Source organism: Vombatus ursinus, unplaced genomic scaffold (genome assembly GCF_900497805.2).
Source record: "Vombatus ursinus unplaced genomic scaffold, bare-nosed wombat genome assembly UNPS02005286.1, whole genome shotgun sequence".
Taxonomy (NCBI): domain Eukaryota; kingdom Metazoa; phylum Chordata; class Mammalia; order Diprotodontia; family Vombatidae; genus Vombatus; species Vombatus ursinus.
Genome location: NW_020945064.1, coordinates 13,846 through 85,705, shown reverse-complemented (window position 1 = coordinate 85,705; position 71,860 = coordinate 13,846). Strand labels below are relative to the sequence as shown.

General features: G+C 40.5%; 2 protein-coding genes across 7 annotated transcripts; one reads left to right on the top strand and one right to left on the bottom strand.

Annotated features, from left to right (window-relative positions):
• Nucleotides 1-28,299: 28,299 nt before the first annotated feature.
• Nucleotides 28,300-35,783, bottom strand: TERF2IP (TERF2 interacting protein). The gene is made up of 3 exons (XM_027845833.1): nt 35,076-35,783; nt 33,005-33,129; nt 28,300-31,272 (listed from the first exon to the last, which is right to left on the bottom strand). Exons 1-3 carry the CDS (start codon nt 35,683-35,685, stop codon nt 30,817-30,819), a joined length of 1,191 nt encoding a protein of 396 aa, XP_027701634.1. The 5' UTR covers nt 35,686-35,783; the 3' UTR covers nt 28,300-30,816.
• A 674-nt stretch (nt 35,784-36,457) lies between these two features.
• Nucleotides 36,458-59,924, top strand: LOC114030879 (lysine--tRNA ligase-like). Of its 6 annotated transcripts, XM_027845797.1 has the most exons (17): nt 36,670-36,756; nt 39,050-39,229; nt 40,843-40,966; nt 43,438-43,603; nt 44,485-44,578; nt 44,981-45,167; nt 45,331-45,456; nt 45,923-46,042; nt 48,592-48,754; nt 48,862-49,035; nt 49,214-49,299; nt 49,562-49,647; nt 53,695-53,821; nt 54,252-54,395; nt 54,794-55,438; nt 58,876-59,150; nt 59,382-59,924. In XM_027845797.1, exons 2-15 carry the CDS (start codon nt 39,084-39,086, stop codon nt 54,890-54,892), a joined length of 1,842 nt encoding a protein of 613 aa, XP_027701598.1. In that variant the 5' UTR covers nt 36,670-36,756; nt 39,050-39,083; the 3' UTR covers nt 54,893-55,438; nt 58,876-59,150; nt 59,382-59,924. The 6 variants fall into 6 exon arrangements, with proteins under 6 accessions (XP_027701612.1, XP_027701607.1, XP_027701589.1 ...); XM_027845811.1 differs by lacking the exon at nt 36,670-36,756 and adding an exon at nt 36,458-36,546 and having other exon boundaries at nt 58,876-59,924; XM_027845806.1 differs by lacking the exon at nt 36,670-36,756 and adding an exon at nt 36,470-36,558 and having other exon boundaries at nt 58,876-59,924.
• The last annotated feature ends 11,936 nt before the right edge of the window (nt 59,925-71,860 follow it).

Sequence of the window (71,860 nt, the reverse complement as noted above, 5' to 3'; positions counted from 1 at the left end):
AGAAAGTCTACATTTTCATTGGGATTTTAGAAACACAAATGGGTACAGAAAGATAGGAAGGTGCTCTTGTTTTTGCCATGTACTGTGTGAACCAGAAAGACAACTCTTTTCTGGGAAGAAAGGAACAAAATAGGCACTTATTATTAATTACTATGTGCCCAGAACTGTGCTAAGTTCTGGGAATAAAAATACAAGGAAAAAGATAGTCCCTCATGACCAGGAGGAGATTGAAAGTTAATAAAATTTGTTCTTTCGGAAGGGGTTGATGGGGTGGGGGGGGGCGGGTTTGGGTGTCTATTTGCAGCATAGATATTTTGAAAAGAAAATTTGTTTTATATAAGAGGAAAACCATGAGCACCTTTCTACCTCAAACCCATCTTCATTCATAGTATTGGAAATAGCTTTATGCTGCTGTATTCTGCAAAGTCTATAGCTTTTACCAGACCACACTGTAGCCAAGAAAAAGAAAAGCATCCCTTTTTAATTAAGGAAAATGTATCCCCAAACACTGAAGTTCACAGTTGTAGATTTGGTGTCTTTCTTGTTATTAGTTTGAGAGGTTATATACAAAATTGCTTTTCTGCTTGCATTCCTTTGCAAAGTATGTCCTCTACTCTGCTACTAAGTAAAAGCTATTTAAAACACTACATTGTAACATTCTTCCTCCTAGTAATAATAAATAAAAAAGGAATATATTGCAACAGTTATTAGGGAAAACAAATATCGTCGTGCCTGGAAATTTTTAGTTTGCTTTGTTAACATAGAACTAAGAAGGTTTATAGCCTATATTCTACTTTTACAAGACTTAGCACATACCAGTTGGTTACCGCATTTTCTGGTTAGCTCGGCAAATTTGGAACCTGAAGAATGTTTTTTTAAATCATAGATTAAGGACAGAGAGAGGCAGTTATGAGGCAAAGCTGGACTGGGAGTCTAGAGACCTGGGTTTAAAATCTCACCTATGACACCAGTTATGGGACCTTTGGGGAAGTCCTTTAACCTTTCTGAGCCATAAGTCTTCTGTGTGAAATGGAGAACATAACACTTGCCTAACACCTACCTCATGGGATTGTTATAAAGAAAGTCTTTGTGTAAATCTTAAAGCTCTACACAGGTTAATACTCATTACTATGAGTTAATGTTACTCTGTTAATGGAGTTAATATTATTGTGTAAATTTAATGGGAATTAATATTATTGAGCAAATGTTCCCATGGTACCATGCATCTGGCAGGGAGAAAAGGAGATATTAATGTGGAATTCTCAGCAAGTATCACTAGATAACACTCACCAGAACCATTTAATAAGGAACTACCAAATGTCTCTAACTTACAGGGTCAATTTAATTTGGAAAACATTTATTCAGTGCCTACTATATGCGGGATAATGTGCTAGCTACAGAAGGGGATGCAGATAAACGTACAGTCCCAACCCAAGAGGAGCTTAGGATTTAGTAGAGGATACAAAAAAATTTACAATGACTTCAAGGACCTATCATTTTCATTTCAAATCAACATGCATTTGTTAAGCACCTACTATGTGCCAAGCACTATGGGGAAGGAAAAAGGAAGGGAATAAGCATTTGTATGGTACCTATTATGTGCCAGGCATTGTGGCAACCCTTTACAAATATTATTTGATCTTCACAACAATCCTGGGAGGGAAGGGCTATTATTTGCCCCATTTTACAGTTGAAGAAACTAAGGCAAACAGAGGTTAAGTGACTTGCCCTGGGACACACAGGTATTAAGTGTCTGAGGCCAAATTTGAACTCAGGTCTTCCTGACTCTGGACCCATCTCTCAATCCACGGCACCACCTAGTTGCCCCATATAGATACTTTGAGTCATACCATATTGCTTTGTTTTGTTTTGTTTGTTTTTGGCTAGGCAATGGGGTTAAGTGACTTGCCCAGGGTCACACAGCTAGTAAGTGTTATGTGTCTGTTTTGTTTTATTTTGTTTTTGTTTTGGTCATCCCATATTGTAGTGTTAATGATAAGTGCTTGCAAAAAGAAAACAGCTGTAGCTTCTGTATCATCATTGGTTCCTAGGATGAAGTGGTAGAAAAATTCTAAGAAGAACTTGACGTTCCACCTTCCTCCAAATCAAGTCAATATACATTCTGACCAATGGTGACTTCAATGTAAATTTGGGGGGAAAGTGAGGATGGGGGAAATATATGAGAGAGTATGGTTAAGGAGAAAAGCCAAAAATTTTATGAGATGTGAGGCTTCTGTATAATCCATATCAAAAACATTGTCTTCCAAGAAAGAATTGGTGGGTGCTAGCCATGGTGGACATCTAAGCAATTATCCCAAGGGTTCATGAATGAAAATGAACTACCACCAAAAGAGAAATCAAAAGATTTTGAAAAAAAAATGCCCAACATTTCAACACTGTTTCTCCAGCAAGGATAATGGAATTGCCACCTTTGGACCCTAACTTCAGAGATAAAAAGTCTGAAGTGCTTATGGAAGAGACAAACCATGGGACAAAGATAAAAAAAGAGAAAGATGGAACAAGGAGAACAAAGATGGGGGAAACTCCATATTAGACCAAGTACATATAGAGAGGAGATCCATGCTGGAAGAAATTCAATTGCAAAGGCATTAAGGGATCAATATTCTGAAGGAGGTAAAGACATAAAAGATGTGGGGGGGGGGGGAAATCTTGATTAAAAAAAAATCTTAATACCCAGAAAAGGTGACTGAGAGAACATCAGTTTTTACCAACTTAAATGCCCCCTCTCCCATCTAAAGAAAGTCTTTATGAGGGTCATCTGCATAGGAACTGATCACAACACAAAATGAAGATTTTTAATAAGTGATTTTAGTAGGCTTTTCCAAAAACTGTTCAACAGTAGACCTCATCTTCACAATCTCATAATTATCTAAAAGATGTAGAAAATGTAAGATCCCATCATGCTCTTCTTATGTCAATTACCACTGCCCCTCCCTCCAAAAAAGCATTCGACTTGGGAGAGCCCCAACACGCTGCCCCACAGGGTCTTAAAAGTGATAAGGTATTTTCCACATGTGTATTAAGATTGTTGGGGACTCCTTGAAAGATGTAAGGACAGGAATAATCCTGTTAATAATCTTCTGATAATGAACATCAATTGTTGTTGAGTCATTTCAGTACTGTCTGACTCTTTGTGACCCCATTTGGGGTTCTCATGGCAAAAATACCTGAATAGTTTGCCACTTCCTTCATTTTACAGATGGGGAAACTGAGACAAACAGGGTTAAGTGACTTGCCCAGGTCACCCAGCTAGTAAGTGTCTGAGGCTGGATTTGAACTCAGGAAGATGAGTCTTCCTGACTGCAAATCTTAAGGCTCTATCTATACTGTACCACCTAGCTGCCAAACAACAATGGAGCCTCTTTGATGGGCTTTAGGGAAAACTTGGACAGGAGTCACAAAAGATGGGTAGGTGTGGAATGAGTGGTGTTTCTCTTCATTGAAGGAACTCCCAAATCAATGACCAACAGATCTTTTGGTGTAATAGATATATAAATGACAATAAATTGTAAGGTAATATCATACAAAATGTGAACAAGCTGTTGGGTTGTTGCTGCTATGACGTACAGAAAGACAACACTACCCTAAAAAACTGTAACCTACCCTCTTCTAAAATCTCTGCTATTGGCTAGGAGTATTACTTCTGATTGATACTTTAAGCAGGGTGCCCACAAGGTCAGAGGTAATGGTGGGATCGCTTTATGAGTCAGGTAGCTTCATAACAACAGAAACTCTACTGTTGAATCACAGACTATGTCCCTAATTCAAGCTAGTCTGACCTGATAAATAGCTAGTAATGGCTCCCTTTGCTAACTAGATAAAGTCTGTACACCTTGGCCTGGAATTCAAGGTACTCCATAATTTGACCCCAGGCTACCTTTCCAACTTTTTCTCCTATGACTTCTCTTAACATATGGGACTATTTGCCATTATCTGAATACAACCAGACTTTGCTACTTCCTTCCCTTTGTTTATACCAATCCATATATCTGGGATGCTCCCCCTTCTTAACATCCCTCCCACCCACCACCCACCCCCAAAAGGAAGATCTAACTATTGTTAAGGCTTACTTCTTCCAAAAATCCTTCCCTGATCTTCTGGGCCTGAAGTGATTATTTTCCCCCTCTGAAAAAAAAAATTATATCCACTGATATTTATATAGCACACTCATTTTAGAAAAATACTTTACGTTATATTATAATCATCCTACTCTGTAAGGTAGGTGCTATTCCACATTTTATAGATGGGGAAACTGAGGCTAAGAGGTGTTAAGTGACTAGCTAGTCAGTAAGTGTTTGAAGTAGAATTTAAACCCAGGCCTTCCTGTCTCTGAGTCCTATTCATATACCATAATGCTTCAGTGTAGCATTTTATAGGCCCCTAGTATGTATTTTAGGAAGATTCATCTTCCTGAGTTCAAATCTGACCTCAGACATGTACTAGTTGTATGATCCTAGGCAAGTCACTTCACCCTGTTTGCCTCAGTTTCCTCATCTGTAAAATGAGCTGGAGAAGGAAATGGTAAGCCACTCCAGTATTTTTGCCAAGAAAACCCCATATGGGGTCACAAAGAGTCAGATATGATTGAAACAACTCAACAACAACAAAATACGTGCTTTTCATTTTCTAATTTGTATAGCTCTTTATGTTTCAGTTTATTTAGCTATTATTATTTTATCTATTTTATTAGCCTATGTTGCTCCTTGAAAGTGGAGACTAGTTATGACTATAGAATTTAAAATTAAATTGAATCAAGAAGTGAATGGGAAATTCTACAAGAAACTTACAATCAATTTAATAATTTTAGATCCCAGGTCCCACAGTTTCATTCAGCTCCTTATTGCCAGAACCCCGGAATTTTCCAATGGGATTACCATCAAGCCCAGAAATTCAGCAAGAGAGGTGCAGTGGAAGCAAGCTGTTAGGAAGTTGGCCAATAACTGGGAGAAGGGACAGAGATGTTTATTGTTATAGATGTGACACGGTGTCACTATGACAGTCCCTGGGAACCCATAAAAGAGACAAACTCCATAGAGCAATCCCTGACATTTGTATGGCCCTTTTAGACACATCTCATTTCATTTTCACAGTGTCTCTCTGAGGTGGACAGGATATACACAATTCTGTTTTACAAATATAACATTATTCTTAATTGGTGATTGATATATAAAGAAGCCCAAGAACTTAGAACTTGGAATCACAGGACATTAGGAGCTAGAAAGGATCTTAGAATTCACATTTTACAGAAGAGAAAACTGAGGCCCAGGGTGGCTCCAAAGTAGACCCTGACAATTTCTCCCGCTGTGACTTTGGACAAGCCTTTTCCTTTCTCTGGGTCTTAGTTTCCTCATCTCAAGGATCCCTGCCAGCTCTGAAATGCTATTAGTATTCTGTGATCTTACTGAATTTAGAAATAGCTTCCTAAACTCAATCAGCCCTTCCCCATGCCCCACACCCTGCCCCTAGGCACAAGGGAAGCTCTAACTGCCAGAGGGGACTGGCTGCCCAGAAGCAGATGCACACAGAGGAGCTGTGTTCTTACCCTCTTCCCCTCTCTGGCTTCTTCCCTCGCTGGGCAGGCCTGGCAGCTTCCTTCCGTGGCCTCAGGATCTTCTCCAGCTTCCAGCCTCCTACTACATTTGGCATAACTGTTCTGAGCGAGCCTCTTATCTGGGAGCAGTTTTAGTATCTTCTTGTAGCCAGGAAATGACCCTACCTTCCAAGACTGGTGTGGGACAGATGGCAGAGCCTGTCAGGGAGCCGTGCTAGGGACAGCTCTGAAAGCCACATACCAAGTGGTGTGAGAAGAGTGATCACAAGAGCTAGAGCCCCGGGTATGTTTCCAGCACAGAAGCTTCACTCCTACTGGGCAGGGAGCAGCAGAGGAGGAGGAGGAAGCAGGCTGACTCAGGAATGTGGACTCCTCCTGGGTCAGGAGCTTGCTGACTGCATCAGGAATGGATGAAACAGAAGGAATACGGGCAGAAAAGCCACAGAGCCACCAAGGACCATTAGGATGCTCCACCCTCCACCCCCTACTGGTAATAGAAAGCCTGGATCTCCCTAAGATCTCCCCAGAAGAACAGAAAAGGTGAAAGCTGGGCTCCCACTCTTTGGAGTCTACAATCACTGTATTCCAGGGGAAAGGAGGTTAGTTTAAAACGTGTGGCTCTTGGCACGGTGGGGATCAGGGCTTCTGCCCTCCTCTTCTCTTATTATATTTTCTCACTATCTTTTCTGCAACTGTTGGCTGATATCACAGGACTAATGAATTCTATTTCACATCTCCTTCCGTTTTTGTGGCTTCCAGATGAATCTTGGGACTTGGAGAAGCTAACTCTGGGTTCACCTTAGAGGCCCTTTTCTTTGGTCTCTCTCAATGAAGATTTAACTCGTCCATAGGCACAGGTGCCTAAGCCTCATCACTACCACAAATCTCCAGAAACTTCGGCCATACTCCCAGCTGTCTTGATTTGTTTCTTCTCTCTCTAATTCTCATTGGGAGAGGCCTGGAAACACTCCCCCTTCCCTCTCTTTTAAGCTAATAAACATTGGTTAAACACCTCCTAGGGTAGGTTACCTAATTCTAATTTTCCCTAAAGAGAAACAATTTTTTTTTAAAGATGTAGTCCTGTTCAAATTCACAATTCAAAGGGAAGATAGACTGAATCAAATAATTATATGATCTCAAAGGAGACCATGAAAGAGCACAAAACAGATACTACTAGTCAAATGTCATTCAAGGTCGGAGGAAGAAAAGATCATTTCTGACTCACCCTTTTCCAAATGACTTACCTCAAAATAGGTTGTAAAGAGTAACCTTAATGGTCTGTGACACCAGAGATTCGTCAGCTTCCTCTAGCCCTTCCTTTAGAAAGCACATCAGCTTCATACCAGGGATGCAAGATTAGTTCAATAATAGGAAAACAATTTTTAAAATTTTGATGCTGTTTTTTTGAAAGGTACTAAGCTCTGTTAATCCTATGCTATCCTGTGATTGAAATAGGAATAGGTGTTGTATCTTGTTAAAAAAAAAATGTCTTTTCTGCATCTATCAATAAAATTTTATGGTTTTTATCATTTTCTTATTAAAACGGTCAATTATATTTGTAGCTTTCCTAATATTGAACCAAGTCTTGTGTTCCTGGTATAAATCCAACACAGTCATACTGTGTAATCTTTGTGATAAGTTGCTGTGGTCTCCTTGCTAATATTTGATTTAAAATTTAAGTATCAATATTCATTAAGGATATTAGTCTATAGTTTTCTTTCTCTGTTTTGAGTCTCCCTGGTTTAGGTATCAAGACCATATTTGTGTCATAGGAGGAATTTGATAGGACCTCTTCTTTCCCTATTTTTTTTTCAAACAGTTTACTTAGTATTGAAATTAATTGTTCTTTAAATGTTTGATAGTATTTGATACTATCTGGTCCAGCATTTTCTTTCTTTTTTCCCCCTTTGTGAGTTCATTTATCACTTGTCCAAATTTTTTTCTGAGATAGGGTTATTTTTAAGTAGTCTATTTTCTGTTCTGTTAATCTAGGCAGTTTATATTTTTGTAAGTATTCATCCATTTCATTTAGATTGTCAGTTTTATTAGCATATAGTTGAAAAAAATAACTCCTAATTGTTGCTTTTACCTCTTCTTAATTGGTTGTGAATTCACCTTTTAAATTTTTGATATGGGCAATTTGGTTTTCTCCTTTTTTAAAAATCAAGTTAGCTAATGACATCTATTTTTATTGGTTGTTTTTTTTTCCAAAAAAAAAAAAAACAACCCCAGCTTGTTTTATTTATTAATTCAATATTTTGGTTTTGCTTTCAATTTTATTAATCTTCCCTTCAATTTTCAGGATTTCTATTTTGGTGTTTAATTGGAGAGGGGTTTACTTTGTTGGTTTTCTAGGTTTTTTAGTTGCATACCTAATTCATTGATCTATTCTTAAGTACTGCTTTGGCTAAATTCCAAAAATGTTGGCATGTTGTCTCGTTGTTATTATCTTTAATTAAATTATTCATTGTTTTTATGATTTTTCTTTGACCCATCCATTCTTTAGAATTGAGTTATTTAGTTTCTAATTATATTTTAATCTTTGCTTCAAAAGCCCTTTATTGAACATACTTTTATAGTATTGTGGTACATTAAATATGCATTTAATAATTCTGCTTTTTCTTGCATTTGTTTATGAGGTTTTCATGCTCTAACACATGGCCAATTTTTGTAAAAATGCCATGCGCAGCTGAAAAAGAGGTATACTCAGTATACTCTAGAGGTCTAGCATATATGTACAGATCCTTCTATTCTGCTTATTTTGTAATTAGATTTATTTACGTCTGAGAGGGGTAAATTGAGATTCCCTAATACTACAGTTTTACTGCTTATTTCTCCCTATAATTCATCATTTTAAAAAAGTTATAATGATTCTCCTTTTTGTTTTTTATATCACTATTGCTAACCCTCTCTCCACAACATCTAATTAAAAACCAAGGGAAAGAGAAACAAAATAATTTTTAAACAAATAAGCATAGTCCAGAACAACAAATCCATACAATGACCATATCCAAAAATGTATATCTCTTTCTGCACCTTGTATCCATGACTACTCTGTGAGGAGATGGGTAACATGCTACGTCATAGGTCTTCTGGAGACATGTCTGGTTATTGCATCGGTAAGAGCTCTTAAGTCTTTAAAAGTTGCTTTACTTTGAAGTGCTGTCACTGTCCTTGTATAAATTATTCTCCTGTTTCATCTTACTTCACTCTGAATCAGTTCATACTATCCAGGGTTCTCTGAAATCATCTCTTTTGTCATTTCTAATAGGTACAATAATAGTCCATTACCCTTGTATACCACAATTTGTTCAACCATCTCCTAATTATATAAGAGAAAATCTAGTGTGCCTCATTAGATTCTAATTATTTTCTTTCCTCTCTAGCCCCCCAAGTTCAGGAATTTTGTTTTGCTTGAAACCATTATCTCCCTGGAATGACCCTCCATTTTAATACCACCCTCTCCCTGTCCTGGTTTATTTTACTACTGAGTTTGATATATTTCTATTTTTTTAATTGTTTTTATTTATTTTGTTAAGTATTTCCCAATTACATGTAAAAATACTTCGAACAATCAAGTTCCTAATTCTCTCCCTCCCTCCTAACCCTCTCCCCTCCTTGAGAAGGCAAGCAATTTGATACAAATTATACACGTGAAGTCATGCAAAACATTTCCATATTAGCCACATTGAAAAAGAAAACGCAAACAAAAGAAAACAATAAAAATGAAGAAAGTTTAAAAAATTATGCTTAATTCTGCATTCAGAGTTCATCAGTTCTCTCTCTGGAAGAGGATAGCATTGTTCATCATGGGTCTTTTGGAACTGACTTGCATCATTGTCTTGATGAAAGTAGCTAAGTCTTTCACAGTTGATCATCATTACAATGTCGCTGTTATTGTGTATAATATTCTCTTGGTTCTGCTCACTTCACTTTACTTGAGTTCATACAAGTCTTCCTAGGTTTTTGTGAAACTATTCTGTTCATCATTTCCTATAGCACAATAGTATCCTATCACAATCATGTACCACAACTTGTTCAGTCATTCTTCATTTGATGGGCATCCCCTTAATCACTAATTCTTAATCACTAATTAATCATACCACAAAAAGAGCTGCTATAAATATTTATGTACAAATAGATCCTTTTCCCTTTTTAAAAAAATCTCTTTGGGATACAGACCTAGTAGTGCTATTGCTGGGTCAAAGGATATGCACAGGGGCAGCTAGGTGGTGCAGTGGGTAGAGCACTGACCCTGAAGTCAGGAGGACCTGAGTTCAAATCCAGCCTCAGACCAAACACTTGACACTTAGTAGCTGTGTGTGACCCTGGGCAAGTCACTTAACCCCAATTGCCTAAACAAACAAAGGATATGCACAGATTTATAGCCCTTCGGGTAGTTCCAAATTGTTCTCCTGAATGTTTGGACTAGTTCACAACTAACAGTGCATTAGTGTCCCGATTTTTCTACATCCCCTCCAGCATTTGTCATTTTCCTTTTCTGTCATGCTAGCCAATCTGATAGATGTGAGGTGGTATCCCAGAGTTGTTTTAATTTGCTTTTCTCTAATGGAGATTTATAGCATTTTTCATGTGACTATTGACAGCTTTGATTTCTTCTTCTGAAAAACTGCCTGTTTATATCCTTTGACTATCAACTGGGGGGTGTTTCTTATTTTTATAAAATTGACTCAGTTCCCTATATATCTGAGAAATGAAGTCATTATCAGGGAAACTGCTGTAAATTTTTTCTTCCAGTTTCCTATTTTCTTTCCAATTTTGGCTGTATTAGTTTTGTTTGCCTAAAAGCTTTTTGATTTCATGTAATCAAAATAATATATTTTACTTCCTATAATTCTCTCTGTCTCTTGTTTGGTCATGAACTCTTTCCTCATCCACAGATTTGACAGGAACATTTTCTATATTCCTCTATTTTACTTATGATATTACCTTTTATGTCTAAATCATGTATCCATTTTGACCTTATCTTGTTATCCAGTGTGAGATGTTGGTCTATACCTAGTTTCTGCCAAATTGCTTTCCAGTTTTCCCAACAATTTTTGTCAAATGTTGAGTTCTTATCCCAAAAACTTGGATCTTCGGGTTTATCAAACACTAGATTACTATGGTTATTTACTACTGTGTATTATGTACATAATCTATTCCATTGATCCACCACTCTATTTCTTAGCCAGTACCAGATTATTGTGATAATTACCATTTTGTAATACAGTTTGAAATCTGGAATTGCTAAGCCACCTTCCTTAACATTTTTTTTTCATTGATTCCCTTGATATTCATCACCTTTTGTTCTTTCAGATGAATTTTTGTTACTATTTTTCCTAGCTCTATAAAAGAATTATTTGATTTAGTTTGATTGGGATGACACTGAATAAATAAATTACCTTAGATAGAATTGTCATTTTTATTATATTCATTCAGTTTACTCATGATCAATTAATATTTCTACAATTGTTTAGATCTGTCTTTATTTGTGTGAAAAAACGTTTTGTAATTGTGTTCATATAATCCTTGGGTTTGTCTTGGCAGGTAGACTCCCAAATATTTTATATTGTCTACAGTTATTTTAATGGAATTTCTCTTTCTATCTCTTCTTACTGGGTTTTATTGGTTGTATATAGATATGCTGTTGATTTATGTGGGTTTATTTTATATCCTGCAACTTTGCTGAAGTTATTGTTTCAACTAGTTTTTTAGTCAATTCTATAGGTTTCTCTAAGTATACCATCATATCATCTGCAAAGAGCGATAGTTCTGTTTCCTCATTGCCTATTTTTATGCCTTCAATTTCTTTTTCTTATCTTATTGCTATAGCTAGCATAATGAACATTCTTGCTTCATTCCTGATCTTATTGGGAATGGTTCAAGGTTATTTCTATTACAAATAATACTTGCTCTTGGTTTTATATAGATTCTACTTACCATTTTTAGAAAGACTCCATTGATTCCTATGTTTTCTAGTGTTTTTAGTAGGAATGGGTGTTGTATTTTGTCAAAGGCTTTTTCTGCATCTATTCTGCATCACATAATCATGTGATTTCTGCTAATTTTGTTATTGTTATGGTCAATTATGCTGATAGTTTTCCTAATATTGAACCACTACTACATTCCTACTGTAAAAATACCACCTGGTCATAGTATAGGTGATCTTTGTGATATATTGCTGTAATCTCCTTGCTAGTATTTTATTTAAAATTTTTGCATCAATATTGATTAAGGAAATCGGTTTACTTTCTCTGTTCTTTCTCTCCTTAGTTTAGGTATCAGCACCATATTTGTGTCATAAAAGGAATTTGGTAGGATTCCTTCTTTACCTTTTTTTAAAAAATAGTTTATATAGTATTGGGATTAATTGTTCCTTAAATGTTTGACAGAATTCACTTGTAAATCCTTCTGGTCCTGGTCCTAGGACACTCACTGATGACTTGTTCAATTTCTTTTTCTAAGTTAGGATTATTTAGGTGTTCTATTTCCTTTTCTGTTAATCTGGCCAATTTATATTTTTGGAAATATTTATTCATTTTACTTAGAGTATCAGTTTAATGGGCATATAACTGGGCAAAACAACACCAATAATTGCTTTAATTTCATCTTCATTGGTAGTACATTCACCCTTTTCATTTTTGATACTAGTAATCTGGTTCTCTTCTTTCTTTTGTTAAATAACATTAACAAATGGTTTCTCTGTTTTATTGTTTTTCCCCACAAAACCATCTCCTAGTTTTATTTATTACTTTAATTTTTTTTTTTAATTTTCAATTTTTAAAACCTCTCCTTTGATCTTTCAGGATTTCCTTTTTGGTGTTTAGTTGGGGATTTGAATTTGTTCTTCTAGTTTTTCTAGTTGCATGCCCAGTTCATTGATCTGCTCTTTCTCTCTTTTATTGATGTATGCATTTATATATATATATATATGTGTGTGTGTGTGTATATATATATATATGTATATAGTTTTTTTTCCTCTAAGAACTGCTTTATCTACATCCCACAGATTTTGGAATGTTGTCTCATTACTGTCATTCTCTTTAATGAAATTATTGGTTGTTTCTATGATTTCTTCTTGATCACTCATTCTTTAGGATTAGATTACTTAGTTTCCAATTCATTTTTAATGTTATCTGTGTTTTACTGTACTTTATTTTGTTAAATATTTCCCAATTACATTTTTCTTTTAAAAAATATTTTCAACTGTCTTTTCTTTTTAAATTTTGAGTTCCAAATTCTCTCCTTTCCTCCCATATCCACCCCCTCAGAAAGCAAGCAATATGATATCAGTTATACATGTAAAATCACACAAAACAATTTTCCATATTAGCCATATTTTTTAAAGCAAGAAAAATAAAGAAAAAATTACACTTCAATTTGTATTCAAAATTCATCAATTCTCTCTCTGGTGGTGGATGACATTTTTTCATCATGAGTGCTTTGGAATTGTCTTGAATCATTGTATTGATCAGAGTAACAAAATCTTTCACAGTTAATCATCATTACAATATTGTAATTTCTGTGCACAATGATCCCCAGTGCTTCTCACTCTCTTTGCATCAGTTTACATTGTTCTTGCCATGTTTTTCTAAAACTACCTCCTTTATCATTTTTCACAGCACAATAATATTTCATCACAATCGTAGGCCACAATTTGTTCATCCATTCCCCAGTTGATGAGCATCCCCTCAATTTCTAATTCTTTGCCACCACAAAAAGAGTTGTTACAAATATTTTTGTACATATAGGTCCTTTTCCTTTTTCTTTGATGTCTTTGGGATACGGAGATAGCAGTAGTATTGCTTGTCAAGTTTTTATAGCATTTTAGACCTACTTCTAAATTGTTCTGCAGAATGGTTGGAGCAGTTCATACTCAACCAACAGTTCATTAGCATACCTATTTTCCCTCATCACTTTCAGCATTTGTCATTTCCTCTAGGTGTGAGGTGGTATCCCAGAGTTGTTTTAATTTGCCTTTCTCTGATAGTGATTTATAGCATTTTTCATGTGACTATAGATAGCTTTGATTTCTTCTTCTGAAAACTGCCTGTTTATAGCCTTTGACCATTTATCAACTCGGGAATGGCTCTTATTTTTATAAATTTAACTCAGTCCTATACTTAGTAGATATTTGAAAAATAAGGCCTTTAGCAGAGAAATTTGCTATAATTTTTTTTATGTTACTTCATTGTCTATAATAACTTTTTAGTAAACGTTTCTCTGCTTATGCCTTTTAATTAGGTCTATTTTTGTTTTTACTTTGTCTGAGATCATGATTACTACCTTTGCCTTTTTTTTCATTCACCTGAAATATATGAGATTCTGTTCCAGACCTTTATTTTAACACTGTTTCTGTTTTTCTGTTTCAAGTGTGTCTCTTGTAAACAACATATTGTTGGATTCTGGTTTCTAATCCATTCTGCTGTCCACTTCTGTTTTATAGGGAAGATCATCCCATTCACATTTACCGTTCTGATTACCAACTGTATATTTCCCTCCATCCCATTTTCTTCTGTTTCTTCTACTCTTTCTCTTTTTATCCTGTTCCTCCTCAAAAGTGTATTCTGCTTCTAACCAGTGCCTCCCTTAATCTGCCCTCCCTTTTAGCACCTCCCCCTTTCTTTTATCCCCTTCTCTTTCTATTTCCTTATTGAGTTAGTTACATTTCTATTCACAACTGAATGTGCATATTCTTCCCTCTTTGAAACATCAAGTCCAATGACAGCAAGATGGAAACATTGCCCACTACCCTTCTGCTTCCCCCTTCACTTCCTTGTGCATCTCTTTTATGTGAGAAAATTTTCCCCATTCTACCTTTCTTTCCCCCTTCTCTCACTGCAACCTTCTTTCAACCCTGTTCATTTTTTTTGAGATCATTCCAATATAATTGACTCACATCCATGCCCTCTGTCTATGTAGAAGCCTTTCAACTACCCTAATAATGATAAAGTTCTTAGTAGTAGTTACATGTATCATCTTCCCACATAGAAATGTAAAGTTTAACTTTACGGAGACCTTTATGATCACTCTTTTATGTTTACCTTTTTATGCTTTTCTTTAGTTATGTGTTTAAATGTCAAATTTTCTATTCAACTCTGGTCTTTTCAGCAAGGAATGCTTGAACTTCCTCTATTTTGTAAAATATTCATTCTCCCCCTTAGAAGATTATACTCTGTTTTGCCAGGTAGGTGATGCGTGGTTGTAATCCCAGCTCTTTTGCCTTCTGGAATAGCATATTCCAAGCCCTCCACACCTTTAATGCGGTAGCTGCTTACTCTTGTGTGATCCTGACTGTGGCTCCACAATATTTTTAATTGTTTCTTATTGGCTGCTTAAAGTATTTCCTCTTTGACCTGGGAGCTCTGGAATTTGGCTATAATATTCTTGAGAGTTTCCATTTTGGGAACTCCTTCTGGTGATGACTGCTAGAGTCTTTCAATTTTTATTTTACCCTCAGATTCTGGGAAATCAAGGCAGTTTTCCTTGATAATATCTTGAAATATAATGTTTAGGCTCTTTCTTTGATCAGGGCTTTCAGGTAGTTCAATAAATTTAAAAGTATCTCTCCTTGGTCTATTTCCAGATGAGTTGTTTTTCTGATGAGATATTTCACATTTTCTTCTATTTTTTTCATTTTTTGACTTTGTTTTATTGTTTCTTAATGTCTCCACTTGCCCAATTCTAATTTCTAAGGAATAATTTTCTTCAATGAATTTCTGTACCCCATTTTCCATTTGACCAATTCTGTTTTTTAAACATGTTATTTTCTTTAGTATTTTTGTGCCTCTTTTTACCAAGCTGTTAACTGTTTTTTTAAACATGATTTTCTTCCTTTGCTTTCATTTTTTTAACTTAATTTTTCATTTGCTATTATTTGGTTTTTAAAAAAAAAATTTTAACTTTTCCAGGAATTCTCATTAGGTTTGTGTCCAATTAACATTTTTTTTCCTTTGTGTCTTTGCTTATAGCTGTTTTAACTTCGTTGTCTTGTTCTGAGTTTGTGTCTTGTTCTTACCTGTCACCATAGTAGATTTTGAATGGTCAGGTTCTTTTTGTTGTCATTGTTTGCTCATTTTCCCACTCTATTTTTTCATTTGGAACTTTGTATTAATGTTGTGCTTTGTTCCTGGCTTGGGGAGGGGGAGGGGCACTGTCTCAAGCTTCAGGTTTTTTCACATTGCTGTTTTCAGAGCTAGTTCTGGGGATTTTGAAATTTTCAGTGCTTCCATGATCTGGGGAAAAGTATGGTCACTGCTCTCTTGGTCTGTGCTCTTGTCCTACCCAGGAAGAGCCCCTGCTCCCTTAGGATTGCAATTGATATTCCTTTGGGATACTCTTTGAATCCAATTGATTTCTCCTTCCTTGGGACCAGAAACAATACTGTTCCTCAGTGTCACTGATCCCTTGGAGCTGGAAGTAATACTGCCCTTCAAGGCTTTCATTCCCTTCTTGACCAAAAGTGCTGCTCTCCACCCATAAGCTATTACTCAGAAGTGGGGAGGTAATGGAGCTGCCAAACACCATTTGGTCCTACATCCAGTGCTAGCATGGGATAGCCTGTAATCTCTTTCTGATCCATTGCCAGGTCTCCTTACCATCTCCGGCTTGAGACCTTCCAAAGCTGCTGCTGTTTTTGTAGTCACCACTTAGTCCAACCACTGGTGTTTCATCCATGTGGGCTCTGGGCCAGATTCCTCCATTCCTGAATATCCATGGCTCATGCTCCCTACCTTTGAAATTCCTAAGTTCAAAGGCTCTATTCCCTCCACTCCAAGCCAAAGAATCAGGTTTGTTTCTGTAAGGGGTGAAGAGGGATATGATCTCAAAGAGTTCCCTTATAGCATGGTTCTCTCACAGGAAATTATTAATAAAGGAGTAATCTTTTTTGTTTGTTTGTTTGTTTTTTTTAGGCAATTGGGATTAAGTGACTTGCCCAGGGTCACACAGCTAGGAAGTATCCAGTATTTGGTCTGAGGTTGGATTTGAACTCAGGTCCTCCTGACTTCAGGGCTGGTGCTCTATCCACTGCGCCACCTAACTGCCCCACTCTTTTGAATTCTTATAGTGACGTCCTAGGCCTCCCTGGCTCTTTGAGGTTCACCATGCTAGATCTTCAGGACTCTCTCTGGAATTTAAGGCCAGAGTAGTAGTGATCCTGGCTTGGGATATCCCAACTTGGTCACTGTCTGCTGTTTTGCTGCTCCTTGAAACTTCCATGGTCCCCATCCTGTGGCTTTCTCAGGGGAGCCCCTTCTATTCTTAATGCCTCTGGACCCAGAGTTTTGCAGTGCAGCCTGTCTCTCTGACAGGCTTGGAACTTACTTTGGGTTGGCTGGTTGAGTATGCTTTGGGAGAAGAGAGTTCCTGGATGACTTTTTTTTTTTTGCAAGTGCTAGGTACTTGGGGTGGGGGGAAGAGGGGGAAGGAGAGTAGCCTCTGGAATTAGGAGACCAGAAAAGGAGATGAAAGGATACCAAAAAGAAACTTGACTCACTTTGAAATTTTGCCCAAGACTGACATGTTCCTCACTAAAGAAAAGCTATGGAAAGCTCCTCTTTCTCTGCCCAATCAAGTACCACCTATTATCCTAGGTTGGGGGAGGGCAAAAGGATGTGGCGGCAAGGAGAAATCTGGTATGGTTACTGATCTAGAGCCAGACATTCTAGAGAACGAAGTCAAGTGGGCCTTAGGAAGCATCGCTAACAATAAAGCTAGTAGAAGTAATGGAATTCCAGATGATGCTATTAAAGTGCTGCATTCAATATGCCAAATTTGGAAAACTCAACAGTGGCCACTGGATTGGAAAAGACCAGTTTATATCCCAATCCTAAAGAAGGGCAATGCCAAAGAATGTCAAATTACTGAAAATTGAGTTCATCTCACTTGTCAGTAAAGTTATGCATAAGATTCTGCAAGCCAGTCTTCAGCAATATGTGAACCAAGAAATACCAGAAGTACAGGCTGGTTTTCAAAGAGGCAGAGGAACTAGAGACCAAATTACCAACATTTGTTGAAGAAAACAAGTGAGTTCCAGAAAAACATCTGCTTCTGCTTCACTGACCACACTAAAGCCTTTGACCATGTGGGTCATAACAAAATGTGGCAAGTCCTCAGACAGGTGGGAGTCCCAGATTACCTTACTTGTCTCCTGAGGAACCTATATGCGGGTCACGAAGCAATAGTTAGAACCGAACACGGAGCAACTGATTGGTTTAAGATTAGGAAAGGAGCATGACAAGGCTGCATATTGTCACCTTATTTATTTAACTTATATACAGAGTACATCATGCAAAATTCCAGGCTGGATGAACAAAAGGCTAGAATTAAGGTTATTGGGAAAAATACCAACAATCCCAATGATGATACCATTATGATGACAGAAAGTGAAAAGGAATTAAGAAGCCTCTTGATGAGTGTGAAAGAGGAGAGTGTAAAAGATGACTTGAAACTTAACATTAAAAAAACTAAGTGGAAGGCTTGGAATATGATATTCTGGAGGCCAAAAAAGCTAGGATTACAACCAAGCTACCTACCCAGCAGAACTGAGTATAATCCTTCAGGGGAAAAAATGGACATTCAATGAGATACAGGACTTTCAAGCATTCTTGATGAAAAGACCAGAGTTGAATAGAAAATTTGACTTTCAAATACAAGCCTCAAGAGAAGCATAAAAAGGTAAACAGGAAAGGGAAATCATAAGACATTTCATAAAGTTAAGCTGTTTACATTCCTACATGGGAAGATGATATTTGTAACTCATAACACTTTTCTCTTTATTAGGGTAGTTAGGAGTATATATAGACAGAGGGCACAGGTGTGAGTTCAATATGAAGGGATGATATCTAAAAAGTAAAATTAATGGGTGAGAAAGCAATGTACTTGGAGAAAGAGAAAGGAAGTGATAGAATGGGGTAAGTTATCTCACATAAAAGAGGCAAGAAAAAGCTTTTACAGTGGAGGGGAAGAGGATAGAGGTGAGGAAAAGTGAGTGAACCTTACTTTCATCAGAATTGACTCAAAGAGGGAATGACAAAAAAAAAAAAACAAAAAAAAAACTAGGATCATGGCAAATGATCCCATCATTTCCCAGCAAATAATGGGAGAAGAAATGGTACCAGTGTCAGATGTCATACTTGTAGGCCCAAGCCTAGAGCAAGGAGGCTTCAATGACATTGAACAAACCTCCCTTCAATCCCATAAGAAATGGCAGACACTGACTCAGCCTAGACAAATGAAGGAAAAGAGAGTGGAGGAAGGACTGAGCAGGCTTAAAACATCACTTCCTGACCTGGGCACAGTTCCAATTTAGAGACCCCCACCAAGGCTGATCTGGGACTCAGTGATAGGCTAGGAAACAGCCCAGATTTAGAGTTTCAATAGCAGGTGTGGCATCGGGGTGTTGGGTTTTTTTTTTTTTTTTACCATAGCAGCTCCTGGAGACTATCTAAATTTGAGTGGTTGTGGTCTCTATTGGTGGAAGAAGTGACCACACCAATTAAACTGATACTCAAAAGGCTAAAGTATAACAATTGTTTAAAATACTTACCTACTCTATCCCTGTGCCAAATAAATATCTGCCCTCTCAGCCATAAGTCAAGGGGTAAGAGAGGACTGAGAGTCACAGCACTCATCAAAATGAAAGCTGGCAAGGAATAAATCCTTAGTGTGGTAATTTTTAAGACAGGTATTATCTTTGAAGAAGGATGACATCTTCTTTTTGTTTTGTACAAGGATAAGCATGTAGAGGGGAATTAGAGCTGTCATCTTAATAATTTTACTTCCTGATAACCAATTTTTATTACAGACAAGAGTAAGACCCAAATTAGTCAAGCTTTTGAACATGGCGTAAGTCTTTGAGCTTTTAATAACTGCTTCCTCACTTGTGTGAAGGTTTCCGAGAGCTGACATCATGACTTTGAGATTATTTTTCTTGGAGAGTACCTTTCTAAGTCCAACAGGCTTTGATTGTCCAACAGGTCTTTGATTACTTACCCAGGCATCTTAACCAGAAGATTTGGTTGACATGGAATTCACCTGTTCGCACATCTTAAAGTATGCTCCTTTATGTATGTACAAGATTCCCAAGAATTGTTAGTTTCTGAAAAAAAAAATGAATCAGATCCTAAATAATTTTTTGTGAGCTCTCATTGGATTTCAGACCCAGTATCTTTTGGAAAACAAGGGAAAACTTGGTTTTACCAGAAGGACATCTGGGACTTTTTTCTATTACATGTCATCCATAATGACTAGTCATTTTGGACCCAAATGAAAATTGGCATAATTTTTCTAGAAAGTAATCTGATAACATATTACAAGAGGCCTAAGATTGGTCATACCCTCTAACTCAACAATCTCACTAATGAAAATATACTCATTAATGAGAACTCACACATTCACTAATGAGAAAACACACACACACACACACACACACCACATCCGTTGATGTGTTGTTGTCCTTTGTACTCGAAGAGGACCAAAATGACATTAAGATGTTGAGGTCAATATACAGTGTGTTTGACTGTGGCTGATCTGACCAAAATGAGTTTGGAAGGCCCTACCACACGTCGGGCACAAATAGTCTGTATGAATACTTGGAAGGGAGACGTCTCTAAATTTGTGCATCTCACATTTCTTTTGAGCTACTACAATTCTGCTTTGTTCTTGGAGCACAGTGATTTCTTTGATGCAGGCATACCAGGCTGGGCAGTCCAATACCGGTGTCTCCCATGTGTCACAATCAATACCAAAGGTCTTCAGAGAGACCTTGAGTGTGTTCCTGTATCGCTTCTTTGACCTTTGTGTGAGCACTTGCCTTGTATGAATTCTCCATAAAAGAGTCATTTGGCATTCAAACTAGGTGACCAGCCCACTGAAGTTATGCTCTCTGCAACAGAGTTTGAATGCTTGGCAGCTCAGTTCAAGAAGGACCACAGTGTCTGGTACCTTATCTTACCAGGTAATCTTCAGAATATTCCTAAGACAATTCAAATGGAAGTTCAGTTTTCTGGTATGGTGCTAGTATACTGTCCAGGTTTTACAGGCATATACCAGTGAGGTCAGCACAAAGGCTCTGTAGACCTTCAGTATAGTAGGCAACCTAATACCTCTTCTCTCTCACACTTTCCTTCAGAGCCTCCCAAATGCTGAGCTAACCCTGGCAGTGTGTGTGTCAATTTCATCATCTATGTGTACATCCCTGGAAAGTATACTGCTAAGGTAAGTGAACTTATTCACAGTATTCAAAATTTCTCCATTTGTTATAACCAATGATTCCACACATAGATGGTATAGTGCTGGCTGGTAGAGAACCTCTTGTTTTCTTTTCTTAATTATCAGACCAAAACAAGCAGCAGAGAATTGATCCATACTCTGTGACATCTCAGCCTCAAAGGCTGTATTGAATGCACAATTATCTGCAAACAAAAATAGCACACCAACTCTCCCTCCATTTTAGTCTTGGCTTGTAGCCTTTTCAAGTTAAATAATTTACCATCAGTGCAGTAGATGGCCTTGCTGCCATTTTCATCTTCATTGAAGATATCTGACAACAATGCTTAAAACATCTTGCTAAAAAGCATGGTAGCAAATACACAGCCTTGCTTCACTCCATTAGTGACTGGGAAAGCATGAGAGCATCGTCCATCATCCAGAATCCATGCAAACATGCCATCATGAAACCAGTGTACAATATTGATGAACTTCTCCAAGCAACCAAATTTCACCTCGATCTTCCACTAGCTCTCACAACTGACAGTCTCAAAGTCCTTGGTTAGATTGATGAACATTGTGTACTAATCTCTGTTCTGCCTCTGGCATTTCTTCTGGAGTTGTCGGGCAGCAAGCATCATGTCAACCATTCCCCAGCCCTTTCTGAAGCCATATTGGCTCTCAGGTAGATAACCATCTTCCAGGTGAAGGATCTGCCTATTAAGGAGGACTCTGGCAAAATTCTTGCAGGCAATGACTAAGAGAGATCTCTCTCACCCCTCCTCCCCCCATGATAGTCACAGGACAACCTATTTCCTTTTCCTTTATAAAGCTGGACAACGGAGGTGTCCTTGATCTCCAAGGGGATAATCTCCTCTTGCCATATAACCCAGAAGATTTCAATCAGCTTTTATATGAGTCTTGTAAATCTCAGCTGGAAAAGAATCAGCACTGGGCACTGTGCCACAGGAAAGGAACCTAATGGCATTCAAAACTTCTTTTTCTGTTGGAAGTTCAGCTAGAGAGGGACTGACTTCAACCTGAGGTACACAGTCAATGGCTTCAGCATTTGTTGATGATGGTCTGTTGAGAACACTTTGGAAGTGTTCAGCCCAGCTCTGCAGGTTCATGTCCTTATCACTGATCAGAGTGGCTGTATCAAGCAATGAGCAACTGAGATGTCTTTGGCCCATAAATAGCCTTCAGAGCATTGTAGAATCACTTTGGATTGTTACTACCAGTGTAAAACTGCATTTCATCTGCCTTCTTACTGAACCACAAATCCTGCATCTCTCTAATTTTAACTTGTACTTTACTTCTGATGGAGATAAACACTGCCTTCTTACAGAGAGAGAGAGAGAGAGAGAGAGAGAGAGAGAGAGAGAGAGGGGAAAAATCCTGCTGGTAAACCTTGTGGTGTTCTCATTTTTCATTTAGTAGCTTCTGAATTTCCCCATCATTTTTATCAGACCAATCCTGATGTTTATGAGTGTTCTGACTCAAATGAGTAAATGCAGTACTGTACACCTAATCTCCAAAAGCTGTCTAACTCCTTTACAACTCCACTGTTGCCACCCAAGTGTTGACTCATCTTTTTCTCCAAGTCAGCAACAAACTGTTCATACTAGGAGAAGTGCTCTAAACTGTTGACATTAAGTCTTGTGATAGTTTTCTTGCCTGGGGGCCTCCACTTTTGTTGAAGGTGAATGTCTGGCTTCTATGATCTGTCCAGCACTCTGCACCACACATTGCCTTTGTCACTCTGACAGTCTGTCTGTCTCTTCTCCTTACAATGACGTAGTCTATTAAATGCCAATGTTTGCTGCGAGAGTGCATCCAAGAAGTTTTATTACATTTAGATAGATGGAAGACAGTATTGGTGATGAGAAGGTCATGAGATGCACAAATCTTCAGCAGTGAATGACTGTTGCTGTTTCTGACTACATTCCTCCCAAGGACTCCCTGTCATGTTTGATAGTCTGTGTCTACTCTGACATTAAAGTCACCCAGAATTATAAGCTTGTCCTCTTTTAGCACATTGATAATGAGGGTCTCCAGATCTTCATAAAATTTTTCTTTGATCTCATCAGGGTTCATCATGGTGGAAGGCACTGAATTCCTGCATGTGGCAATTGCATTGTCATGAGCCTGTTATTCGCTCCTTTTAGGAGGCATACAAGCTTGTTTAGTAGATTAGATTTGATTACAAAACCTACACCAGCTTCATAGCATTCCCCTTCACCGCAGTCACTCCAGAGGAACATGTATCCAGCTCCAACGCTGGTAAGCTGACCTTCACTGGCTATCCTTGTTTCACTCCGGACTGCTGTCTGGATATGATACTTGCTGAATTCTCTCATAACAAGAACTGTTTGTCTTTCAGGTCTACCGGATTTCTCGTTGTCCATAAGCATGTACATATTCCATATACCAATGGTGAGGGGAATCATCTTCCCAAAAATTTTTGTAAATTTTTTCATGTTTCAACTGTAGAGAGGATCCCTGCCTTGCCATGGTAAACAGGCCAGAGTTGGATAAAGCAGCTAATTTTTTTTTTAAATTAACTAATCTATTTTTAGTTTTCAACAATCATTTCCAGAAGCTTTTGAGTTTTAAATTTTCTTCCCCTCCCTCCCTCCCCAAGATGGTGTGCGATCTGTTACAGGCTCTACATATACATCCCTATTAAACATATTATCACTTTAGTCATGTTGTAAAGAAGAATTAGAACCAATGGGAGGAACCACAAGAAAGAAGAAACAAAACAGAATGGAAGGAAAAAAAAAAGAGCAAATAGTATGCTTCCATCTGCACTCAACCTCCATAGTTCTTTCTCTGGATGTGGATAGCATTTTCCATCATGAGTCTTTTGGAGTTGTCTTGGATCCTTGCATTGCTGAGAAGAGCTAAGTCTGTCAAAGTCAGTCATCGCACAACATGAAAGCAGATAATTTTTAGGGCACCTTTTCTAGCCCCTTCCTCATGCCAGGAGGTGAGCAGTATGGTCCTTAAAAAAAGGCTCCTCATACACCCTAGGGGCTGCCAAATCCCACTGTTGCATCAGTCCAATAAAAAGACAACCCTAGGGCCTGGGTCGCAACTGTGCAGGGTAGTGACTACAGCTCTCTAGGAACCCAGGCTGGGAAACTCCCATAACACAAGCCAGCCTCTCCTTGGTTCCCTGAAGAAAAAGAATTAGTTCTCTCTGGCTACCAGCATAAAGAATATAAAGCAAAAGAAGCTTTCTGGAAATATGAAAAGATTTCTTGTAAATAAAGTTGATATGAAACACAGAAATTTCTGCGAATCATAGAAAACCACTTTTGGTCTTCACTATAGAATCTGCTACATCCCCAGAACCTCTGTTAAATTGATCAAATAAATGGTTAGCTAGGTGACACAATGGATTGAATGCCGGGCCTAGAATCGGGAAGACTTATCTTCCTGAGTTCAGATCTGGCCTCAGAAGCTTACTAGCTGTGTGACCCTGGGCAAGTCACTTAACCCCATTTGCCTAAGTAGTCTCATTTATAAAATGAGCTGGAGAAGGAAATGGTAAAGCACTTTGCCAAGAAAACCCCAAAAGGGGTCATAAAAAGTTGGACACAACGGAACAACAAAGCCATTCCAAACCTTTTCTTCATAAGGCACCTATCTCATAACCTCTCCCAACTGCCTCTCAGCAGACAACTTTGCCTCATACTTAACTAAAAAAAAAAAAATGAAGGCTATTTGTCCTAACCTCTCTCTCCTCCTCTATTCCATATTTCATATAAATGCAGGAGCGTCCCTGATCTTTTCCTTTGCTCTATTCTCAGAAAATCAGACTTTCTCCTTGCCAACACCAGCCACTCTGCTTGATCCTATTCTTTCTTTTCCAAAAGCTAGCCACTTTGACCATTCCTTCTTCCTAATTTTCAATCTTTCTTTATCCGTTGGTTCCTTCTCTACTACTTACAGGCATGCCCGGACCTCTGCCATCTTTAAAAAAACCTTCTCTTGACCCCACCATCCCTTCAAGCTATCATTCTTTCTACTTCTCCTCCTTTTCAAAGTCCAGCTCCGACAAAAAGCTAGCTATGGTATTGTCTGCACTTTGTCACTGCCTACTCATTTCTCAACCCCTTGCAATCTGCCTTCCAGATTCATCTAGACCAATATTGTTTTAAGGTCACCAATGATCTCTTTATTGCTAAATCCAGTAGCCTTTCTAGCCCTCATCCTTTTGACCTCTCTGCAGTGTTAGATCTGTTAAACAAATCACCTTCTCCTTTTATAGCTATAGCTAGCATTTATATAGGAGCTTTAAGGTTTGTAAAGGGCTTTACAAATGTTATCTCAGTTCATCCTCACAACAATCCTGGTAGGTAAGTACTATTATTGTTTTACATTTTACAGATAAGGAAACTGAGGCAAGCAGCGGTCAAATGACTTGCCAGGGCCACACAAAGGTCTGAAGCTGGATTTCAGCTCAGGTCTTCTTGACTCCAATGCAGGCTTTATCTATTTGCACCACTTAGCTGCTTCTGGTACACTAAATCTATGGGCCAGGAAAAAACAAGAAGTAATAGTACTATTTTGATGGTGATCTGCCAGTACTGACAGAGGGCTGTATCAGAAAAAGCTGGGTTACCTTGGGAACCTTTTCCTATGTCAAGGAGGAAAGGTAAATGGTCAAAATGCATACCAAGCCCCCGATGCATGTCAAGAGCTTTGCATTTAGCAGTCATTCCCTTCTGTACTCTCCCACAATTTCCTAACAAAGGTGTGTGGTGAGGAAGGCAGGCTCCTAGAAGACACATATCATAGGATTTGTCATTGTTCAGTTGTGTCAAACTCCATGTGACCCCATGGCTTGCCCATGAGGTTTTCTTGGCAAAGATACTGGAGTGGTTTACCATTTCCTTCTCCAGGATGTCCCCATTTTACAGATGAGGAACTGAGGCAAATAGGAGTTAAGTGACTTGCCCAGAGTCACACAGTTAGTCAGTCTCTGAGGTCAAATATGACCTCAGATCCTTCTGACTCCAGGCCTGGTGCTCTATCCATGGCACCACCCAGCTGTTCCTTACCATATGTGATGGTCACAAACAAAAATAACCTAGAATGAGCAAGCTACACTATAGTACATATGCCAGTGCTTACTGACCTCTGCCTTTAAAAAAAAATAATTTAAAAAAAGGATAATGCTAATTAGTATCAATTTAAAGAAAAATGATAAACCTTAATTCTGATTACTCTCTCCCATCTGGGTTTTTGTGACACTACTCTGTTGTGGTTCTCTTCCTATCCATCTGATTCCTCTCAGTTACTTTGCAGTTTAGTCATCTATGTTTAGTTCCAATGTATATAACCTAGGGCTCTGTACAGGGTCCTCTTATTTTCTTTTGATGCACTGTCTTGGTGATTTCTTCAGTTCCCATTGATTCAAATATCATCTCCTATGTAGATGACTTCTAAATGTACACATTCAGCACCCATCTCTGCCCCGAGCTCCAATCCTGCACCTCCAACTGCTTGTTGGACATCTCCATGTGAATGTACCATAGGCACCTCAAATTTGGCATGTCTAAAACAGAACTGATCATTGGCCATACTCTTCTTCCTAATTCCCCTATTTATGCTAAGGTCCTTTGCCAAGCTAGACTGCCAAGCGTTCAAACTAGTGCAGAGAGCGCAACTCTAATGGGTTGGCCACATTGTTCAAATAGCAAATAAATGTATGTTTGCCTAAGACTTTCATGGAGAACTCATGCAAAGCAGGCACCCACATGGTCAGAAGAAGCGATACAAGGACACACTCAAGGTCTCTCTGAAGAACTTTAGAATTCCATGACATGGGAGATGCTGTCAAAAGGACCAACATGGCATGCCCACATCAAAGAAAGCACTGTGCTCTATGAACAATGCAGAATTGTAGTAGCTCAAAAGAAGCATGAGATGTGCAAATTTAGAGACATCTCCACTCCAAATGTTCACGTGGACCATTTGTGCTTGACCTGTGTTAGAGCCTTCCAAGTTCACGTTGGTCTGATCAGCCACAGTCAGACACACTGTACCTGGACTTCAACATAGTGATGTCATTTTGGTCCTCTTCAAGGAGAATGAAGAAGACCAACCAAACAATGATTTATGCTGTGAGCACAATCATCCTTTCAGTTACCCAGGTTCACGATCTCAGCATCATTCTCCACTCCTCACCCCACATATCCAATCAGCTGCCAAATTTTTATCAATTTAGACTGCTCAATATTTTCCCCACCTGTCTTTTTCTGATCTAGTCCATCCCCTCTCCAACCATCCTCCAAACAGTTGCCAAATTTGATATTCCAAAATTCAAGTCTATCCATATCATTTCTCTGCTCAAGAAGTTTCAATGACTCCCTATTATCTTTAGGTTAAAGTACAAGCTAATTTTTTGGCATTCCACAATGTAGCTTCAACCTGTATTTCTAGATGGATTACATTAGTAGGTGCCCAACTTGTGACTGACTGGACTGATCCTCCCAGCTGTTAATGACATCTTCCATCAGTCTGCCTTTATTTTGTGTATGTCCTCCATTTACCTATCTGTGAACCTATTGCATCCCCATAATAGAATGTGAGCTCCTTGAGGAAAAAGTTCGTCCTCCTCCTGCATTTTTATCCCCAATATCTAGCATGGTGTCTGGAAGGCCATGGTGCTTAATAAATACTTGAATGATAATCCTATGACTTAGGAAACCAGGAAATGAAATTGAACATTACTGGCTTCCCATTGTAACAGGTTCTACCTGGCTTCTAGGGGTGCTAAATAAACCAGTGACTATATAGCAGCTAACACAGAAAATAAAGGGGACTTTGACTCGTCTTCTCAACCTGAACTGACAAAATAATCACCCAAGAATTGATAGGCTGACGAAAAAGAGAAATTGACAAATTGAAATTGTTGGTAGGAAACATATTCTTATAAAATGAGCTCAGAACATAATTAGGAAAAAAACTATCTCCCCAGAATATTTTAATTAAGTGGTAGTCTCTACAGGGATACATACTTAGCTGACTAAAACATTCAATCCTCAGTCATCAAATTCTCTTACTTCACGATGCCTAGGGGTTCATCTCCTGGAAATGTCACCAAAATAGGGGAAAAGTATGCATCTATAAAACCAGACTGTTGCCTGCATTTCTAGTCTGGCTACTTGAGGGTGCCATGTCTTTGTGGTGCATAGCATCAGCCTAGCTACTCAGCTGGTGTCCTAAAACCAGTAAATCTTGCTTTTACTGTACCCAGAGGAACTATGATTGATAAACCAACCTCCCACACCACCCAGCCATTTGATCAGCCTCAGAATGATAACAAGGTATAAGGGCTTTAACAAAAAACTGCCATCAAAACCTCCTTTAGGATAAGGTTTCTGTACCTGTGTGAATTGAAATCAACAGAATGAATAAAGTATGTGAATGTGAGAATTAGGTACAAAGTTTATTTCAAATAAAGGGAAGGTCAAAGCATGAAATTAAAATTCTGTATACGATTTTTAAGTCTCAAGTGGTCTTCAGTACAAATCTATTAGTAATCAATAACAAGGGAAATTAAATTAAGGTCTTGAGTTTTCTTTTTTAGTAAGACTACGTCTTCTGATTAGGTATATAGATGGGAAGGATGATTGAGCAGGGCGGAAAGACAATCAAGTGTCATAAACATGTTGTCAGAACAAGATATAAACAAGAAACATGGTCCCTACAGTAAAAAAGCAAAATGGATGAGAAATTTTTTTAAATAAATTTTTATTTCTCTTTTGTTCTTATATCACTTACATTTCTCAACGTACACAGGTATTGCTTATAACAGAATAAGAGGAGGAAAAACAGAATAGCAAACTAATCAACATAACAAACAAGTCCAACATTATGCACAGTGTTCCACATCCACAGTCCCAGGGTTGGAGACTTCTTTTATCTTTTTTTTTCCTTTGGGCCAAGCTTATTATTATATTATATATAATTATATATTATTACAATTTTGAAATGAGTTCAGTTTCAATGGTTCTGTTGTTGTCGATCTTTCAGTTTACATGATTGTGGTCATTGTGTATGCTAATTTCCTACTTCTGCTTTCTCCTCTTGGTTATTAGTCTTAGCACATTTCTCTGTATTCATTTCTTACAACACAGTAATATTCCATTACGTTGATGAACCACGACTTACTCCACCGGGCCCCCAGTGATGGGCATCTCAGTTTCTTGCTCCTTGCTACTACAAAAACTGCTGCTATACATTTGGGTGTATACCATCTTTCTCTTTTTCACTCTAAGTGACAAGAGTAAGGGCTCTTCTTTGCTATTCTTTGCCTCTCCAAAGCTGAACACAAGGCCTGGCACACAGTAGGCACCTAATAAATGCTACTTGACTGGATTTGCAGCATATTCCTGGCAATGTAATCTACGGGTATAAGTATGGATGTTTTGGCTATTTTTTTCCTATTACTCTACAAATGCTTTTAAAAATGGTTGGATCAAGTCACAGCTCAGTGGGTGATTTTCAAAGAAGTCAGGGAATCAAACTTAATTGCTGTTTTCTTTGGTGCTTAGCAAGACGGATGAGTTTAATTAAGTCTTTTCAAAGGTTTTTAAGGTGGGGTCCATGGACTGATTTCAGGGATCTGTGAACTTGAATGGGAAAAAAATTACATCCTTATTTTCCCTAAGCTCTAAATGAATTTTAGCATTTCTGTCAATTATTTAAAAACACTGTTCTGAGAAATGGTTCAAAGGTTTCACCAGGCTTCCAAAAGGGTTCACGCCACAGAAAAAGAGGAAAACCCCTGGTCTCTATCACTTTGTTGAACCCTGTAAAAACCAAGCAGTTTTAAAAGGGCCTATAACTGGCTTTTAATAGTATCAGATTTTCACAGGCTCAACCAATTTACATTGCTTTTTGCCAAAAGACAGCGCAGTATGGTGAAAGGTACACTGCCTCTGGTGTCAAAGACCCTGAGTTCAAATCTCACCTGACATTTATTAAACCAGTATGGCCCTACTTCTTATTCTCCCTAGGCCTCAGTTTCCTCCCCTGCAGAATGAGAGCATTGAAACAGATGGCCTCGGAGATCCCAAATCCCCTTGGGTTTCTCAAGTTCTACATCTCACAAGGGCAGCAGGAATCACATGGTGGAGTTGGCTTTTTCCTCCCCTTGTAGCCTATTACTTCTTTGACTGGGAGTATCACCACGTCATGGATGATGCACCAGACATGAGAGTTAGGAGACCTGGATTCAAATCTTTTCTCAGACACTGAATAGCTGTGGGAGTTGAGGTAAATCACCCAGCCTCTAGGTCTCATTTCCTCTCTTATAAAATGAAGGGGCTGGAATCGATGGACTCCAAGGTCTCATCCAGCTCCAAGTCTATGATTCTATGAGTCTACGACTAAGCACAACACATTCTAAGAGTTTAGAGGCTCTCTACTCTTTATCTTTTTATGCAAAGCACAAACTTATATTTTACCTCACCACTGAAACAGAACCAGCTTTCTGCCAGAGGAACAGAGACTAGAAGTTAAAATGAACTGGAATTCTCTGACTTAGGACTTTACACTAATAAATATTTCAAACAATTCCTGGAAGACAGAACGATACAGCAGGAAGGGAGTTGGACATGAGAGCCAAGCGGCTGAAATCCCACCTCCAATATCTAACTGTGAGTATCAGTGAATGGGGGCGTAAGACATTTGATTTGATCTTCAGTTTCCTCTTTAATGATAACAACACTTAAGAGTCCCCACCTCACATGACTAACGTGGGGATCAGATGTCAGAGGGAATGGATGAAAAGCCCTTTTTGGACTTTGAAGCACTACGTGATTATCAGCTATTTTCACATTTTCCATATTTGTTTGCTTTTAAATTTTCTTACACGGTCACATTTGTTAACAACAGCACTGTAACGGTACTGGTTAGTAATCAAGTGTCAGTCTTTTTCACTCCCCCATCTTTGACAACTGCTCATTCTATGAACCCTAGAGTCTGGCCTCTGCCCCTGACGTCCTGCCCTAATTCCTTCGGAATTCAATCCTCCTTGCCACATTCTCAGCACCAAATTTTTTTATCAATTTACTTCTGGTATTCTCATCATCCTTCTGCAAATCGACATCATCCTGTCGGGTCCAGATTGGATATCCATCGGGTCGCTGGCCCGTCTGCAAGAAGGAGCAAGTGGCTTCCAGCTCCCCACTGTTTTTCAAGAAAGCTTGTGTGACTGTTGCTAGATCCACACTAAACTCCTCCATTACATGTCTGATGACTCTGATGGCAGCTCCCACCTCGGGTGAAAGAGAAGAGTTAGAACCGCTTTCCTCTGCTTCAGGCTGTGTTTCTAATACAGCGGAGTCTTCAACGATCTCGCTGTCCTTTGGAGCCTCTTTCAAATTGGCGTCATTTTTTCCAGGACTGGTCAGCTCTCCATTTTTAACCACAGTTAATTCAAGATCAGGGGTCTGATCATGAACCTAAAAGTAATGAAATCAGAAAGCTGAGGTAGATCATATTATCTAAAACAACTAAAGGAGAAAGGTAATTAGGACCCCAAGCAGTTGTTACAGGATTTTATGACCAAAGGGAATGTTAGAGATGACCTGGTGCGGCTCTCTGATTTTACAGATGACAAAAAGAGGCTCGCCACAGCAGAGACTTTACTCCAGGTCATTAGTGACCAGCAGAATCAGGAAAAAAACAATTCTCCTAATTCCAGTTCAATATTGTGAACTGCATTGCTATTTAAAGTCTGATTGAACTACAATTGAGCACATTCCCATCCACTGTACATGGTGGACAGATCACTATAAACCACATACTTGGAGGAGTGTTAAGAGCTTCTACGGTGGAAATATAAAGTCAAATGCAGATCGTTGGCTGGCAAGAAGCAGCTAGTTCCCATAGACTTAACTATATTATTTTTTAAAATTAATTTAAAAATATTTATGTTTTTCTTGTTATGTCTCAAAAACAGACTAATGGGGATCATTTTAATGACTAATCTTCAGTGTGGGATAGTGGACATAGAGCTAACCTCAAAGATGAGTCAGATGTGAGTTCAAGCCCCACCTCTGGGCAAGTCACCAAAAGTCTAAGTACTCAAGGCAGTGCTCAATAAATGAGGATCTATGTGAGTAGAGATCCCTATGCCAATGAAATCTCAGGTTCAATCCCCATTCCTGTTCCTGATCTGGTTCCCTTTCCAGTTCATACATCTTTCCACATCCCATCATTCAATTTGGAATGTCAATACATATTAGAAATTGTACTGAACATGGTTGAGACACATAGTGACACAAAGCTATACTTGATAAAAAGAAAAAAAAGTTGACATTTTCTTTCTTATTGTTTAAAGCTAAGTTTACATTCTTGAGGACCATTAAAATTGCTTTTCCAAAAACATAAAGCCCAATTTAAATAAATAAATGACTAAAGTGAGTTTGGGACCAGTGCCCAAAAGAGATGTATTTTATAAATGAACATACCTACCGTATTGTTCTCTCCCCACCCCCTTAACTGGAGCAGTTCCATTTTCTAGTCCTAACAGACCCTCTGCCCAGGACCTTCTTGGGGAATCCTCACCTTCAATTATGCTCTGAACTGCTCATGTGTCTGTGTCTACATCTCTGGTTTGTGCTGAGCAGTCGATCAAAGGAGATGACTGGGAGGTGGAAAAAAGTATTTAAGAAAACACTCCCAAACGATGAGCAGGCAGACTTCAGAACAACCTGGAAAGACTTGTATCGAATGATGCTGAGTGCAGCGAGCAGAACCAGGAGAACACTGTACGTAATAACAGCCACACTGTGCAATGACTAACTTTGACAGACTTAGCTCTTCTCAGCAACACAAAGCTCTAAGACATCTCCAAAAGACTGATGATGAAAAATGCTATCCACATCCAGAGAAAGAACTATGAAGTCTGAATACAGATCGAAAGCATACTATTTGCTCTTTTTTTTCTTCTGTTTTGTTTTGTTTCTTCTTTCTTACGGTTCCTCCTATTGGTTCTAATTCTTCTTTACAACTAATGTGAAAATATGTTTAATAGGAACACATATGTAGAGCCCATGTCAGATTGCATGCTATCTTGGGGAAGGAGGAAGGGAGGGAGGGGGAGAAAATTTAAAACTCAAAAGCTTATGGAAGTGATTGTTGAAAACTAAAAATAAATTAATAACAAAAAAAACACCACTCTTTACAAACCTCACTATTCTCAGCCTCCTGGTTTTCAAGGCACAAAACGTCTCCCTCTGTTGTTTCATTCTCCTGCACTTTCTCCTTTGCACTATCTTCCTCAGGCAGATCAGGGGCTTTTTTCTTCTGGGGTTCTATAAAAGACAAAAAAAAAAAATACCCAAAAAAGTGAACATCAAGTATTAGCTATTTCTGCCCAAACAGAGAATACATTTTCCACCCCATGTGCTTCAATCCAAGGATGGATCCCAGAAATACATCTTTTGATTCAACTGACACCTGAGGAAGCAAAGATAGGGAATAGTGAGAACCTCTACTCTCACTTCTGAAAAACAATAGCCTACAAGGACACGAGTATTCCTGGGCTCTGAAATATAAAACAAACACATTCTTTTATTTAAGTAAAAGGCTAGAAATGTTTCTAAATGTCAATTTTCTCAAATAACTAATCATTTGAAAAGCTTATCATCTTATTTTAAAATCAAGGCTTTTCCAAGAACAAGGGACCCCAAACCCTTCCTTAAACTACTGAGGAATGTAGGAATACTGGAAATTCTTCTTTTTTAAAAAACGTAAAATCCTTATAGTTTTTATCTGTAAAGTGCTATGCTATCACCATCAAGCAATGAGGATCCAAATATTCTTGATAATATGAGATTAGAAACCAGAGATATGTGTATGTTCCTTTGCTTTGACCTCCCAAGAGTTTGGTGGCTTCTTTTAGGCATAGTGACTGCCCAAGCAGCCTTTTAGGGCTTGAAGATACAAGTTCCCCCTTAGAGGGTTCACCACAGATTTTCTGTTGAAAGAGGAGGAAAGAAAAGATTGGTTTGGCAATTTTTCACTTGGGGAATTTAACCTCAAAACACTAGTGCTTGTTACTACCTATCTTGGGTGATGAGTTAAAACAGTAATAGTACAGTCTTGCAGTTGCATTGATCCTTTTCACATACACTACCTCATTTGATCCTAACAAGCCTCTCAAGTAAGCAAAACAGGCATGCTTATTAGTGTTTTTCTCATGAGGAAACGATAGCTCAGAGGGGCTAAGTGATTTAGCCAATGTCACACAACTCACAGGCCAAGAACCAATATCTGCCCATTCCAAAACCAGTGTTCTTTCCACTATACCTCATGTCAAGTGAATAAACACATCGTGAGAGAATTTTGATTTTCAGCCTCTACAAGTTGACCTCTTGCTTCTCATTTCTAGCCTTTTCCCTACAGTCTTTCTTTCACAGCCTGTCCTCTAGTGGAATGAGGAATGAGTAGCAAGGTTACCATCTGGCAGGATGGGGTCAAAAGGGCAGCTATTCCACAAACTCCACCAGTGAGTTAATGGCTTATGATTGGCTAAGCACTTGATTCTAAGGCACTAAACAAAATCAACAAATGCAACAAGGTTGAGCTGTTCAAAAACTTAAAAATCACGGAATTGACTCTACTCTTGCTGGCACTTTAGTGGCTTCCTTTGGGTAGAGTGACTGATCAGCCCCTTTAGTGCTTGGAGTCAAATATGAGTCTTGGGGGGGAAGGGGAAAGATTGGCTAAAAGGTAACCCTTATGCAAAGCTGGTTGTCGGGCTTGCCTGAGGTCACAATGGTTGTAAAGGTGGCAGAGCAGGATTCAAGTCCTGGTCTTTGGATTCCACTTCCAATCCTTCCTTCAACCACGTTTTGTCCTATATATTTGGAGTCATAATTATTTGTGTGTAAACATATCTCATCCTTTTCTCCAATTACACTAAGTTCATTAAGGTAGGAATTCCTTTTACCCCCTTTGCATCCTGATTATTACTAACACAAGTGCTCTGTACACAGTGATTACTTGAAGAGCATTTGCTCAGTTTGGTTTTGGGGGGAAACCTTCTGAATGAATGCAAAGGAACATAAGTGGCTCGGGAAAACTTGGCTTCCATACAATGAGAGCCCAAACAATTTTTCCCAGATGCCTAAAAAGAAAAACAAATGTGTTTTAAGGTATCCAAAACATGGATCTTTGGTGGAAGGAGCAAAATTAGGAAGTTTTCTTCCATGGCTACATTTGTTAGTTGACAGTGTCCAGTAAAAGCAGTCATTACCACCGTCTGCAGGTTCTGCTTCTGCTTTTCTCTTGGGCTTCTGAGATGGGCTGACCGGTTCGGCCCTCTCTAGATACTTCTGCTCCAGACCCTTCAGGTGCTTCTGGTACCGGTCCTTCATGGACTGCCAGGGATGCGGGGTGAGGGCGGCTTTCTCCATGGCCTTCCACAGGGCGGTGCCCGCCAGGGCGCTCGGGGAGCGGGCACTGTCCTTCACGTAGCGGACGATGGCCAGGTCCTCGGCCTCTGTGTAGGCCCCCTCGGCCTCCCTGGAGGCCGCCTGGGGGCTCTCGGGCTCCCTGCGGCCCAGGCGGTAGTCCTCCAGGTCCAGCCTCTCGTTGCGCTCCACGCAGTCCGTGATGTACTGCGTGGAGATGAAGTCCCCCGAGGCTTCGGCCTGCGCCTCCCCGGGCTGGGCCAGCAGCACGGCCTCGGGCTCCTGCACCCGGCACAGGGTGCCTCCACCGTGCAGGATCAGCGTGGACAGCCGCCGCTTCGCGGGGCCCGGCCGCACATAGAACGAGATCGAGCTGCCGTCCTCACGAATGAACAGCGTCCGCGAGTGGGTCGGGTCGTTGGGGTCCTTGCCCATCTCCAGGCCCTCGGCCATGACCCTTCGGGTCTTCGGAGAGGAGGCGGGGGTGCTGGTGCGAGCACGAGCACGCACGATTCGCTCCAGGCCTACTCCACCACCGGAGGCTGGAAGTACTCCTTTATGCGCTTGCGCTCACCCTTGACCCCACCAGCTCCAAGGCCTCACGACCTTGTAGCCAGATCACGGGTGCTCGCCAGTCCCTAGTCCCATCTGCGCGTGCGCTCGCCCAGCTCCTTTTACCCCCGCCAAGGGAGCAGCCTATGCGCATGCGCCCTCACTCCGTGACACGAGAAAGCCAGGTTCACCCGAACTACGCCCACCCCCAGCCCGCGAGCAAACAGCCTGGGCGCGCGCCTCGCCCCCTCACGACGGGCAGCAAAGGGAAGCTGAGGCACCGAGTGGGATGGGGACAACCTGACGCGCCAAACGGTCGACTCCCTTGGCGTGGTCCAGCTGGCCTCAAAAAAGACGGTAGCCTACCGTGCCCTACAGCCAGAACGGTTCCAGGAAGCGGCGGGCTTGATGGGAGTGACCCGGAAGCGGCTCCCTGACACCTCCTCCCTTTCCTGTCGGGCTCTCCCGGAAAGATGGCTGTAGTGTAAGGAGTGGCGGTAACTGGAGGTACCAACGGAACGAAACTGAGAACGAATTTAGGGGGCAAGCGCCGCTGACGGAGACGTTCGGGCTCGTGAGATCCGCAGGGACTGGGACTTGGAGCCGCTCGGGAATGGGGTCATTCCGCCCTCACTGACGCGCTTCGAAGAAGCCGCCTTTCATCTCCGGAAACTACAAATCCCGAGACGCACCGGGCTCGGCTGGCCGGCTGGAATTCGCTCTGGGGGTTCCGTTGTCTGGGGCAATCCTTTCCAACGCCTGGTCTCTACCTGTGTTCGTTCGCTTTATGGGGAAGGGGAGAAAAGAGCTCGGGAAAAGTGAAATACTCTTTTGTTATTGAACTCTGACAGTTTAAAAAGTTTAGAGGAGACCCAAGTGAGTCCTAGACTCAGCTAAATAGGGGTTTGGAACTTCATAGATGGAATCATTGCTGTCCCGAGGATCCGAGCAAGATTTCCCTTTTGACAGCAGGTTAAATTCCATTTTTCACAAAACAGCCCTCAGAAAAGAATTGTAAATGAGTTTAGAACCTCTCTCTAGCCGTTCGTAATTTGTGCTGGCCTCACTAATATTGGCATTTCTGAGCCGTAAATGTAAAAACAGTCTATCTTTTGCCCATCAGTAATTTTTCTTTTGCTTGAATGTTAATGTGATGAATAGGTATCATATGGAGAGAAGGTACTTGTTACTTTCCAAACAAATGTTCAAGCTTAGGCATATCCATTGAGTTTGTGTGCAGCACCTTGGCTGACTGTTCTTTACTATTAGAAAACTTTTGTGTGAATTGGGTCAACAGTGTTTTTCTTATGTATTCTATTGTCTTTAATCACCAAACAGATTCAGTAACCTAGTGTTGAGGTAGAAGCAGTAATTGCCTACTGGTAAGAAATAAGGGCTTGGAGTCAAAAGAGAGTTGGTTTTATCGTGTGTCCAGAGACAACAGGAAATATTTCATGATATATTTACTTGGTCATCTCATTATAATGCTTATTATAAGCACTTGCAAAAAGCGTCCTGCTTGAAGATTTAAAAAAAAGTGTGTAGCTTGTGTACTTCCATCTGTTGCTGAGGATAAGGATGTAGAGGAATTCCATGGAGAACTTAAGACCCTGGAAATTAAATCAATGTGCCTTAATACTCCATTATTTCAATGAAAGATAGGCCTAGGGTGAACCGACATTGCAAACATACAATGAACTAGGTCTAGAATGGAATAGGAGGAAGAGAGTGGGCTGGATTGCCTTTGGGGAATTGTGCAGTGCTTTTAAAATACTTGTTCTTTAGAAACTTATTCTTAATTATATCAAGATCAAAGAAATAAAGACCATTAATCATATTGAAGAAAAATGAGAAAGGAAAATTCTAAACTCTTTTCTGATGAAGCCTTTGGGGCATTCTCATTGCTCTGAATCTTTAGAAAATCGATAGGGGCATGGCCTAGAGCCTTAACTTAGTGGAACTGAGCCGGCTATATGTGATGCCTTATGAATACATATGGGGCTCCTCAGGCTGCAAGTTAAGGTTACAAATAATTTTGGTTTAGGGCTGAAGAGATATTAGGGTGAGGTTGAGGTTATGGTAGAAGTTGAACTTGGAAAAACCTAATCCATCTCCTGAATTCATTCATATTACCTAATGGTTTTGGATATTCATGTTTTATATTCATCTAGTGGCATAATTTAGAATTTAATTTTTAGATGTGGTCAGATGCCTTGGGGAAGAGGAATGCATCAAAATAGCTTGATTATATTTATAATTATATATATGTTATATATATATATAATTATATTATTTGTAAAGTGAATGAGATGTAATCTCAAAATGTCAGAGTAAAACAGATACTGACTTTGAGGTGAGAAAATTTGGGGTGGAGTCTCAGTTCATCTCATCAAACTCTACCATTTAACTATCTGTATGACCTCAAACCAGTTTTTTCACCTCTTGACCTCAGTTTAATTGTATGTAAAATGAGTTATTTTAACTAGATCTGACTTTCTCTGATTTAGTCTCATATTGTTGCGCAACCTCAGAACCTCCAGACTGAGTATTAGTATATAGTGGCAATTGTCTCTCATGATTTGACTCTACACAGAGAAACTTACCGATTACAACATAGTTTTCATCTATTTCTCAAAACTGCTCTTAACTCCCTTATATAACATTGAACAAGCACTAGCTGTATGTATGTCAGGTATTGTCCAGAACATCAAAAAGATTCCTGCTCATTTGGCTCGTGGGCAAACTGAACTTTGTTGCTTCTCTCTATGAGAGCTTCTTTTTCCATATAAATAATATTAATCCAAACCATTCTTAGTTTTCTAAAATTTTCTTTTCCTTTTTCCTTGGAAAGAAGTTGGTCAATTTCTGAGGCTTGGTTTTAGCCTTGGCAGTTGTCCATGGAATGAAATTCATAGTAAAGTTTTCATTCCCTTTCTCCCAGAGATTTGAGATAAGGAGAGAACAGGGCACTAATGAGACTTCATGAACTACTATCATATCCCAAGTGAGTTTTTCCCTCACAGTGTGCTGGAGGAAGACAGTTTCCTAAATTTTCGTATCCTCAATTTGTTATTGAACTATAGCTTTATTGAGACTTGGCCACAAATGGGCCTCCCTCAGAAGTCTCGGACTGAAAACTCCTTTGTCAGTCATAGAATAGTTGTGTTATGAGAGGCAACAAGAGTCTCCTCGGGCCAGAAAGGGCCTTTTTGTTTCTGCGTTGACCAGGTGCCCATTCTGACCCAGCATGTCTGTTTCCCTTTAGGCAGCAGTAACCATTAGTCCTGGGGTGTTCTGCCATGTTGAAGCAAGCTGTGGTTAAGCTTATTCAGGGGCCATTGCACCAAGCCTGCTGGACAAAATGGGGTTGGAGGGGACTTCGGCTGGATCATCTTGTACCTGTCACCCCACTTCACAAGAACAATGCCCTTTCTGATAAAAGGAGGTTGGTGTGGCTGTTACCTTCTCCATTGTCATATGAGCAAAACTGATCTTTCTTTCTGATTCAGAGAGGTCTAAGATGTCTCTAGGTCCATTGCCACAGAAAAAAGGAGTCTTGTTAGCAACATCAGGACCTAGTTCTCATCTATTGCTTAAGGAATTCAGACTCCCTTTTCTCTCAGGCCCCAAATTAGCTCTTTGGGAATACAGAAGGTTTTGTTTTGGGGGTGGCCCTGAGATCATTATTGCCCCTAGAAAGAGCAGTACTTACAGTGATTGTGACTTTTCATATCACGAGCAGTTACTTAGGAAGTTCTTATTCTCATGCTTAGACATTTTGTTTCTAATCCTATTGCCAAACCATTAGGGAAGTCTTTAGGAGTATCTTGATGTGGTTTTATTTTTATTTATTTATTTATTTATTTATTGCTTTTTGGTGAGGCCTTTGGGGTTAAGTGACTTGCTCAGGGTCACACAGCTAGTAAGTGTTAAGTGTGTAAGGCTGGATTTGAAATCAGGTCCTCCTGACTCCAAGGCCAGAGCTCTATTCACTGCGCCACCTAGCTGCTCTTTGATGTGGTTTTAAAGAGAAATATATAGGAAAAAAAAATTAAATTTTCTTCATAACCGGTGGAAAAGTAGTAAATCTTCAAATTGCAGTTATCTGAAATAGAGTGTCATAGAATTCCACAACTAGTTTTGAGAAAATTGCTAATGTGGTATAGCCAGTAATTAATGGGAAGACACATGGACTTGCAATCAGAACACTCAGAAAACCTGAAATCAATGACTTTTATTTATCAGTGATGTAACCTCAGGCAAGTTACTTTACTTCTTAGCCTATCAGTAAAATGAAGGGATTATGCTAGACTATTTCTAATGTTACTTCTAGCTTTAACATTCTGTGATTCTATGAATCAGGCTCCTTTGCTTAAAAGGAGTATGCTTCACATGCCTAAATAAATGTTCTCTGGTAGATTAGGTCAGCCTGATATGATGCATCTAGACTCAATCATTGAACCCTGAAGTTTTAACAATCCAAGCCTGAATTCGTATGTTTTATTATAGTGTAAGCTAAAATTGTCTTCAAAATGAGGACTTCATTCTCTGTGACCCTGCATTCCCCTGCAGACAGACTGACTTAGGGTAATTACCCTGTTTAGAAATTGTTTAGTTTTCTTGTACAACCAGTTTCTCTTTGTGGATAGAACTTCCTTTCTGGGAATGCAGAGGTAAAGGACCTACAGAGGCAGTCTTGACTTGAAAATAATCGAGGACTGATCACTAGAGAAACAAATTTTTAAAAAAAATTTTTGAACTTCAAACTTGGCCTTAGAGTCTCCTTTACCTTGCTTTCTTGGTAAGTTTTGCCTGGGTACTGAGAACTAAGTAGTTTCTTGTCTTTTCCAAAATTTTTTTTTAACCCACTGATTGTTTGGTCCATGCCCTCTTTGGTTAAGTGACTGAATTGTTAAGTGATGTCTTTTCTAATGGAAAACTGCTAGGCTTAGAGTGCCTTGGGAAGTAGATGTGTAACAGAGTATGGTTAGGGAGATACTCAGTGCTTGCTTCCCCTAGGCAGCCTCCACAGTGAATTCTGTTATCACCTTTACACAGTGAGCTGAAGAGACATTTGAAGGATGAAGAGGAGCTCAGTGAGAAGCAGCTAAGTCAAGCCCCTGCCACCAATCACTCTGTTGACCATGGTGTGCCCACTGATGAAGAGAGCCTGGATCCACATGTGAGTTTCCTGTGCCCCAGCTCACCAGTGTTAGAGCTGACCACCTCTCTGACTCCACTCAGCCATACAAGTCAGGGTAGAAGACAGAATACTATTCTTTTAATCTGTTCTGAGAAATCCTAAGAGAGAGTGGCTCAGAGAAATAAGCAAGGCAAGAGCTTTTTGACTTGTCACTAGTCCCTTGAGATGTTTTTAAGCCTATTGATTAATTGAATGAATGAATGAACATTTATTAAGCAGTATGTGCCAAGCACTGTGCTAAAATAAAATGTGGACAATGGTGATATCATTGATTTTATTGGAAAGAAGGAGCCAATTGCCGTGTGTGTGTGTGTGTGTGTGTGTGTGTGTGTGTGTGTGTGTGCTGAAGAAATGTAGAAACCAACAGAAATGATGTTCCAGAATATTTTTGTTAATTCACACAAACTGAGCTTCATGTGAATAAACAACTCCGTTCCCCTCTAAAATGATGAGTTTTCTCCATTGTAGACAGGTTTTCTCTCATCCTATATATTGAGAAACAAGGTCTATAAGTAAAGTAAGACAGATGAATTTTTCAGAATGGGAGCCAGTGATTTGTAAATCTTTTTATATGATTGGTAGAAAATCTCAAGACCAAAAAAATGAAAGTGACTGTCGGTGTACATACAGGACAGAGAGCAGGAGGTTACGAAGGGGAAAAGCAAAAGCTAAAGAACAGGGTAAGGCTGTATCTGTTTTAGAATTGAAACAGTGGCCCTCAAAATCTGAAAGGATGCCCAAAGCAATCTATTGGAGAAGAAAGTTGAGAATTGCTGATCTTAATAATATATTCTTTGGAGTAATTTGGAACTATGCCCAAAGGGCTATAAAGCTGTGCCATACCCTTTGATTCAGCAATACCACTGTGAGGTCTATATTCCAAAGAGATTTTTTTAAAAAAAGGGAAAAGGGAAAAGAGCCTATTTGTACAAAATATTTATAGCAGCTCTTTTTGTGGTGGCTAAGAATTGGACATTGAGGGGCTGCCCATCAGTTGGGGAATAGCTGAACAAGTTGGCTATATGATTATGATGGAGTATTGTGCTATAAGAAATGTTGAGCAGGATGATTTCAGAAAAATCTGGAAAGACTTAGATGAACTGATGGAAAGTGAAGTGAGTAGAACCAGGAGAACTCTGTACACGGTAACAGCAATATTGTATGATGATCAACTGTGAATGACTTAGCTATTCTCAGTAATACAGTGATCCAAGACAATTCCAAAGGACTCATGATGAAGCATGCTATCCACCTCCAGAGAAAAAACTAATATTGTCTGAATTTTTTACTTCCTTTCTTCCTTCCTTCTTTCCTTCCTTCTTTCTTTCTTTCTAGTCTTGTACAAAATGATTAACAGAAATGTTTTACATGATTGCACATGTATAACCTATATTGGATTGCTTACTGTCTCATGGAGGGGAGGGTTAGAATTTGAAACTCAAAACTTAAAAAAAAAATGTTTACAAATTGTTTTAACATGTAATTGGGTAAAAAAAAATACGTATGAGTACCTATTAGAATAGAAACAGCTTCAGGGCACAGACTGCCTCACTCTTGTACTTGATGTCCCCAGTATCTGGTATGTAGTAGAAGCTTAGGTAGTGCTTGTTGATCGATCACTCCCAATATGAACCTCATCAGAGCTGGGTTCCCTTCAGTAGGAACAATTTTTGTCTTAGTTCAGGCCTTCATCACTTTTCACCTGGATTGTTGTGATGGCTTGATTGATCTTCCAGCTTCTAGTCTCTTCTCGAGCCAGTCCATCATCCCATCTGCCACATTATTCCTAAAATTTGTGGACTCATGTCCGCAAGCACTTATTATGTGCTGATCCCCGGGGACAGAGATTCAAAAGTAAGACAATCTCTGTATTCAAGGAGCCCTCTGTCTGCTAGGAAGCTAGAACATGTTCGCAGAGGAATAAATTATAGATAAATATGAAATTTTTATGTACTTTGCAGGGGTTCAGAGCACTAAAATTAAGGGAAGCGGGGAAGGCCTTTTGGAGGAGGTGACATTTTAGCTGAGGCTTGAGGAGAGCTCAGGGTTCTATGAGGCACAGAGAGGAAGGGAGAGAACACGGTCTCTGCAGGAGGCTGGAGCTAGAAGGCCCGGAATGGTCGAGGCTGTCTGGAACGTCAGGTTTCTGGGGGCAGGGGGGTGAGCTGCCCAGAAAGATGGCTCGAACCTGACTGTGAGAGGCTTCTGGTGACAAATAGAGCAATTTATGTTTTCTCCTGAAGGCAGTGTCTGTGTCACCCCCTTTATTAAGATATCTTTGGGTGCCCTCTTGCCTCTAGATAAAATACAAAATCCTCAGTCTGGCATTTAAAGCCCTTTGAAACCTGGTTCCTACCAACCTTTCCAGTCTTACACCATGTCACATCCCTTCATGCTCTGTTACCTGTAGGTAACATTTCATCTTCTACCTTGGATGTGTTTTATCACAGCAATATCACAAGATCCGCAGCCAGGCGATCCAGCAGCTGAAGGTCAATGGAGACAACCCCTACCCACACAAGTTCCATGTAGACACCTCACTCACCCACTTTATCAAGCAGTACAGTTATTTGCAACCAGAGGACCATCTGACTGATGTCACCTTGAGAGTGGCAGGTATGTAATCCTCTCCCATCAGATAGTAGTGTGCGCTGAACTCCCATTATGGGGGCAGCTGGTCACAGAGTGCACAGACTGCTGGGCCTAGAGTCAGGAAGACCTGAGTTCAAATCCAGCCTCAGACACTTACTAGCAGTGTGACCCTGGGCAAGTCCTCTGCTTGCCTCAATTTCCTCACCTCTAAAATGGGGATAACAATAGTGCTTACCTCACTATCAAATGAGATGATATTTGTAAAAAGCACTTAGCACAGGGCCTGGCATATAGTAGGCTCCAAATAAAGGTTTGTTCCCTCCTTCCCATTATAAAGTGTGCTGTGACCCGATGTAATGGACACAGTAGAGAATGTCCCTCCCTTAAAGAGTCCCTTACAGTCTGAAGGCTAATCTGGGGAAAGAAAGCAAGCTGTCTGCTATGAACATCTCTCCTCTTCCTCTTCATAGATGAAGGGAAGGCAATCCTAAGGTATCAGATATGGGAAGAGGGGAAGTGAAAAAAGTCTGTCTAAATCCGGGGAAAGGAGCGTTGGCTGCAGCACAGTCATTGCCTAATGTGTGCTGGTGGTACTGACCCTTGTTTGAGGAATTATGCTCATTAGTTAGACAGTGGTCGTCTGTACCTTTAAGACCAGGGCATCTCCTTAATGGCTTTAGGTTGTGACAAGTGGAACTGATCAGTTGGTATGGCCTGTGACTGACATCACTGCTTCTAGGTAAGGGCAGCTGATGCCCTCCTGACTATGATAGAGAATGTTTCTCTGAGACCTCAGATGGGGAAAATGTTCCCCTCCATGCCTTGCTCTGCAGAGGGAGGGTACCCTTGGCATCAAGGTCACAGGGAAGGCAGTATTGAGACAGCGGGACTTTTGCTACTTACAGGTCGTATCCATGCAAAACGGTCTGCAGGGAAAAAGCTCATCTTTTATGATATTCGAGGAGAGGGAGTCAAGCTGCAGGTCAAGGCGACGTCCAGGTATGTCAAGCTGCCAGCCCAGCACGTGGAAGGCTTGGAGGTGCTCTTGGTTTTATTTTCGCAACCCTGTTCTCTAAAATGATGGTAAGGTAGAGTTGGGTGGGGTGAGTAGAGGTGAGCAGAGGTGAGCAGAGCTCAGGTCATTCAATTAACTAGAATTTATTGGATGCATGAATGGAGAGATCAGTAAACAGTAGAGGGAAAAATCCTGCGCTCAGTTGGTTTGTAATAATAGCTAGCATTTCTATAGTGTTTTACATTTTATAAAGCGCTTTGCAAAAGATGCTACAAGGAACCACCTTACATGTTTGTTTAGGATTTTAGTGAAGGACCTAGGGTGAGAGCACAGGTCATCATGAACTTGGGCTACTGTGTACTGAATTGAACGTCCCTTCCCCTCAGGAATTATAAATCAGAAGAAGAATTTTTTCATGTAAATAACAAACTTCGACGGGGAGACATTATTGGGGTTCAAGGGAATCCGGGCAAGACCAAAAAGGGAGAGCTGAGCATTATTCCCCATGAGATTACGCTCCTGTCACCATGCCTTCATATGTTGCCTCATCTTCATTATGGCCTCAAAGACAAGGTGAGCTCGCGGCGCCTCCTCCCTGTGATTCCAGCCCTTTTTGGGGCTTAATGTGTTCTTTTACCACCTCTCAGTGTTCACTTTCTTAGGCCTTCGGTCTCACATCTGCATTTTATGTATCAGGATACAATGACTTAGTAACTACTGTGTTTGTTTCTTAAAGGAAACACGTTATCGCCAGCGATACTTAGACTTGATCCTGAATGACTTTGTGAGACAGAAGTTCATCACCCGCTCCAAGATAATTACCTACATAAGGAGCTTCCTAGATGAGTTGGGCTTCTTGGAGGTGAGGAGAGAGCCTTTCTAACATTTGTTCAGACATTCCTGATGTGTATGTTCCCCGCTGCTCCCTGCTCCGTCCTGAGGATTGCTCTGTGTCAGTAGCTTCCAGTTCCTGCTGAGGTAGTCCCTTCTCTGCCACTGTCCTAGTTCCGCCATGTTTCCATAATTCCCCAAGTACTGGTCCAGGACCTGACTTTGCAGAGTGGCATTCATACAGGGAGCAGGGGTGCTGGCTTGAGGAGGTGACTGGTGGACATCCCAAAAGGGTCTGTCCTGACGTTCTCATGAATTAGGCAGTCCTGGGCTGCGAGATTAGTGGCAAAAGAGCCACAGTTTTGTGAGAAACACTTCTCTGTGGTCCATGATGCTTACTTCCTAACTCAGGAAATGATGAGCTTAGAATGAATAACAAATGTCACGTGCCTGTGCTCTTCTTGGTGCTGCAGTCAAGTTTCTCTTTCTCTTTCTAGATTGAAACTCCTATCATGAATGTCATCCCAGGGGGAGCTGTGGCCAGGCCCTTTGTCACCTACCACAACGAGCTGGACATGAACTTGTTTATGAGAATTGCCCCAGAGCTCTATCACAAGGTGAGAAAACCATAGCCCCTCTTCCTTAGTGAATGGGCCAGCAGGTCATGGCAAGTCGGTGCAGAAATCAGCTTGACCAGAATGGGCTGGAGCCTTGCACGTAGCTCCCAGAGCTATATTTCTACCGCTTCTGTCTCCTGAGCTTAATCTCGAATCCCTAAGTGCCTCATGGGTATTTCAAATGTATTTCTCTTGTGCATCTCAACGTCTAGAAAAGAATTCATTATCTTTCATCCTAAGCCCACCCCTCTCCCTAAGTCTCTATTTCTGGTGAGGGTTTCACCATCCTTCCAGGCACACAAGTTTGTTACTTTAAAGATATCCTCAACTCTCCATTCTCCCTCACCTCAGAATCCAGTCAAGGCTTGCCAGTTCTTCACCAAATCTCACAACCATCTATGCCCCTCTTTCTGCTTACACAGCTTCTGCCCTGCTATGGGCCTTCCTGGCCTTCTCATGGATCTTTCTGCCTCAAGTCTCTCCTTTCTCATCCATCTTCTACACACTTACCAAGTGAGAGTTCTTAAATACATGTCTGACCATGTCACTTCTCCATTCAGAAAACTCTAGTGGCTCCAAATTGCTCCTAGCATAAAAGAAAAACTCCTCTTTGGGGCAGTTAAAATCCTTTACCATCTGGCTCTAGCCCCTGGTTCCAGGCTTGTTACATCTGATTCCCCTTCACCCATTCTTCAGTCTGGATCAGCTGGCTGACTTAGAGTTCGTTATCTGGCACGTTTCATCTCTTGCCTTTGCATAAGCCCAGGATCCCCTCCTCCTCACCTGCTGCCTTCCCCCAGTCCCTTCAACTCCTATTGCCTTCCCCCTCCACCCCAGTTACTTGGTACGCATTTTGTAGTTAGATGTATTCGTGGTGTTTTACCTGACAGAATGTAAGTCCCTCGAGGACAGGGCCTGTTTAGTTTTTGTCTTGGTGTCCTCAGCACCTAGTACTGTACCTGCCACATAGGAGGTTGTTGATTGTTTTATTGATTGAATAGAATATGAGAGTGAGGACAAGAAAGAGAGGTCTAGAGGAAGGAGAAAGAAATGTGTCTCCTTTTAGGATTTTTCCTTAAGATCTGGTTGTTGCTTCTTTTTCTTGACGTCTTAATTCCTTTTCCTGTCCAGTCACATGGGACACTAGATGGGCTACTATGCTGCCATATCTTTTTCCTTATGTTAGAGGTTATTTTAGGTTTTTTATGCAAAGGATTTGTGTGTACCTGTGTATTTTGACATCTTAGGTAATATCTCTAAACAACCATACATTTTTAGGGAGAAGGTTGATAGATATCAGTCAGTAAATACTGACTGTGCCCACAGTATGCCCAATATCTATTAGGTGTTTAAAGTGCAGAGACTTCTCTGTGTCTATAAATTTTAATCCTGGTCTATAAAAAACTTACAGTCATCCTGAGCTTTGTAAGCAAGTGTGGGCTTGTGCATGGAAGATTTTTAATGAAAAATCAGCTTTATTTCAACTTCTGTCGAAAACAAGATTTCAGATATTTAAAAAAAAAAAGAAAATAAGAAAACTCAGTATAAAGAAAACCAAAAGTGATTGTAAACCTAGCCATAAACTTTTGTGAATTGCCAGTTGTTTTTTAAAGATGTCTGTTGACTTTAACCTAATACTAATAAAATTGTGCTATTTCTGTTCCCTCTTCTGACTCAATGTCTCTCTCCCTCTCTCTCTCTCTCTCTCTTCTCTCCTTCCCTTCCCTCCCTCTCCCTTCCCCCTCTTTTGCTATTATTGTCTTTTTTGACACAATTTCTGTATGAATCTTTTGGTTCTCTTTTTCACTCTGCATCTTTTCACAGAAATCTTGCCATTTTAAAAAATATTCTTCATCATTATCATTTTATTTGGTGCAGCACCATAACACCGTTCCATTGTGTTGATATATTCAGCACAAGGTGATGAGGGCCCAAACTAGTGTGATAGCTATGTAATTATAGAGAAGCGGGTAGATATGAAGGATGTACTGGAGGTAAAATTGAAAGGACTTGGCAACTAATGAGATGTGGGGATTAAGAGAGAGGGAAGAGTCAGGTCTTTCACAAATAATAGGGTACATCATTTTAGTTTTGTTTTTTGTTTCCATGTTTCTTGCTGTCATAAATAGCAACATATTTTTGTACATGGAGGTCTTGTTATTATCCTCCTGGGGGTATAATTCCAGTAGTGGGATAACTGGATGAATAGGTATAAATATTTTTGTAATTTAATTGTATGATTCTGTATTGCCTTCTCAAAAGGTTGACCAAGTCATTTCCACCAAAATTGTATAAGCATGCATGATTTTTCCTCATAACTGCGCAAGCATCGTATGTTACCATCTTTTATTATCTTCCCCAACTTTAAGGATATGCAGTAGTCACTCAGAGTTGTTTTAATTTGCATCTTTTAGATGATTATATATTTTGAACACTTTTTCATATGGTCACTGATAATTTGTTTATTCTATTGACAATTCCCTGGCAGAATTTTTACAGGTCCACCTAACCAAGCCTTGCTATGTATGACTTGATTTCTCTGTGTTTAGATGCTGGTGGTTGGTGGCCTTGATCGGGTGTATGAAATTGGACGTCAGTTTAGGAACGAAGGAATTGATTTGACTCACAATCCTGAATTCACCACCTGTGAGTTCTACATGGCATATGCAGACTACCATGATCTCATGGAGATCACTGAGAAGATGATTTCAGGTAACTTATCCACCATGCCTTTGACAGGTGCTCTCAAGGACTTATGCGCCATATCAGGGGGAAGGGATTGTGGTAGATCTTCTTTAAGAAGTGGGTTTCTCTCTCAGGGATGGTGAAGAACATTACAGGAAGTTACAAGGTCACCTATCACCCAGATGGCCCAGAGGGCCAGGCCTACGATATTGACTTTACACCACCCTTCCGGAGAATCAGCATGGTGGAAGAGCTTGAGAAAGCTCTTGGCATGAAGCTTCCTGACACCAGTCTTTTTGAAACAGGAGGTAAAGACAGTCCTCCTTGACCTTAGCCATTGGATCAGAAACTTTCATTTTTTATGTCTTAACTTTTACATAATGCTTTAAGGTTTACAAAGCCATGTAGCTCTGCCATAGTTCTTTATACAATTCCTCTCCCAGGGACTTGGGAGCTCTCCCCTAATTTTGTGTGTTTGCATAACAGAAACTCGTAAGATTCTTGATGACATCTGTGTGGAGAGAGGTGTAGAGTGTCCCGCTCCCCGAACTACAGCCAGACTTCTTGACAAGGTAAGTGATCATGCGTGGCTTTGGGTTCTGGTCCCTCACATCCAGGAATGGATGGCTCCTTCTAGTCCCTGTGAAGACTGCAGCCCACAGTGAGGAGAATCCAGCTCAAACATCTTCCCAGGAGTCAAGCTAGATAGCTAGGAAAAGGATGAGCCCCATGTTCAGAAGCCTATTGTAGCCTTCCTTTGGGTGGGATTTAGGATTGGGATTAGGAAAGCGTTATTCTAACTTGTTTTCTAGCAATGTGTCCTTTATTGTTCAGCTTGTAGGTGAGTTCCTGGAAATGACCTGCATCAACCCCACCTTCATCTGTGACCACCCACAGATAATGAGCCCACTGGCCAAGTGGTAAGATACAGCATGGCTGCCCAGGAGAGGATTAGGGCATTAACAAATTCAGGTCAACAAATGTTTATTATAAGTGCTTTCAACATACCAGGCCCTGTGCTAGGAACAGTTGTCGTATATGAATGTAATGGAATACTATTGTTCTATAAAAAATGACGACCAGGCAGACTTCAGAAAAACCTGGGAAGACTTACGTGAACTGATGCTGAATAAAGTGAGCAGAACCAGAAGAACACTGTACGCACTTATAACAACATTGTGTGATGACTGACTTTGTTAGACTTAGCTTTTCTGAGCAGTGAAGCAGCGTGGACCACACACGTCAAACTGCCACCACCACTACCTTGACATCCCCCTCCTCCCCATCCTCTCCAGCCCTGATGGAGACAAACAGCCCCTGCCTTTCAGGAGCTTACACTCCACTAGGAGGATGCGGGGGGCAAGAGGGAAGCATTATTCCATGTTAGGTACTGTGCTAAATTCTTTACAAATGTCATCTCATCTAATCCTCACAACAACTCTGTACAATACCACGTGTACACAAAATGTGTAACTAATAAAGGAATTTCCTGAAAACAAGTGCAGATAACTGGGGGATCAGCTGAAGCCTCATGTTGGAGGCAATACATAAGCTCTGCTTTGAAAGAAATGGGGAACGCTGCATGGTGGAGTTAAAGAGGGAGAGTGTTTTAGGTGTGCAGCCACATAGAAGGTTGAGGAGAAGAAGGTTATTGTAGGCATGGGAACAGTTATGAGGACTGTTTGAAACAGGGACTAAATGAAGGAGAATCATGGGAAATAAGACTGGAAAGGTATATAGGAGCCAGATTTTGAAACACTTTACTTATTTTTTTTAATGTATTCATTTATTTATTTTTAGTTTTCACCATTTGCTTTTGTAAGATTTTGAGTTCCAAATTTTCCCCCCTCCCCAAGATGGCATGCAATCTGATATAGCTTATACATGTATGATCACATTAAATATATTTCCACATTAGTCATGTTGTGAAACAAGAATCAAAACAAAAGGGAAAAACCATGAGAAAGAAAAAACAAAAAATAACAAAAGAAAGAGAAAATAGTATGCTTTGATCTGCATTCAGACTCCATAGTTCTTTCTCTGGATGTGGATAGCGTTTTCCATTATGAGTCTTTTGGAATTATTTTAGACCATTGCATTGCTCAGAAAAGCTAAGTCTAACAAAGTCAGTCATCACACAATGTTGCTATAACTGTGTACAGTGTTCTTCTGGTTCTGCTCACTTCATTCAGCATCAGTTCGTGTAAGTCTTTCCAGGTTTTTCTGAAGTCTCCCTGGTCATCATTTTTTATAGAACAATAGTATTCCATTACCTTCATATACGACAACTTGTTCAGCCATTACCCAATTGATGGGCATCCCCTCAATTTCCAGTTCTTTGCCACTACAGAAAGAGGTGCTATAAATATTTTTGTACATGTGCACCCTTTCTCTTTTTTTATGGTCTCTTTGGGATACAGATCTGGTAGTGGTATTGCTGGATCAAAGGGTATGCACAGTTTGGTTGCCTTTTGGGCATAGTTCACAATTATTCTCCAGAATGGTTGGATCAAATAGCAACTCCACCAGCAATGCATTAGTGTTCCAATTTTCCCATATCTTCTCCAACATTTATCATTTTCCTTTTTTGTCATATTAGCCAATTATATAGGTGTGAGAAAGTACATCAGTAGTGATTTAGAACATTTTTTCATATGATTATAGATATCTTTAATTTCTTCATCTGAAAACTGCCTACTCATATCCTTTGATGATTTATCAATTGGGGAATGACTTGTGTATTCTTATAGATTTGATTCAGTTCTCTATATATTTTAGAAATGAGGCCTTTATCAGAGACACTGGCTATAAAAATTGTTTCCCAGCTTTCTCCTTCCCTTCTAATCTTGGTCGCATTGGCTTTGTGCAAAAATTTTTTAATTTAATGTAACCAAAATTATCCATTTTGCATTTCATAATGTTCTCTATCTCTTGTTTGGTCATAAATTCTTCCCTTGTTGGAACACTTTAAATGCAAAGGTGAGAATTTTGTATTTTGCCCTAGAGACAACAGGAAGCCATTTAAGATTTTTAGTGGGAGACATGTGACATGGTCAGATCCTTGCCTAAGGCCCATGCGTGTGGCAACCTGTATGGAAGATGGACTGGCAAGAACAAGATTGGAAGTAGAGAGACCAGTTAGAAGGCTGTTACAGACTGTTCCAAGGTGGCTGCAGCCATGCTGGGCTGGGAGTTCACTGTGTTAAGCAGCATCCTTCCTTCTCTCTGTACTCGGTCCTCTCCCAGAAGAGCAGCGCTATTGTCCCCTGCCTGGCCTAGTTCTCCTGCCTTCTATATGGAGCTGCTCAAGGGCCTGGGATAGCAGGGCTCACCAACTTCCCTATCGTCTTGACCGAGATTTAGACCTTGGTGGGTGACCCAGACACCGATCTGTTTTTCTGCTGGACCCTTAGTGGAAGTGACCATTATCAGGGAAGACAACCGAAAGGGCCAGCCATCCCTATCAATTATCAAACAATTTAGCAGGCAGGCAAGCAGGGCAGCCAAAACAGCGAAATCCCGAGGGAGAGACAAGAAGCAGCATGGACCACACACGTCAAACTGTCACCACCACTACCTTGACATCCCCCTCCTCCCCATCCTCTCCAGCCCTAATGGAGACAGCCCAGGACCCTAACCCTAAGCACTTTGGGCATAGCAGTGCCCTCAGCCATCATCCTGGAAAGTGACTAGGGAGAGGTAGCCTGGTAGCCGCTCCTGCAGGTGCTGAAGACCCTGAGAGAAAGTTCTTGCCACCAAAGTCCTTGGCACTGGTTATCAGCACAGTGCTGCTGCATTGTAACCGCCATGGGACCCTTAACTTGCGATTTGATTGTAAAGGAAAAAAGTTATTGGATGATAGGATTGAAAGGAGGATTTTTAAATGATGGAGAAGACCCGGGGAGGAGGTAGGAGGCAGAGAAGGAACCGAAGGATAAGGAGAGATCGAAGACCAGAACAGAGAGTGATGGAAGCTTAAGCTCCTGGGGAACTGGTGAGAGCTAGGATCAGAAGTACCCTGGTTGAGGAGAATGTGCCTCTTTATTAGACACTGAAGCAAAGAAAAGAAGGGTTTTGAAGTAAGGACTTGCTTAGGGCTAGATTTTCTCCGTAATATAGAAGACAAAGCCTTCTGTTGAGAGGGGGCTAGCAGGAGGGCATGTAAGAGGCCTTGGGGGAGAAGAGGTTTGGAATGGCCAGCTGTGTAGAGTGTGATAGTCATTCAGGTGAGAAGTAACGGATTGTCATCCAACAGTGGGGACTCAGCTAGGATTAGATAACCTAATAAGGAGATCCTGGAAGCAACCCCCAATGTCCAATGCACATAGACACATTGAACGCCTTTGGTACATTGAGGCTCACGAGCAGGCCAGCTATTGCCCCCAGGGGCAAGAGCAAAGGTTCTTAACCTGGGGACCATGGACTTGTTTTTTTAGATATTTCAATAATCATATTTCAGTATAACTGATTTCCTTTGTAATGCTATCATTTAATTTTCTGCAATTAAAAACATGGTTGAGAGAGAGAGAGCGAGCGAGCCATGGTCTTCCCCAGACTGGCACAGGTGTCCATCATGGCTCCTTTGCTATTCTCAGTGCCTAGATGCTGAGGCCTGAAATATGTCATGTCTCTGCATTCTTTGTTGTGGATTTTCTGTGGGGTTTGGTACCACATCTCTCTCTGTATTTATACTTTGCTTTGTGACTGCCAAAGCCTCCATATCAGCTGAAGTTGAGCAGTTATACCAATTGCTGAATTACTGATGGACTAGAACTTCAGTCCCCCTTTCTGTATTGGATCCCTTCATGAGGCAATGGAAAGAGGCCACTGATCGTGACCTGTGTGGGCAAGCCATTTCTGTGGTCTCACTTTCCTCATTTGTAAAAGGAAAGGGCTGAACTCGTTGCCTGTCCAACAAGAAGCCTCGTTTCCAAGCTCATCACTGTCCTTTGGTTTTCATCGTGCAGGCATCGCTCCAAGAGCGGCCTTACCGAGCGCTTTGAGCTCCTTGTGATGAAGAAGGAAATCTGCAACGCCTACACAGAGCTGAACGACCCTGTGCGGCAGCGGCAGCTTTTTGAAGAGCAGGCCAAGGTAGGGACGAATGAGCAGGAACAATAGAATCTAATCAGTTACTTCCACAGAATCTAGGCCCTGACACATTTCAGATTATTGCCTGCTTCCCTTTGTAAGTCAGTAAGAAGCTCAGCAAATAGCTGTGGCTCTATTCTAAGGGAAAACACATGGAAATAAAGATTTTGACAGAGACCGTTAGCAGTGCAGGGGCAGCATGTGATCTCTGGAAGATGTCCTGCTCAGTCACAGCCTCTCTACATCTTAGCCACAGAGAAATGTGTGTTTATCCAGAAATGACTGGACAACCTTGTTCCATAATACAGTCTGGTTGTTGGTAGCTCCCTAGAGTAGTAGCCCCCTGGGGCACCTTACTTTGTGCAGGTGGGTACTAAAATTTTAGTGTATGCAATTCAGCATTGACAGGCTCACCCTTTTTTTTCTCATCTAGGCCAAAGCTGCAGGTGATGACGAGGCCATGATTATGGATGACAGCTTCTGCACCGCCCTAGAGTATGGGCTCCCACCAACGGCCGGCTGGGGGATGGGCGTTGACAGACTCGCTATGCTTCTTACAGACTCCAATAACATTAAGGTAAATAGCCGACTCTCCCCGTCTCGTTCCAAAGAGCTCATGTTCTGAAAAGGACACATTTTCTGTGGTTTCTCCTCTCCTACCTTGAGCCTTAAGTAACTTAAGTTCTCTACTCTACTTCCCCAATTATAAAGAAACAGAGAAAAAAAGTCTGTCCTTTCCATCTATTGTGTGAAAATTTCTGATCTGGTTTAGTGCTTACGTCCTAGAGTTAACAGCTAGTGGCAAAGGAAACTGGGCTGTTTCTGTTCTCTTTCAAGGCGTGTCCTCTGGCCACCTCCCTGGGAAGTCCTTTAGTTGCAGCTATTTGCTGAAGAAGAGAAAAATGTTAAAGTAGGATAGTGGTAGAAGAATTTACATGCAGCTTCCTAAGCACAGTACATATTTCTCCCCTCTAGGAGGTTCTTCTCTTTCCTGCCATGAAACCAGAAAACAAGAAGGAGAATCCAGCAAACACTGGTTTACCAGAAGGCCCGCCAATTGTCACCTTTAGCTAGAGGGTAACCCATGTGACTTGACCATCTTTTCTGACCTTGGAAAGAAAATTCAGAGCCAGAGGGGACCACATGGAGTCCACTCACCAAATATATATTAAGTACATAGGATGGACCAGGCATTGTGCTGGGTGCTAGGGGCTACAAGGACAAGAATGAAGCAGACCCTTTCCTCAAGGAAGCTCCAGGGTCCTACCACTCTCTAGTTTGAGATGTTACTGAAATGAGGAAGCACCCCCTGAGAATGGCTTTCTGCATCTCATCCCCAATAAATCCTGTCAGTCTTTTGCCGCTCACCTTCATTTCCCACTAACCTTGAAACGCCTCTGTTCCAAGTGCTTTCATAGGCACAGCTGCTTTCTCAGACTCATGCAGAACTTGGTGCTGGCAGTGAACAGAAAGTGGTCCTTTTTCTATAAAGAGCCACAATTGAGAGTGAAATGCTTCCTTTTTGAGATCCATGAAAGCAGAAAACATCCAGCAGGCAGTGTGGCATGGTAGAAGAATGATGGTATTTGGCGGCTGCTCCTTACAATGGGGCAGCTTCAGGTAAGTAACTCTACTCTCTGGGCCTCATGGGTCCTCAGATGAGAAACGATTGGATTGTCCCCAAGCATTCATTCCAACAAGACGTTCTTGAGCAGCTATATCATGCTCTGTGCTCGGTGCTGGGATGGTGCTGAAGTCCTTAAGTTCTCTGGGATGAAGGATGTTAGTCCCGGAAGAAAAACATGCCATCTGAAAAGGCTGAGACTTGAAATGGTTGGGGACGTGGCTTAATGGGCCGATGGCTAACCTTAGAATCAGAAAGACCCTAATTTGAATCCTGCCTTAGACACGCATTAGCTGTGGGACCTCAGGCAAGTTACCTGTCCTCTCTGATTCTAATTTCCATCTATGCAAATGGGGATAATAATAGCATCTCCCTCGCAGAGTTGTTGTAAGGATCATCTATGATAACATAGTGAAAGTGCTTTACAGACTTTAAAATGCCATATACATGTTAGCCGTTGTTATTTGTAGAAAGAAAGATAGAGTCTTAAATGCAAAAATGAATTCTTCTTTTGTGTAAAAGATTATGAGAATACCTGTGCTTTCTAGAGTGAAGGGTATTTCCTTAAAAATACATGGATAGCAGATGTAACCTAGACATAGAAGAAAGCTACAGTTTTGGAATGAAGAACATAGCACTAGATATATAGAATATAGTATGGGAATCCAAGAAAAAAGACAGTCTGGCATCTTTTGAGGAGGAGGAGAACATCCCCAAGTAAATGTGATTAAGATAAAAAAAACCTCACAGTAAATATTACATGAAGCCTACAGGAGACACTAGATTATACAATCTGGAAGCCAAGCCAGTCATTGAAAATATCAAAGAGAAAAAACGTGAGTCTCAAGTCCTTTCTGTGTATGAACTTTAGAAGCTGAAAGAGCTCGAGAAAACTGCTTTCCTGGCCGCTAGGGCGTGACTTCGGCCCAGCTGATCTTCTCATCTGTAAGGCCAGACCCAGCTCTTGGGACACAGGCTGCCCAGCTGAGAGCAGAGGCTGAGGAGGCTGCTGAGCTCCAAGGTTCTCTGCTTCAAGTTCTGGCTCTTCAATAAGTCCGCCCAAGCCTTCTTGACCCGGAATTTCTGGCCATATTGGCCAAGGCATGAGTAAACTAGTGGGCTCTTCATGCCCTTTCCAGGACTGACCGTCAATGAACCAAGACATTGAAGGAGACTGTGGAGACCACGAGGTTGAGGGGGCATCCCCAGATCCTCCCCAAGACCTCCCCTATGGAAGCCCTCTTCCTTCCTGTTGTTTCTCTGTGAGTTCAGAGAGGGCAGAAGGTGGGTGAAGAAAGGAAAGAGGGACCTAGTACCCTCTGGCTGTGTTAGTCATCACAGATAGTCTGCATTTGGGTCACCTTTTTATAGGGCAGTGACCAGCGCCAGGCCTGGGAAACATTATGGCCATCCCTGGAATTTGGGTAGAAGGAATCATTTCCGAAACCCTGCCCGTGAGTAATGAACTAAACCCAGGACTGGAGCTGAGGCAAGACTTGTAATTGTGAGAAATTGTATAACTGGGAGGCCTAGACCAGAGGCCCCCGGGCCAGATCCTCGTAGTGCATTAAGAGGTAGTGTCTCTGCAGAGGGCCATTGTGTTGCTGTGCGGCCTCATTGTTGGCTTTGGCAAATCACCTTCATCAAGTAATAGGGCCGGTCTTTGTCCTTAAGCCTGCTCCACTGCTGCCCCAGCAAAATGTGATCATCCAACATCAGCTTACCTTTTGTGCATTCTCGGGAACAGAACACGGCTCAGGCGTCACGTACCAGGTGAGCAATGTGCAGGTTGAGAGCCAGGTTACTCAGCAGTGGGTAGAGGCCCTTGAGGTTGAAGAAGCGCTAAAAGGTATTCTGAGTTCTTCAAACAGATCTCTGTCAGAATGTAAAAGTAAAAGGCAAAATAATTGCTGCAACTCATGACTCAGAACCCATAGCTCTGAGATCACAGACACCAAATACCGTTTTGACAGCTTCTCAGATTGTCATTTCTGTGGTTTATATTACCCTCACTCAGGACTCAGGCCCTGGGAATATCTGAATTTTAACTCATTTCTGTTCCTCCCCTGTAATTATTCAATTCCCTTGAAAGTTTCTCAGGCTACCAAGGCATGAAAGGCAAGTCAATAAGAATTTATTGTGCACCTCCTGTGTGGTAGGTACTACTACTACCTTTATTCATTAGAGTTACAAAGAAAAGCAGAAGCAGTTCCTGCTTTCAAGGGGCTCACAATGTAATGGGGACATGCAAACAACTTTGTTCCGATAGATTGAGCATAAATCTAAGGTAATCCCAGAAGAAGGACACTAACAATAAGGGAGGAGGCAGCTAGGTGGTGCAATGGATAGAGCTCTGGCCTTGGAGTCAGGGGGACCTGAGTTCAAATCTAGCCTCCGACACTTGACCCTTACTAACTGTGTGACCTTGGGCAAGTCACTTAACGTCTCTTGCCTCACCACAAAAACAACAACAACAAAAAGGGTGACCAGGAGAGGCTTCTTGTAGTAGATGGAATTTTAGCTGAGACTTGAAGGAAATCATGTGAGTCAGAGGGTAACCAGGGAAGCCGGAAGGTGGAGAGCAGGAGGGAGAACAGCCCAGGGAAATGCAGTGTGGAGGAGGGAGGGTTGTGAGCAAGGAACAGCAAAGTAGGTTGGAGTCATGATGTCACAGATTGCGGAAAGGGTAAGAAGATGAGAAAGGTCGGAGAACTTTGTACTTGATCCTAGAGGCAATAGGGAGCCACTGGAGTTCATTGAATAGGGGATGAAATGTTGGCTCTGCACTTTGGGAAGATCACTTTGGTAGCCAAGTGGAGAGTGGACTGGCATGGGGAGAGGCTTGAGGCAGGGAGACCAGCCAGAAGGCTATTGCAGTAGTCCAGGTGTGAGGTCAGGGCCCGTACGACAAAGGTAAAGTCAACAGATTGGATGTGAGGCTGAGAGAGGGAGGAGCCAAGAAGAGCATCTCGGTTGTGAGCCTTGAGTGCCTGGGACAGTGGTGTTACTCTTGACAGTAATAGGTAAGTGAGCAAGAGGGGAAAGAAAGAGAGTGAGTTGGGGTTGTGTTGAGTTTAAGATGTGTATGGGACATCTAGTTCCAGATGTCTAATTGAGCTTTGGGGATAAGAGACTGGAGGTCACAGGAGACATTGGGGCTGGATAAATAGATCTGAGAATCATCTGCATAGATGACATGAATGTGGAATATAGAACAATTTTATTATACCCACAAATAAAGAAATTCTATCTGAGCCCATAGTCAACCTAACCTTCTGGTGGACATCGTCTTGCCTAGAGACTATAGGGTCTGTCCAGCTTAATGCTTAAAACATTTTTTTCAACGTTTAGATTTTTGACTCAGTTAACAAGTTTTCTACGCTAAGTATGGATACAAACTACTCTTTTTTTTTTTTTTTTTTTTTTGATACAGCTCTCCAATTTTCCTGACATTGAATGATGGAAAAAAGACTGAGAGAAGGGTTTATAAATTCTCAGTTCTATCTCAGCCACTCCAGAGGCACCAGCTCTTCCTGTTTGGAAGCCAGTTAGAAGACTGTTCATCATCACACAGTATTGGCCCTTCAGCCCTGACGCTTACCAGCAATGTAACCCTGGACCAATCAATCACATTTCACCTCCTCTGAACTTCAGTTTCCTCATCTCTAAAATGGGGTTAATCCTTGTGCTTCATAGAATAATTGTGAGGTAAGCACCTAGTAACCTTGAAAACACTTTATGAATGGCTTACTTCTCATTGTTATGATAATGTTTTATTCAAGAGAAACACTAGTAAACATTTGTTGAACTGAGCTATTGCGTCTTAAAAGTGCCCCTGCCCATCGACTGCTGGTTTCCTGGCTGGTGTTTATGGAGAAGATAGCACCACAATCTTGGTGAATGGATATTGCAACCTTTTGGCTTATTTTCTGCCTCCAGTCATCAAAGCCACAGCTAACACGGAGCCTCCACAGCTTTGTCCCAGGATGCCAGAATTAGCCGGAGCGCTGACTCTTCTCGCCACCTTCCAGTGGTCCCTCACCAAGCGGAAGGAGACTCCAGGTGCTCTGCAGGTTCTGTTCTAGAACAACAAGGGTCCAGGGGAGAGGTGTGGCACCAAGCAGAAGGGCAGTGCAGATTCTGGGTAGTTCAGGGATAAGTGACAGCAGGGGACGTGATCTGAATGATTTCTAAAGTTCTTTCAGCTCAAAGATTCTGTGGTCTTACGGTTTAAGGTGTGTCAGCCGCAGAAACAAGACTCTCAGCCCCATGTATTCTCTTTCTTTACTTCTCCCTCCTCTACCCCGCAATTCCAGGTAAGAGAACCATGAAGCAAAGAAGCCTTGAAAGCCTGAGAGGGTCTAATGTACTCGCTCCGTTTCCCCTGAACAATTGCAGTTTTCATGTCAAGTTTCCTGAATTAGAAAAGAAACTGACCCGTTTTGTTGTGAAAGAAGAGAAATTCTGCTCTTTCCTTTTTCACTGTGTCTGTTTTCCGTTTCATTGGGGCAGTGCACAAGCATCTGGTAAGCAGCTCCCACCTTATTTGCAACTCATCATCAAATGTGATGAATACCTACTATGTTAAGGTCACTGCTGTGCACACAGATGAGTCCAAAACATGTTCCCTACCCTCAATCATCTGCTTAATTGAGGAGACAGTGCATACGTGTAATAAGATGAAAATAAAAGGTCCCATCGTATGCCAATCAACAAATGAGTAGGATAACAGTAAATGCCCTTCTGCCATTGCTGTGCACAATGGAGGGTGCTGAGACTCAGAGTTATTTGCATTGCCATCCAGTGGCAACAATTGTTTTGAAATAATTTGTAAGTAAACATATGGGAGAAAAAGGCAGAGTTATTTTTCTAAATCATCTCCAACCTAACAACTTCACAAAAAGAAATTATCTGTTGTATGTAGAACACCAAAGCTGAATCCACAGGATAAGAAGGCAGAAATAGTGTGCAAGGGAAAACACAAACATAATGTCACAAGATGCCATCACGATACAATACATTCCATCACAACACTGGAGGAGAACCTGAATACTTAGAGTTTCCATTTAGCATTTGCACCTTTGAAATCACTCAGCACTTGGAGCAGTGAACCCAAGCAGCTGCCAAGAACTTTGCTTAATGGAATGGGGTTAACCCTCTCTCACCTCACTGATCCTCCTGAGCTGTGAGGATGAAAGAGGAACAGCCGGGGTGTGCATGTGGCAGATAAGGCAGCGTAGAGCGCAGCACGAAGGTGGCTAGAGAACTGCCTGTGCCTGAGACAAAAGGAGCCAAAACCCCTTCTCAGCAGGCCAAGCTTATCACGAACACCCAGCCTTGGAGAGTCGAGGCATCTCAAACCTAACGTGTCTAAAACCAAAACCATTCTTTTTTGCCCCAGAGCAGCCTCTCTTCCAAACTTGCCTGTTGCTATCGAAGGCATCACCATTATTCCAGTTTTCCAGGTTTGTAACCTCAGCTTGGGGCAGCTAGATGACACAGTGACCTATCCTACAAATCTAAGCCTAACTATAAATTTTTTAAAAGGATGAATATTCAATAATAAATGGACATTTGAAATAATCTTAGAAAGAACTTGAAGAGATTATTTCCTTTTAAAATGCCCCAGACAACAGAAATACAAGAAGGGTAAACAAATACAGAAACCAAAAATGACAACAAAATTAACAGTGACCATTAAGGGCCTTCTTTCTTTCTTTCTTTCTTTCTTTTTTAATTTTTGGCTAGGCAGTGGGGTTAAGTGACTTGCCCAGGGTCACACAGCTAGTTAAGTGTTAAGTGTCTGAGGCCAGATTTGAACTTGGGTCCTCCTGACTCTAGAGCCAGTGCTCTTATCACTGTGCCACCTAACTGCCCGAAGGGCCTTCTTTCAGTGGTGAACAGAGAAGCCAAAGAGAAGTGGTGATGGAGAAACTAGTCGGAAACATTGTAAACCAAACCTTACAGTACCTTACTTATAGGCAAACCAATGTTTGTTTGTTTTGTGGGAGACCAAATTACAAAATAGGAGGGCACATAAAAAGAGAAAGCAGAGGAAGAAGATAAAAATGTGCCCTAATCATGAGAGGCTAACAGTGAAGGGCAAATAACTACTTCAGTCTTTCAGGAATAAAACAACCTACAGGAGAATGGACAAGGAGGCAAAAGGGAGAGATTAAGAAACGGAGAAACCTTGTTTCAGTGGTGGGAGGGAGCACCACTGATGAGGGCTATGGGAGAAGAGACAGGGATTTTGTCCACTTCAGTGGATGTTATTTGCAGGGATTTGGTGCTTAGACCATTCATCCTACATTAGGAGTAGGAGAATCAGAGCTCCTGGGAACAAGAGACATCTAAAAGAATGGGAAGCCATGGACCCAAGGAAAAAACTTTAAGGCTAATGAAGACAAAATGACCAAGAGTAGGACAAAGGTCAATAATGGACTGACAATCAGAGACATGGGAAGAATCCTACTAAAGGGTAGTATCCTCTCTATTACCTGTAGGAATTGTTATTTCCAGAAGTAAGATAAAATAAAAGGGGGTCGGGGGGCGCAAGGGATAGGATCTAAAAGTAATAACAGAATCTGTTTTAAGAGAGAAACAAAAAGAAACCCCAAAGTTCTAATTCCATGAGGAATAAAGAAAACAAAGGACTAAATGTATAGGCAGTGAAGCAAAGAACAAAAGTCTGGAATAGACAGAAGGGGAAAATAAATAATGAGAATGAGGGGAAAAGAAAAGTGCAGAAAGTGAAAAATAATTTAAAATAATGGAAAAATTGGAAGAGGTAGAGAGAATGAGGGATTCTACTTGACTGAGGGGGAGAAAGGGGAGAAATTAAATAAGCAGATAAAAACAAGCAAGAAAAAGGAGCTAATAAGCAAAGCTCCACACTCAGAGAAAGGAGTAATAAACAGGAGACAGAGGTGAGGAGGAACTTTAGCGTTAAGGGAAGATAACCAGTGGAATATGGTCGCCTTTAAAAAGATTGAAACACTGGGAAAACTGGGAGAGAGTGTGGCAGAAACTGGGCACGGACCAAAATCTCACCCCGTTTGCTGAGATAAAGTCAAAATGGGCTCATGATTTAGATACAAAGGCTGACACTACAAGCAAACTGGGAGGGTGAGGAACAGTTTACCTGTCAGATCTATGGAGAACAGAAGAATTCATGACCAAACAGGAGAGAGAGAACATTACGAGAAGCAAAATGGATAACTGATTACATTAAATTGAAAAGTTTTTGCACAAACAAAGCCAATGCAACTAAGATTAGAAGGAAGGTAGAAAATTGGGAAAGAATTTTTACAACCAGTCTCTCTGATAAGGGCCTCATTTCTAAAATATATAGAGAATTAAGTCAAATTTATAATACAAGTCATTCCCAATTGATAAATGGTCAAAGAATATGAACAGGCAGTTCTCAGATGAAGAAATTAAAACCATCTGTAGTCATATGAAAAAATGCTCTAAATCACTGTTGATTAGAGAAATGCAAATCAAAACAACTCTGAGGTACCCCATCACACCTATCAGATTGGCCAACATGACAAAACAGGAAAATGACAAATGTTGGAGAAGATGTGGGAAAATTGGAACACTAATGCATTGTTGGTGGAGTTGTGAAATGATCCAACCATTCTGGAGAGCAATTTGAAACTGTGCCCAAAGGGCTTTAAAAAATGTGTATACCCTTTGACCCAGCAATAGCACTTGTAGGGCTATGTCACAAAGAGATCATACAAATGGGAAAAGAACCCACGTGTACAAAAATATTCATAGCAGCTCTTTTTGTGGTGGCAAAGAATTGGAAATTGAGAGGATGCCTATCAATTGGGGAATGGCTGAGCAAGTTGTGGTATATGAATGTGATGGAATACTATCGTTCTATAAGAAATGATGAGCAGGCTGAATTCAGAAAAACCTGGAAAGACTTGTATGGTCTGATGCTGAGTGAAGTGAGCAGAACCAGGAGAATGTTGTACACAGTAACCGCCACGTTGTGGGATGACTAATGTTAATAGACTTAGCCCTTCTCAGCAATACAAGGATCTAAGATATGTGTGACCCTGGGCAAGTCACTTAATCCTGTTTGCCTCCATTCCTTTGCCAAATGAAGTCACAAAGAGTCAGATACAACTGAACAATATGAGTAGAGATATGGGGGCAGCTAGATGGCGCAGTGAATAGAGCTCCTGGTGTTCAAATCTGGCCTTGGACACTTGCTGTGTGAGCAATTTTTTAACTCTGTTTGCCCCAGTTCCTCATCTATAAAATGAGCTGGAGAAGGAATGGCAAACCACTGTAGTATCTTTGCCAAGAAAACTCCAAATGGGGTCATGGAGAGTCAAACATGACTAAAATGACACAACAACAAAATGATGAAAAATGTTACCCACCTCCAGAGAAAGAACTGATAAGAGTTTGAATGCTGATCAAAGAATAGTGGTTGTTGTTTTTTACTTTTTTTTTTGGTTGTGTTTTCTTTCACAGCATTACTAACATGAAAATATGTTTTGAATGACTCCACATGTATAACTTTTATCAAATGGCCTTTTCAATGAGGGGGAGAGAAGAGAGGGTAGGAGAGAACGTGGAACACAAAATTGTTTAAAAAAAAAAAAGGTGAAATTGTTTTTACATGTAATTGGAAAAAAATACTAAAAATGTTTAAATAAGAAATTTACTAAGAGAGTAGTGCCATAGTTCTTACCAATCAACAGTTGGTACAAAGCTGTTTTGTTTTTCCCAGATTTAGCAGTACACTTTCCCCCTTGTGGTCCCTGGGGATATCGTACTTAGTAGTAGTGAGGTACGTGTCTAGACCAGAACATTTATGGTAAAGTGATACCTCATGACTCCTGTCCTGGAAGTCTTTTTATCCCTCCCTGGAGTCTTCTTGAAGTTTCCCTTAGCTACAGCTTGCTGCTGGGCGGGTCATTCACTCCTGGGCAAGGCCAAGCATGTTGCTTGACTGCTCAGGTGACTCCTCGTCAGGTTCAGCCCTGTTGGGCTGGACCAAGCCTCTCACTTAACCATTGGACACAGCTTTTCACCAATCTCAGCTTCTGCTGCCCCTGCAAATTCATCTGATTCTGAAATGTCCACAAGGTCACTGCCTGGGCATATCTTTCTCAAAGTTGGTATTTGCTCATGTCCCAACTCCTGTAGCTACTGCTCCTGCCCCTGTTGAGCTCTGCTACATACTTTGATGGAACCTGAGGATCTCCTGAACTCGCAGGGTTACTGGCTGGGCAATTCCATCTCAGGATACAGTCACCTAAAATAGGGAATGATAAACACAAAAAAGAGATATTCCACCCTTTCCTGCTATCTCTGTGCCAAATAAAGCAACCTTCAAATTTTCCACATCTCTCCCTGAGCACTCCACCATATGTTACAACTCAAAAACTTGGAGAGGAGTTGGCCATACTATGGAGACTGGAACTATAAACTCTGATGCCTGGGCTGCCCTCTTTCTTGGCTAACTCACCACTGACCAATCTGTCTTCTGCATATCCCTACCCCCTTTACACTGAATTCATCACAGGCATTAGAATTTCTAGTTAAGGCTCTTAGGGGACAATAGATGCGGGCAGTGATTATCCAACCTAGTACAGAGGGATAAACCAAATAGACAAATCAAAAATATTAGGTTGTAGAAGGAGATAACATCAACACAGAACATGAACTTAGCAATCATGACTTTAAATGTGAGTAGATTAAGCAATAGAATTAAATGCAAGAGAATAGCAGAATGGCCAAGAAAACAAAACCCAATGATTTGTTGGGTATTAAAAGCCCATCTAAAAATGACACATACTGAATGAAAATGATAGGCTAAAACAAAATTAAAACCACAGAAAAATATATATCTAGAGTATTCACTATGACCAAATAGAATCTATACCAGCAATTCAAGAAAGGTTCCACATTAGAAAAGCAATTAACATAATTTTAAAAACAAAACTCCAAATCACAATTATGTAAATACATGTAGAAAAAAACTTTGACAAAGTACAACACTCATTTATGCTAAAAACTAGAACAGGAACAAGTACCTTTCACAATTATGTCTAAGAATTATTTACAAAATAAGGGTTAGAGGAGGTCACAAAAAATGATTACATGAAATTGAAGAACTTTTGCATAAACAAAATGCAACTAGAGAGGAATATTGTCAAATGAGATTAAGAAAAATATTGATAGGGAAAATTGTTTTGTATCAGATATGTACGATAAGGGTCTGATAGCCGAGATGTATAGGGATGATAAGTAATATAATACTAAGAGCCATTCCCCATCAACAGTGATCAAAGAATATGAATAAATTATTCTCAAGATAATTACAGATTATTAACAATCATATGAAAAGCTGCTGCAAATCACTAATGGTAAGCAAAATACAAATCAAAATAAACTTTAAGCTTTTACTTCACAGCAAGCATATTGACAAAGATAACCATACCATCACCACCGAAATGGAAATATTGTTCAAGTACAGTAGACAGCAAGAAAAAAAATTCTAATATCTTAATAATTGGAGGGCCTATAAATTTGTCCAAAATTTTGGAAACCAGTTTCAAGTTCAGCTATTTTTTAAAAGTAACTATAATGCTCATAGACCTAGAGATCCCACTGCTATACATATGCCATGGAGAAATCTAAAACAAAAAGGTTGTGTATAAAATAGTCATAGCAGCATTTTTTTGTGGTAGCAAATACTGAAAACAAAAGTGGCTATTCATTGGACAATGGTTAATCAAATTGTGGTATGTGAGGTGTAAAGAAGTATTACTTCACCTAAGATACCACAAATATAGAGAAGTCAGAAAATCATGAGAAGACTTATGTGAGCTGATGCACAATGGAGTTAAGTAGAACCAGAAAAACTATATACAATTACTATTTACTTGTAAATAGAATAAAACAAAACTGAGTTTTATTATTATGACTGAGATTGGCCCTGAAAGGGACTGGAGGAAATGTATTTCCTTCCCTTTGATAGAGAATTGGGGAGGAGGATGGAGCGAGTTGCTATGGAACTTCAGTATTGCACATACTGTCAGACATGGTCAGTGGTCTTGGTCAGTTTTCAGAGGTGGGGAACCTGCAGCCTTGAGGCCACATGTGGCCTTTTGACTGAGTCCAAGTTTTACAGAACAAATCCTTTTATCAAAGGGATTTGTTCTGTGAAGTTTAGATTCAGTCAAAGGGCCACACTTGAGGACCTAGAGGGCCGCATGTGGCCTCGAGGCTGCCGGTTTCCCACTCCTGATTTTGGCGAACTTTTTTTCCTCCTTTTAAAATCTTTGTTATGAGATACAGTTTGCTGAGGTTGGTGAGGGAGGGTGGCTGACAGAACTAAATATTTCATTTAAAATTTCAATTTCTTGTATTTATCATTTACTGTACCTAAAGCACTGGAAGATTCACAAGAACTTTTTAATTCATAAAAACATGCCAAAACATTAAATAAAAGTGGTAAATATGCAAGTATTTAGAGTGTGGTATAGTAGGTAGAAAGCCAGTCTTGGAGTCAGAAAGACTGTGTTCAAGTCCTGCTCCTTAATTGATACTGTTCCTGTGACCCTATGCAACTTAACTTTTTGGGGCCTCAGATGAATTTATTTTCTTTCTTTTTTTTTGAGACAGTAGGGTTTAAGTGACTTGCCCAGAGTCACACAGCTAGTGTCTGAGGGCAGATCAGGTTCTTCTGACTCTAGTGCCAGTGCTCTGAGCACTATGGTGCCACCTTCAGGCAAATTTCTTAAGATTAACATTCTGGAACATTAAAAGTCCTGAATTGGTAGAGGTAAGTTTCTTCACTGGAAGTTCCCTATAACAAAGAAATCACAGATCTAGAACCCCATCCCACCCCCCCACCCCCCATCAAAAGCCACAAATTCTAACTATTATGACAGAAGAAGCATGCCATGATAGAGAGGTGGTTTCAGAATTAGGAAGTCTTGGATTCAAATCCCACCTCCAATACATTCTGACTGTATGACCCTGGGCTCGTCAACCTCTCATTGCCCTCTGAGGATATTCTAAAGCTATAGAAGTTGGAGAGGGATTGCATATTTGCTTTGGCAGAAGGAATTTCCTTGCTGTGACTTCTTTATAAAATCACCAGTGGCGTTTTTTTTTTAAGTATTAATATTCACACACACACACACAAATTACAAATCCAAATAGCCAGGATTTTTTTTTTACTAATATATTTGGTTTGTTTATGCCCCTACACTAGATTAGATAACCATCAGGGCCATAATTATGAATTCTAATGCCAGTGACAAATTGGGGTGAGAGGGAGAAGGTTGGAGAATAGTATTATGCAGAAGACAGATTGGTCAGTGGTGGCTGACCTGGGGAAAGGGGTAGCCCAGGCACCAAAGAGTCTAGTTCCAGTCTCCATTATACAGCGAACCTCTGACCCCTCCCCAAAATACAGGGGGGGGAGAACTGCTGGTCATTGGTGGGGTACAGCAGTGGACTCAGGGAGAGATCGAGAATGCCCTTTCTAGGCATGAAGCTGACAGGAAAGCATGGAACAAGATGTCAGTACAGGGGGCAGAGTCCCAACTCTATTGCTGGTAGGTTCATACCTCTGACCTCTGGGTGAAAGTTGTATCTTAAATTTTAGTTCCCCTGACCACCCCCACCCATTCTACTCAGTATAGTAAGTTTGTAAGTAGCCAGTATAAAGGGGCAGGAGCTAAGATAGCAAAGGGAACCTAGAAGCTACATATAAACCATCTCAAAGAGCAAAGGAGAATAATTTACAAATTGTATCACATATGAACCAAAATTGGCATCGTGGTAGTAGATACTGAATCGGGAGAAGCCATCTTGTTGCTGGTGTGAGGGTTCTTACTCTTATCATTTGTAATTCCAGACCTCCAGAGTAAAGATCAGAAGATTACCATGATGTAGTTTAGGGGTTCAGGGGTGCTGGAACCCCAAAATTGCAACACATAGGTCCTGTCTGAAAGAATTCAACCCAAGCCTTCCTTCAGCTAAAGACAAGGTTTATTAGAACATCCGTCATATTGGGCAGATTCTTAACGTGTCTGAACATTAGTAAGCTATTGGCTAGATTATAAGAATCCCAGCAGTGGTTAGATTTTAGGAATCTGAGCATCTTAATGGAGACAAGATGGACATACAGAAAGACTATAGGAGGGCTCTAGGAGTGGCCAAGCTGTCTATGACATAATAGAACTCCAGAGGTGGCCAAGGGAGAATGGAGATAGGATTAAGAGTGAGAAGTGACCTAGGGCCATAGGGAGGTATGGAATTATAGCCTCAGGAAAATCCAGAGATTTGGCCATGTGGGGAAAGTCCAGGGTTTCCTTTTTGGGGTCGAGATCCCATCTTCATCAACCAAATGGAGTTGATCATTTTTAGATGATGTGGCTGTGTTAACTTTCAAGTTTTACTGACAATTCTGAAGTGATTTGGTTATGTTAATGAACTAACCCCAAGGTGGCAGAGATAAGATTTAGTCTGTTCTCCCAAGAGCCCTATAAAAATGAGATTTCAAACTCCTGCCTCCCTGCCACGTTATGCTATGACTAACTTTGATAGACTTAGCTCTTCTCAGCAATGCAAGGATCCAAGACATCTCCAAAAGTCTCATGATAGAAAATGCTATCCATATCCGGAGAAAGAACTATGGTGTCTGAATGCAGATCGAAGCCTACTATTTGCTCTTTTTTTTCCCTCTTTTGTTTTGTTTCTTTCTTGTGATTCCTCCTATTGGTTCTAATTCTTCTATACGACATGAGTATGTGAAAATATGTTTAATAGGGATGTATATGTAGAAACTATATCACATTACCTACCCTCTTGGAGAGGGAGGTGAAGATGGAGGAGGAGAAAATTTAAAACTCAGAAGTTTATGGAAGTGATTGTAGAAAGCTAAAAATACGTTAATTAATTTTTTAAAAAGTATCATAGAGCAATTCAGAACTATCCTCAACAGGCTATAAAACTGTGCATACCCTTTTGATGAGGATGGCAGCTAAATCTCAAAAAGGAAAAACCCTGGACTTTCCCACAAGGCCAAATCTCTGGCATATGCCTAATCTCATCAACTGGCCTTTCTTTGTGGCTACACCCAATCTCCCGATTCTGTTACCCTTAACCTAGCCTAGCCCTCCCTATGGCCCCGGTCATTTCCCACATTTAATCCTACCTAGGATCCATTGTCCAGGTCCCAGGAGTCCAGTTTACCCCAGTTTACTGGACACTCCCATTCAGATCTTCCTTAGACCCCTCCTCCAGTCACCCCAAACTACTTGGCCCCTCCTAGATCCCTCCCACAGTCTTTCTGTATATGAGGTCCATCTTGTCTCCATTAAAATGCTCAGATTCCTAAAATCTAACCACTGCTGGGATTCTTAGAATCTAGCCAATACCTCACAGACTCTCAGATTCCTCAAGAGTCTGGCTAATATGGCAGATCTTTAATAAACTTTGTTTTTGGCAGAAAGAAAGCTTGGGTCAAATTCTTTCAGGCAGGACTCGTGTGTCATGATCTTGGGGTTCCAGCACCCCTAAACCTCTAGACGTCATCACTTTGACCCAGCGATATCACTGCTAGGTCTATATCCCAAAGATATCCAACAAAAGGGAAAAGAACCTATTTGTACAAAAATATTTATAGCAGTTCTTTTTGTGGTGGCTAAGAATTGGAAATCAAAGGGATGCCCATCAATTGGGGAATGGCTAAACAAGCTGTGGTATATGATTGTAATGGAATATTATTGTGCTGTAAGAAATGATAAGCAAGATGATTTCAGAAAAACCTTGAAAGACGTAGATGAATTAATGCATAGTGAAGTGAACAGAACCAGGAGAATGTTGTACACAGTAACAGCAATATTATTTGATGAAGAACTGTGAATGACTTAGCTATTCTCAGCAGTGCAATGATCCAAGACAGTCCCAAAGGACTCATGATGAAGCATACTATCCACCTCCAGAGAAAGAACTGATATTGATTGAATAAAGACTGAAGCATGCTATTTTTCATTTTTTTCTTTTTTTTTGAGTAAATACTTAAGTTTATTTGGTTCCAGTTGCCTTACCACAATGGAGAAAACTATTCCCTGGAGCTCCACACCTGTTCATCAACTTCCTCATGCAAACCACAATTCCCAGAGGCATCCCAGCCCTGATCACGTCATTCATTGACTCTACTCATTATCTGGTCTTCTTTTCTGCCTCTTCAATAGCTGTCCTGTCCCAGCCTTTCCTCATGCTTCCTAGGTGCCCTTAATGAATCATTTTCTTCATTTAGTAAGGTACCTGTGAGTAGGCACTATTTTGTTTGCTTGTGTTTGTAACCTTAGCACTTAGCACAGTGCCTGGCACATGGTGATAAGCACTCAGTAAGAGTTCTTTCTATCCATCCGTTGATTTCCGGCACCTCCGGTTTTAGGGACATTGTCTTTCCCCCCCAGGTAACAGTCAATAAGTATTTATTAAACACTATGTGTCAGTTACTCTGCTAAGTAGTAAGGGTACAAAGAAAGACAAAAACGTGGCCCCAGATCTTAAGATTATTTGGAATCAGCCATGTGATTTCTTTTTTTTTCTCCTTAATAATATTTTTTCCCAATTACATGTAAAGATAGATTTCAACATTCATTTTTGTAAAATTTTTGAGTTCCAAATGTTCCTCCTTCCTCTCCCCACTGCCCAAGATAACAAGCAATCTGATATAGGTTATACATGTGCAATCATGTTAAACATATTTCCACATTAGTCATGCTGTGGAAGAAGAATCAGAACAAAAGGGGAAACCAGGAGAAAGAAAAAATAAAAGACAAAAAAAGTGAAAACAGCCTGCTTTGCTCTGCATTCAGATGCCATCGTTCTTTCTCTGGATGTGGATAGTGTATTCCATCTTGATTCTTTTGGAACTGCCTTAGATCCTTGTATTGCTGAGAAGGGCTAAGTCTATCATAGTTAATCATCACCCAATGTTGCTGTTGCTGTGTACAATGTTCTCCTGGTTCTGCTCACTTTAGTCAGCATTAGTTCAGGTAAGTCTTTCCAGGTTTTTTCTGAACTCCATCTGCTCATCATTTCTTATAACAATAGTATTCCATTACATTCATATACCACAACTGGTTCAACTATTCCCCAATTGATGGGCATCCCCTCAATTTCCAATTCTTGGCCACCACAAAAAGAGCTGCTATGAATATTTTTGTGCATGTGGGCCCTTTTCCCATTTTTATGATCTCTTTGGGATACAGACCTAGAAGTGGTATTGCTGAATCCAAAGGTATGTATACACAGTTTGGTTGCCCTTTGGACATAGTTCTAAATTTTTCTTGTGTGGTACAGCAACTCTAACACAATTAAATTCAGAGACTTCTCAAGGTGGAAGCAAAAAGTTA

Excerpts from the sequence above, each read along its gene's own strand:
- TERF2IP (XM_027845833.1), bottom strand. The coding sequence starts at position 35,685 with ATGGCCGAGGGCCTGGAGATGGGCAAGGACCCCAACGACCCGACCCAC. Across the intron at positions 33,130-35,075 it reads AGCAGAACCTGCAGACGGTG|AACCCCAGAAGAAAAAAGCC; the intron begins GTAATGACTGCT and ends TGTCTTTTATAG. Across the intron at positions 31,273-33,004 it reads AGGAGGCTGAGAATAGTGAG|GTTCATGATCAGACCCCTGA; the intron begins GTTTGTAAAGAG and ends CATTACTTTTAG.
- LOC114030879 (XM_027845811.1), top strand. The coding sequence starts at position 39,084 with ATGTTGAAGCAAGCTGTGGTTAAGCTTATTCAGGGGCCATTGCACCAA. Across the intron at positions 45,168-45,330 it reads ATTATGGCCTCAAAGACAAG|GAAACACGTTATCGCCAGCG; the intron begins GTGAGCTCGCGG and ends TGTTTCTTAAAG. Across the intron at positions 45,457-45,922 it reads ATGAGTTGGGCTTCTTGGAG|ATTGAAACTCCTATCATGAA; the intron begins GTGAGGAGAGAG and ends TTCTCTTTCTAG.